Consider the following 67846-nt stretch of genomic DNA (forward strand, 5'->3'; position numbering starts at 1 on the left):
GATAATTCTGTTGGAATAATCTAGAAGACCGGCTCTGCAGAAAGAAGGAAATCTTCCTTTGAGTATGCTCTGTCCCATGATGAAGACTTCTAATAGAAGTTCTCTGTCAAAGCGGGCAAATAGTCGGATATCTAGACTATTCTAGCAGATGTCTTCCTTCTGGTCAATCAGTTGGAATACTCTAGAAGACCGGCTCTGCAGAAAGAGGGAACTCTTCCTTCGAGTATGCTCTGTCCCTTGATGAAGACTTCTAATAGAAGTTCTCTGTCAAAGCGGGCAAATAGTCGGATATCTAGACCTATTCTAGCAGATGTCTTCCTTCTGGTCAATCAGTTGGAATAATCTAGAAGACCGGCTCTGCAGAAAGAAGGAACTCTTCCTTCGAGTATGCTCTGTCCCTTGATGAAGACTTCTAATAGAGGATCTCTGTCAAAGCGGGCAAATAGTCGGATATCTAGACCTATTCTAGCAGATGTCTTCCTTCTGTCAATCAGTTGGAATAATCTAGAAGACCGGCTCTGCAGAAAGAAGGAACTCTTCCTTCGAGTATGCTCTGTCCCTTGATGAAGACTTCTAATAGAGGATCTCTGTCAAAGCGGGCAAATAGTCGGATATCTAGACCTATTCTAGCAGATGTCTTCCTTCTGGTCAATCAGTTGGAATAATCTAGAAGACCGGCTCTGCAGAAAGAAGGAACTCTTCCTTCGAGTATGCTCTGTCCTTGATGAAGACTTCTAATAGAAGTTCTCTGTCAAGCGGGGCAAATAGTCGGATATCTAGACCTATTCTAGCAGATGTCTTCCTTCTGGTCAATCAGTTGGAATAATCTAGAAGACCGGCTCTGCAGAAAGAAGGAACTCTTCCTTCGAGTATGCTCTGTCCCTTGATGAAGACTTCTAATAGAAGTTCTCTGTCAAAGCAGGACAATAGTCGGATATCTAGACCTATTCTAGCAGATGTCTTCCTTCTGGTCAATCAGTTGGAATAATCTAGAAGACCGGCTCTGCAGAAAGAAGGAAATCTTCCTTCGAGTATGCTCTGTCCCTTGATGAAGACTTCTAATAGAAGTTCTCTGTCAAAGTGGGCAAATAGTCGGATATCTAGACCTATTCTAGCAGATGTCTTCTTCTGGTCAATCAGTTGGAATAATCTAGAAGACCGACTCTGCAGAAAGAAGGAACTCTTCCTTCGAGTATGCTCTGTCCCTTGATGAAGACTTCTAATAGAGGATCTCTGTCAAAGCGGGCAAATAGTCGGATATCTAGACCTATTCTAGCAGATGTCTTCCTTCTGGTCAATCAGTTGGAATAATCTAGAAGACCGGCTCTGCAGAAAGAAGGAAATCTTCCTTCGAGTATGCTCTGTCCCTTGATGAAGACTTCTAATAGAAGTTCTCTGTCAAAGCGGGCAAATAGTCGGATATCTAGACCTATTCTAGCAGATGTCTTCCTTCTGGTCAATCAGTGGAATAATCTAGAAGACCGGCTCTGCAGAAAGAAGGAACTCTTCCTTCGAGTATGCTCTGTCCCTTGATGAAGACTTCTAATAGAAGTTCTCTGTCAAAGCGGGCAAATAGTCGGATATCTAGACCTATTCTAGCAGATTCTTTCCTTCTGGTCAATCAGTTGGAATAATCTAGAAGACCGGCTCTGCAGAAAGAAGGAACTCTTCCTTCGAGTATGCTCTGTCCCTTGATGAAGACTTCTAATAGAAGTTCTCTGTCAAAGTGGGCAAATAGTCGGATATCTAGACCTATTCTAGCAGATATCTTCCTTCTGGTCAATCAGTTGGAATAATCTAGAAGGCTGGCTCTGCAGAAAAAAAGGAAATCTTCCTTATAGTATGCTCTGTCCCTTGATGAAGGCTTTTAATAGAAAGATCTCTGTCAAGCGGGCAAATAGTCGGATATTTATCGACATATTCTAGAGTGCCTTCCTTCTGGTCAATCAGTGGAATAATCTAGAAGACCGGCTCTGCAGAAAGAAGGAAATCTTCCTTCGAGTATGCTCTGTCCCTTGATGAAGACTTCTAATAGAAGTTCTCTGTCAAAGCGGGCAAATAGTCGGATATCTAGACCTATTCTAGCAGATGTCTTCCTTCTGGTCAATCAATCAGTTGGAAATAATCTAGAAGACCGGCTCGCAGAAGAAGGAACTCTTCCTTCGAGTATGCTCTGTCCCTTGATGAAGACTTCTAATAGAAGTTCTCTGTCAAAGCGGGCAAATAGTCGGATATCTAGACCTATTCTAGCAGATGTCTTCCTTCTGGAATACTCTAGAAGACCGGCTCTGCAGAAAGAGGGAACTCTTCCTTCGAGTATGCTCTGTCCCTTGATGAAGACTTCTAATAGAAGTTCTCTGTCAAAGCGGGCAAATAGTCGGATATCTAGACCATTCTAGCAGATGTTTTCCTTCTGGTCAATCATCAGTGGAATAATCTAGAAGACCGGCTCTGCGAAGAAGGAATCTTCCTTCGAGTATGCTCTGTCCCTTGATGAAGATTCTAATAGAGGATCTCTGTCAAAGCGGGCAAATAGTCGGATATCTAGACCTATTCTAGCAGATGTCTTCCTTTCTGGGAATACTCTAGAAGACGGCTCGCAGAAAAAGGGAACTCTTCCTCGAGTATGCTCTGTTCCTTTGATGAAGACTTCTAATAGAAGGTTCTCTGTGAAATCGGGCAAATAGTCGGATATCTAGACCTATCTAGCAGATGTCTTCCTACTGGTCAATCAGTTGGTAATCTAGAGACCGGTCTGCAGAAAAGAAGGAAATCTTCCTTCGAGTATGCTCTGTCCTTGATGAAAGAACTTCTAATAGAGGATCTCTGTCAAAGTGGGCCGATATCAGATATCTAGACATATTCTAGCAGATGTCTTCCTTCTGGTCAATCAGTTGGAATAATCAAGAAGACCGCCTCTGCAGAAAGAAGGAAATCATCCTTCGAGTATGCTCTGTCCCTTGATGAAGACTTCTAATAGAAGTTCTCTGTCAAAGCGGGCAAATAGTCGGATATCTAGACCTATTCTAGCAGATGTCTTCCTACTGGTCAATCAGTTGGAATAATCTAGAAGACCGGCTCTGCAGAAAGAAGGAACTCTTCCTTCGAGTATGCTCTGTCCCTTGATGAAGACTTCTAATAGAGGACACTAGCGCCTCAGTGGCGTGGTTGGTTTGGTGTTTGCTTCTCACCTCGGTGGTCGCGTGTTCGATTCCCGGCCATTCCATTGAGGAGTGAGAAATGTGTATTTCTGGTGATAGAAGTCACTCTCGACGTGGTTTGGAAGTCACGTAAAGCCGTTGATCCCGTTGCTGAATAACCACTGGTTCCATGCAACGCAAAAAAAAAAAACACTATACAAAAATAGAGGATCTCTGTGAAAGCGGGCAAACAGTCGGATATCTAGACCTATTCTAGCAGATGTCTTCCTTCTGGTCAGTTAGTTGGAATAATCTAGAAAACCGGCTCTGCAGAAAGGGGGAAATCTTCCTTCGAGTATGCTCTGTCCCTTGATGAAGACTTCTAATAGAAGTTCTCTGTCAAAGCGGATAGTCGGATATCTAGACCTATTCTAGCAGATGTCTTCCTTCTGGTCAATCAGTTGGAATAATCTAGAAGGCCGGCTCTGCAGAAAGAAGGAAATCTTCCTTCGAGTTTGCTCTGTCCCTTGATGAAGACTGCTAATAGAAGTTCTCTGTTAAAGCGGGCAAATTGTCGGATATCTAGACCTATTCTAGCAGATGTCTTCCCTCTGGTCAATCAGTTGGAATCATCGAGAAGAACCGGCCTCTACAGAAAAAGAAGGAAATCTTCCTTCGAGTATGCTCTGTCCCTTGATGAAGACTTTTAATAGAAGTTCTCTGTCAAAGCAGGCAAATAGTCGGATATCTAGACCTATTCTAGCAGATGTCTTCCTTCTGGTCAATCAGTTGAATAATCTAGAAGACCGCTCTGCAGAAGAAGGAACTCTTCCTTCGAGTATGCTCTGTCCCTGATGAAGACTTCTAATAGAAGTTCTCTGTCAAAGCGGGCAAATAAGTCGGATATCTAGACCTATTCTAGCAGATGTCTTCCCTTCTGGTCAATCAGTTGGAATAATCTAGAAGACGGCTGCTGCAGAAAGAAGGAATTCTTCCTTCGAGTATGCTCTATCCCTTGATGAAGACTTCTAATAGAGGATCTCTGTCAAAGCGGCCAGATAGTCGGATATCTAGACCTATTCTAGTAGATGTCTTCCATCTGGTCAATCAGTTGGAATAATCTAGAAGACCGGCTCTGCAGAAAGAAGGAACTCTTCCTTCGAGTATGCTCTGTCCCTTGATGAAGACTTCTAATAGAAGTTCTCTGTGAAAGCGGGCAAATAGTCGGATATCTAGACTTATTCTAGCAGATGTCTTCTTTCTGGTCAATTAGTTGGAATAATCTAGAAGACCGGCTCTGCAGAAAGAAGGAAATCTTCCTTCGAGTATGCTCTGTCCCTTGATGCAGACTTCTAATAGAAGTTCTCTGTCAAAGCAGGCAAATAGTCAGATATCTAGACCTATTCTAGCAGGTGTCTTCCTTCTGGTCAATCAGTTGGAATAATCTAGTAGACCAGCTCGGCAGAAAGCGAAGGAAAATCTTCCCGAGTAGCTCTGTGATGAAAACTTCTAAAAGAGTCTCATGTCAAAGTGGGCAAAATAGCCAAGGATATCTAGACCTATTCCTAGCAGATGTCTTCTTCTGGGTTCAATCAGTTGAAATAATCTAGAAGACCGGCTCTGGCAGGAAAGGAGGGAAACCACCTTCTTTTGAGTATTGCTCTGTCCCTTGATGAAATTATTAATAGAATTTTCCTGGTTCAAAGCAGGCAAATAGTCGGATATTTGTAGAACCTCTTCTAGCAAATGTTTCCTTCCTGCCTGGTCAAAATGCAGTTGGAATAATATAGAAGACCGGCTCTGCAGAAAGAAAGGAAAATCTTACCTTTTGAGTATGCTCTGTCCCTTGATGAAGACTTCTAATTAGAAATTCTCTGTCTAAAGTGGGTGGCAAATAGTCGGATATCTAGGAAACCTTATTCTAGCATATGTCTTCCTTCTGGTCAATCAGTTGATATAATCTAGAAGACCGGCTCTGCAGAAAGGCGGAACTCTTCCTTCGAGTATGCTCTGTCCCTTGATGAAGACTTCTAATAGAAGTTCTCTGTCAAAGCAGGCAAATAGTCGTATATCTAGACTTATTCTAGCAGATGTCTTCCTTCTGGTCAATCAGTTGGAATAATCTAGAAGACCGGCTCTGCAGAAAGAAGGAACTCTTCCTTTGAGTATGCTCTGTCCCTTGATGAAGACTTCTAATAGAAATTCTCTGTCAAGAAAAGCGGGCAAATAGCGGATATCTAGACCTATTCTAGCAGATGTCTTCCTTCTGGTCAATCCGTTGGAATAATCTAGAAGACCGGCTCTGCAGAAGAAGAATTTTTATTTCTTCCTTTGAGTATGCTCTGTCCCTTGATGAACACTTCTAATAGAAGTTCTCTGTCAAAGCGGGCAAAATATTCCGGATATCTAGACCTATTTCTAGCAGATGTCTTCCTTTCTGGTCAATCAGTTGGAATAATCTAGAAGGACCGGCTCTGCAGAAAGAAGGAACTCTTCCTTTGAGTATGCTCTGTCCCTTGATGAAGACTTCTAATAGAAGTCTGTCAAAGCGGATATTTAGACCTAGTTCTAGCAGATGTCTTCCTTCTGGTCAATCAGTTGGAATAATCTCTAGAGGACCGGCTCTGCAGAAAGAAGGATCTCTTCTTTGAGTATGCTCTGTCCTTGATGAAGACTTCTAATAGAAGTTCTCTGTCAAAGTGGGCAAAGAGCCGGATATCTAGAACCTATTCTAGCAGATGTCTTTTTCTGGTCAATAAGTTGGAATAATCTAGAAGACCGCTCTGCAGGAAGAAGGAACTCTTCCTTCGAGTATGCTCTGTCCCTTGATGAAGACTTCTAATAGAAGTTCTCTGTCAAAGCGGCCAGATAGTCGGATATCTAGACCTATTGTTGCAGACGTTATCCTTCTGGTCAGTCAGTTGGAATAATCTAGAAGACCGGCTCTGCAGAAAGAAGGAACTCTTCCTTCGAGTATGCTCTGTCCCTTGATGAAGACTTCTAATAGAAGTTCTCTGTCAAAGCGGGCAAATAGTCGGATATCTAGACCTATTCTAGCAGATGTCTTCCTTGTAGTCAATCAGTTGGAATATTCTATAAGACCGGCTCTGCAGAAAGAAGGAAATCTTCCTTCGAGTATGCTCTGTCCCTTGATGAAGACTTCTAATAGAAGTTCTCTGTCAAAGCGGGCAAATAGTCGGATATCTAGACCTATTCTAGCAGATGTCTTCCTTCTGGTCAATCAGTTGGAATAATCTAGAAGACCGGCTCTGCAGAAAGAAGAACTCTTCCTTCGAGTATGCTCTGTCCCTTGAGAAGACTTCTAATAGAAGTTCTCTGCCAAAGCGGGCAAATAGTCGGATATCTAGACCTATTCTAGCAGATGCCTTCCTTCTTGTCAATTAGTTGGAATAATCTAGAAGACCGGCTCTGCAGAAAAAACGAAATCTTCCTTCGAGTATGCACTGTCCCTTGATAAAGACTCCTAATAGAAGATCTCTGTGAAAGTGGGCAAATAGTCGGATATCTAGAACTATTCTAGCAGATGTCTTCCTTCTGGTCAATCAGTTGGAATAATCTAGAAGACCGCACTGCAGAAAGAAGGAAATCTTCCTTCGAGTATGCTCTGTCCCTTGATGAAGATTTCTAGAAAAAGTTCTCTGTGAAAGTGGGCAAATAGTCGAATATCTAGACCTATTCTAGCAAATGTCTTCCTTCTGGTCAATCAGTTGGAATAATCTAGAAGACCGGCTCTGCAGAAAGGGGTAACTCTTCCTTCTAGTATGCTCTGTCCCTTGATGAAGACTTCTAATAGAAGTTGTCTGTCAATGCAGGCAAATAGTCGGATATCTAGACCTATTCTAGCAAATGTCTTCCTCCTGGTCAATCAGTTGAATAATCTAGAGACCGGCTCTGCAGAAAGGGGTAACTCTTCCTTCTAGTATGCTCTGTCCCTTGATGAAGACTTCTAATAGAAGTTCTCAGCTCAAAGGTGGGCAAATAATCGGATATCTAGACCTATTCTAGCAAATGTCTTCCTTCTGGTCAATCAGTGGAAATACTCTAGAAGCACCGGCTCTGCAGAAAGGGGGAACTCTTCCTTCTAGTATGCTCTGTCCCTTGATGAGACTTCTAATAGAAGTTCTCTGTCAATGCAGGGCAAATAGTTCGGATATCTAGACCTATTCTAGCAGAGTCTTCCTTCTGGTCAATAGTGGAATAATCTAGAAGACCGGGCTCTGCAGAAAGAGGAAATCTTCCTTCGAGTATGCTCTGTCCCTTGATGAAGACTTTCTAGAAAAGTTCTCTGTGAAAGTGGGCAAATAGTCGAATATCTAGACCTATCTAGCAAATGTCTTCCTTGGTCAATCAGTTGGAATAATCTAGAAGACCGGCTCTGCCAGAAAGGGGTAACTCTTCCTTATAGTATGCTCTGTCCCTTGATGAAGACTTCTAATAGAAGTTCTCTGTCAATGCGGCAATAGTCGGATATCTAGACCTATTCTAGCAAATGTCTTCCTCCTGGTCAATCAGTTGGAATCTTAGAAGACGGCTCTGCAGAAAGGGGTAAACTCTTCCTTCTAGTATGCTCTGTCCCTTGATGAAGACTTCTAATAGAAGTTCTCTGTCAATGCAGGCAAATAGTCGGATATCTAGACCTATTCTAGCAAATGTCTTCCTCCTGTCATCAGTTGGAATAATCTAGAAGACCGGCTCTGCAGAAAGGGTAACTCTTCCTTCTAGTATGCTCTGTCCCTTGATGAAGACTTCTATAGAAGTTCTCAGTCAAAGTGGGCAAATAATCGGATATCTAGACCTATTCTAGCAAATGTCTTCCTTTGGTCAATCAGTTGGAATAATCTAGAAGAACGGCTCTGCAGAAAAGGGGTAACTCTTCCTTCTAGTATGCTCTGTCCCTTGATGAAGAATTCTAATAGAAGTTCTGTCAAAGCAGGCAAATAGTCGGATATGTAGACCTATTCTAGCAAATGGTCTTCCTCCGGTCAATCAGTGGAATAATCTAGAAGACCGGCTTGCAGAAAGGGGTAACTCTTCCTTCTAGTATGCTCTGTCCCGTGATGAAGACTTCTAATAGAAGATTCTCTGTCAGAGCAGGCAAATAGTCGGATATCTAGACCTATTCCAGCAGATGTCTTTCCCTTACTGGTCAATCAGTGGGAATAATCTAGAAGACCGGCTGCAGAAAGGGGTAACTAAATTCTTCTAGTATGCTCTGTCCCTTGATGAAGACTTTAATAGAATTCTCTGTCAAAGCGGCAAATAGTCGGATATGTAGACCTATTCTAGCAAATGTCTTCCTCCTGGTCAATCAGTTGGAATAATCTAGAAGACGGCTCTGCAGAAAGGGAGGTAACTCTTCCTTCTAGTATGCTCTGTCCTTGATGAAGACTTCTAATAGAAGATCTCTGTCAGAGCAGGCAAATAATCGGATCTAGCCTATTCTAGCAAATGTCTTCCTTCTGGTCAATCAGTTGGAATAATCTAGAAGACCGGCTCTGCAGAAAGGGGGTAACTCTTCCTTCGAGTATGCTCTGTCCCCTTGATGAAGACTTCTAATAGAAGATCTCTGTCAAAGTGGGCAAATAGTCGGATATCTAGACCTATTCCAGCAGATGTCTTCTTCTGGTCAGAGCATGCAGTGTTTTTAATTTGTCTCCTGAGTTAGTAATGTCTCATATCAGTTTATTGAAATAAAAAAATAAAGTAAAATAATTAACCATTAATCACAGCGGGAACTAATAACAGAAAATTACCGTTATTTTTATTATTATCATCAAAACAAACGTCAGTCATTGATGGATGTCTTTCATAAAGAATATATATATATATATATATATACATTATGTATATAATATATATTAATAGATAATATAAATATTATTATATCTTATATTTATATATATATTATATATTATATTGTTATGTTTACAAATCGTAGTTACATTTTGCTGATGATGATGTCTGAACTGTAACCTAACCAGAGGACCATCTTGCGGTTCATCTCGGTAAAATGAAGTTTTCTTTAAAATCCAAGCTGACACACATATAACACCAAAAGGCGGCCTTATATGGAATTACTTTTATTTTTGTGATAAAAAAAAAGATTTCTAGTCATCTTTCAATAAGCGAGTGCATGCGTTCACGTGTGTAATCCTTTAAGGTGCTTTTGTGTATAAAAATATGGTATCATGATAAACTTTACGTGGTTACCTAGTACCATAGCTGAATCGGTGTTCTTAAAGATAAGTTCAAGCTATGAAATGGAATATATACATTTATATATATATATATATATATATATATATATATATATATATATATATATATATATATACACACACACACATATATATATATATATATATATATATATTAAATATATATTATATGTATATAACATTTCCTGAAGTTGCTGATACCAGAAATTTACAAATGTCTTTCAAAGTAGAACGAAGGTAAATCGCCCCCATAAAATCTATGTATGTACGGACTAAACTATACAAAGCGTAGTATGCTATTAAACCAAACCATGGATTGCTAACATGAATTTTATGAGCTTCTATTAATACTTAGTTTTACGCTGCTTCATAAATCAATTTCATAAGACTCGAGTATCTCCACTTAGAAAACAAGACAATAGTTTTAGTTTTATGTAGAAGAACATTATTGTGCCTGCTTTTGTTTGTCCGTTCGCACTTTTCCTGTTCGCCCTCAGATCTTAAAAACTACTTAGGCCAGAGGGCTGCAAATTGGTATGTTGATCATCCACCCTCCAACCATTAAACATACCAAATTACAGCAATGTAGCCTCAGTACTTTTTTTTTTAAGTTTAAGTTAGCCATGATTGTGCTTCTGAAAAATAACAATATAGGATAGGCTGTGGTTAAAGTTTCATGGGTCGCGGCTCATGCAGCATTATACCGAGACCACCGAAAGATGTATCTAATTTCGGTGGCTTTTGATTATACGCTGTAGTGGCTGTATAGAAAACTCGATTGAGTGATGTAGATCCGAAGAGAGTTAACTTGCTAATTTCCTCTTAACTAATAGTAAAGTGATGCTTGTCCCTCAACAGCAACCGTATACTATATTGTTGCTATTTTTATTCAACAGCAATTATAATTCAAACTGTTTTTTTCTCCTATGTAAAGTCTTCTTTTGCTTCGTAATGAGCAATAGTTTGTGAACATGCATCACTTCCATTAAGGCAAATGTTGGTTTAGTGACCAGTATATAACTAGTGAGTTTTCATATATTTTGTCCACCACATGATACAGAAATGTGTGCATATAATTCTTTGATTCCCAAGGGGCTAGTACTAAACACGACGTCCCAAGGAGCTTCCGCCATGTTTATAGTACTAGTACCTAGGAGTAGGTGACGCGTAGATAACAAGCCAAAGTAGGCACCAAACAGCTTTAGACCGATGATAATTACTGCACGCCCTCTCCCTTTACTCGAGAACCATAGGTTTTACCTGGCTGAGAATGCGAGCGTAACTGAAATAGCTAATAAGGGATACAAGAGTCAAGAGAGGAAAAAATGTCCAACAGATGCGATTCAGTCTAACAGCGGCCGCGTTCCATTCGCCAGGTCGTTTGGGCATTGGAAGGCTGATGACGCCCTTGACGAAATGACAACAACCCCTCGATGTCATTGCTCGTGGTTCCAGGCTCACCTCCTCCAGACTCTTATCTTCTTTCTTTGCCATTTCCTGCGGAGATAAGCCAAAGTACTACTCGTTAACTTGTGACTTTGAATATTTTTTGGGGTTTTTTTTTCACCTGAACCACTAATAAGCTCTAACCTTCGAGCACACTGAGATTTCATTATCATTTTTTTTAAATAGTTCAAAGGAACATATGTGAAAATGTATACAGAAATTCTTGACATGTTTCTCCCACCTCCCATTCAAATATCTCTTCATTCCCTTTCTTCTTTATGAGTCTACAAGTTCAGGAGATCTAAGCATATATCCCAGAACTGCAGGATGTAAGCGCTTAAGCATAGCCGACCCTGGGATTCTGGGTATTCAAATTGAGTTTTCAAACATTGAGACAGACAAGAGTAGAACAGCATTTTCAACATTATAATTAGATTTTGTAACCAACCAATGAATACAGATGTAATGTAATCTTTTGGGTTACTCTAGGTAGCGTCCTTGTACCAATCCTGTTTACTTTTGTATAATGCATGTAAGGCTAGGTCTAGATGAAAAGCTGGTGTCTTATGCAAATGATGATACTCTTCTCATTTGATGTCCATTAGACACGCAGATACCGATGCATAGAGAGAAAGACCTCGAGTGCCTTACAGTATTTCACCACATTCTTGCAAAGCCAGCAACATAGCATAAAGGTGCAAGTTATACAGCGCATGTTTATCACAGAATTTATTATTTGGGATACAACTCATCACTAAAGTGTGAGTTACGATCACTCCTTCAAATTAGCACGTCAGGTCCAGCTTGGCTTATGAGCCAGAACGCATTTTTCCAGGTTATGTCTAATCACTGAGCGAGGGAGGGACTTAGGCCTAGTGCTTGATCGTGCATAATTTTTCTCCCATTTCTTACCAGGCATTTATTGATGAGAAGTAGAGCAGTCATCAGGAGGAAGAAATACACGATGCAGAACATGAACCAGATGTCAATCATTTTGATGTAAGCTGTCTGCGGGATAGAAGAACTTGTCTGGAAGGAGAGAGTAGAATCAGAATGTTAAAAACACTGCTGAATATTCATGTGCTGCCTATGGGTCATTTCACTAATAGAAATTCATAGTTTTTTTTTTTCTTAACATGACACTTCTGATATAGGTTATTAGTTCGTTTTTTATATACTTTTAAGAACCTGAGCCCAACCAAATCAAAAGTATTAACCACTAGAGTAAAAACTTATTTCCCCCGTTATTCAGGCGTCTAGACCAAGATATATTCACCTACTAATACATTGGGATCTGGGATAACATATCACCATCTAGACGGAAATCTAACGTTAACTTCTTTCATGCACGAATATCCTGAAGTTATAATCAACACCTGTTGCTTTCCTAATTGCTAGTACTCCAAACTTGAAGACATAGTAGTTATACTGTCTACAGGTGCGTCCACACGGTCGAACAATGTCCGACGGACAAACATTGTTACCAATCAACAATTGTCTGCCGGTCTTTGCCTTGTGAGCAGAGTAAAAACAGTGGTATACAACCTCATCAGGTGCCACTGTTTGTTGCCAGATCTACTTCCATCGTTTCAACACTTATGACGTCACCCTGCTTCGGCTATGATATGGTAACAATGTTTGTCCATCGGACATTGTTCGACCGTGTGGACGCAATTTAGAAGGCATCTCTTTCCCTCTCTCTCTCTCCCTCTGTACCTGCATGAAGAAGGCCGCCTCGACGAGAAGGCCCGTGAGGCTGACGATGAACCGATCGCTGAAGTCGTTCACGGGGAAGAAGAAGGTCATGTAGCCAATCACCGCCACGACGAAGGTGGGAAGGTAGGTGGACGACAGGAAGTAATTGGACAGGTTGGAGGAGGTCAGGCGGAGGGTGATGCAGCTGGTGCTCTCAGCCTCATCCCTCTTTTCCTGGGAATGAAAGGGAAGTTTTTTTTTTTTTTTTTTTTTTTTTTTTTTTTTTGTGGGGGTTGGGGGGGGTTGGGGGGGGTTGGGGGGAGGTTTGGACAAGCAATGATAAGCCTACTTCACGACACGGAGGAGGTTACCTTACTCGGCGTCATTGGAACAAAGAAAATTGTAAATCATTTACGAGAATGTAGCGGCCGATGATCAACCTATTTGCGTCGTGATTTTCTTCTCTTCTAAAGGTTTGTTGTTGGAAGGGAAGAATACAGAATTTCGGCCTAAAACCAAGCGATGGGGACCTGCGAGGTCATTCAGCACTGAAACGGAAACTGACAGTAAGAAGGTTTGAAAGGTGTACACAGGAGGAGGCTTCTCAGTTGCACTATGAAACACTTGTTAAAGAGGGTGGGAAGTCATATGGAAAATAGACAATATGTACGGAGGTACAGTAAAAAGTGCCTTAAGTAATGCTTACAGAAGGCCTGTTATTCTGTTTCTTCTTTTTTGGCGGACCTGTGTTAGATATGGGTATCAAGTTATTCGGGCTCTCTTTCAAAATCACAAAATTTTATTTGGCTACGGAATAAACGTGAGAAATGCCTTACTGTACTGTGGATGGAAGTTATTCGTCTAAAGCAGGACGGTATAAGTTAGACAAGAAAAAATAAAAATGGAGATATGTAGAGAAGCGATATTAAAGATACAGGAATTTTACGAAAGGATATTTATCATTTATTTATTAGAATGAAAATGTACAAAATAATGTGCATGTTAAACAGTAAGCTGGAGGTCGGATTACGCCTTGTTTGAGAAAGAGGTAGAGGTAATTACAATGAATTTAAAAGTAGATGGTCAGTGACGTCTGATGCTTATATTGGGCAATTTAGAGAATTTTGATATCAATCATCTAGTAATTAGGATGGTGTGTATGGAATCTTTTCACATTTTATAGTTGAGCAATCATCCATGGTGAAAATTATGCCCAAAATATTTTGTTAAAATATACAATTATGTCATTCTACGTTATAATCTCTGGTAACTAAAACATTACATATTTCAGGCTGAAATTGCATTTCCAAATCATTTCCACATTCCTACTCTATTCATAGAAGGGAGCACTGTATCAATGATAATTCAATAGTGACAAGCACCTATAATCTTCCCTTTTCTTTGTGAGTTTTCTTATTTCCCCTCCCTTCAGTGCATTCCTGCATTTGTTTTTGGATAGAATCAGAATAGAATATAAAATTTAGGCTGAAGGCTAAGTGCTGGGACATATGAGGTCATTCAGCGTTAAAACAGAAATTTGACACGAAAAAGGTTTGAAAGGTGTAACAAGAGGACAACCTTACATTTGCACTTGGAAACAATTGCTTGGAGAGAGTGGAATGTGAGATGGAAGAAAGAGAATATTAACAGAGGTACAGTAAAAGGAATGAAAGGAGTTGCTGCTAGGGGTCGAAAGGATGCTGCGGTGCACTGATGGCAGGTACGTACCGTCCCATGGTGTCATAGACAGGTTTAAAAAGTGGTGCCCACCAGAGCAGAGTAACACTCCTGGAGGCTATTCTCAAGGCAAAGCAATGGTGATCTAGGCATCTCCTGGCAATTTAATAAGATGCATTGGATGGTCTTAAATGGTAATAAAGGTTTGAACATTGTTAATTCCTTTTGTACAAACTAGCTCAAGTTTTTGCATCACATATGCAACAAGGGTACCTACAATGTTCCACTGAACTCGTAACTTTTTACGTTGCATGGAACCACTGGTTATTCAGCAATGGGACCAACGGCTTTACAAGACTTCCGAACCACGTCGAGAGTGAATTTCTATCACCAGAAATACACATCTCTAACCCCTCATGAAATGCCCGAGAATCGAATTCGCAGCCACCGAGGTGGCACGCTAACACCATACCGATCACGCCAATGAGGTGCTGAACTCGTAACATGACAGAGGAAACGCTACATCTCAAAACAACACATACAAAAAGTATAGTCAGTGCCCTTTGGGGTTCATCTGTTAGAGGCAGTTACTGACCATTTCAAGGCCTGCGGTGCACAGGTTTTCTTAAATATCTTTTTAAATATCAACTGTATCTTCTTGAAATTTTGGCCCAACATGTTTCAGACCTTCCGTCAATGTATGGCAATATAACTAAGTACCTAAAATTATTAATAATGGCACTTTACTCTTGAACATTTCCAATTTTTTTTTTGCATTTGACTGAGACTTTCGGACAACGTTCTTTCTCTCCCTGTTAACAAAATATGAATGAAAGTGTACCGTACTACGATTATGACGTATAGTGTTTTACATTTTTAAATTATTTCATGGATTATTGTTTTATGTATCCAAATTAGTTTATGCAATAAAGTTTATTTGTGTTTCATTATTTTGGGAGATTATTATGACCTCTTGGTTTATTTAGAGTATATATATACTAGAAAATATACCCGCTGAAAATTAGAGGGGCAGTAGTTACAAGCTGTTCAGGTGTGTTTATATTGTCGTCCGGCTTGAGCAGGCATTTGAAGTCACCCATAGCTGCAAGTATACGTCCATACAACTATTTCTGCTATGGCAATCATGTTGCAGCATTGTCCTCCCTCGTGGATGTCGCAGTGCATTTGCATTAAGGCTTTTCACTGCCTATAATGCAGAGAAGGTAGACAACTGGCTAAGGATTTCTCTGAACACGTAAGTAACAATCTCTTTAAGGGTTTCCTTTACAGTGTGAATTTATGAAACTCTCTTATCGAGCGGTACAGTAACTGTTTTGGAAGTCTGCCTTCAGGAGACAGATCTATCACTCTTAAATGGTTTGTTCCCTCAGTCGTTCCCTTTTCACAACCATGGACAAATGAAAACCTGGAGTATATCCCAATGGTTTTCAATATTTATTGAAGAAATCAATATGATTTTATAGAAATTGCTCTATTATTTTATGGATTTATGATATAGTGAATTACAGTTTTATAAATGACTACATTTTAAAAGTGATTTTGAAGTAAAATTTTAATCTTGCTGAAGATAATTTTATTTCTTAGAGAAGTATACTTTTATTTGTATTGTTTATATTTTAGCTTGCTAAGAGTTTTAATATTCTTGTACTGTTAGGAAAATTCATTTTTTCAATATGTACAATTTCCAGAGCTTTAATTAGTTCTATATTATAGCTATACATAACCTCGTCTAAAATAATCTGTCTATATAAATAACTAATTTGTACTACGATGTTGTAACATTTTTAATGCAATGTAAATTTGTAATAGCCAATGTAAATATTGGAATTATTATTATTATCATTATTATTATTATTATTATTATTATTATTATTCTCTCTCTCTATATATAATCATTATTATATATTATTATCTCTCTCTCTCTCTCTCTCTCTCTCTCTCTCTCTCTATATATATATATATATATATATATATATATATATATATATATATATATATGCATTGGAAGGTGACTGAATAATTGTAATTTTTTCATAAAATTAACATTTGTTACAGACCGAGAAGGGAATTTTATTGTTAAAACCGGTATTCAGACACTTTTAGCTCCATAGGTTTATATTTCACTGATGAATATATGCCTGCCTTTCTTTTTCTTTATTTTATTTATGTTACTCCATTTTATATTGAATTAATTAATTCCATCTGTACTGCTTTATATTTCTATAAGCTTGCTGAGTATTTTGAAAACTAGAACAAAACATTCGTGAATTCGTCACGAAGGCTGTTGATGACCAATGTCACCCAGAGAGAGAAATTGAAAGTAAACCCAAAATTTTCGAGGTTTTTTTGGACATCGATGACGACATCTCAGTTTTCCGTAATGTCAATTCGAATCCAACTATGCGATTTCCCTCACTTGAATTTTGGCTTATTGATAATGGGAGCGTAAATATTGCCTGATCTGCTACTGCTTCTTTTAACGACCGGTTCCCTTCTTTTATATAAACAACTTCACGCGGAAACTGAAATCGAGCAGATTCCTGAAAGCTCTGTATAGATCTATTGTTCAATATATTTACCCGTATGTAACTCTGGATTTGTTTCACCATCCATAATCATCATTTTTAACAAGCTTGGAAATTAGAGCCCAATAAATCGAACTAGCTGGATCCTCCTTGCCCCATTTCCCGAGATCGCCAAAGGTTTTCAGAGGGGGGTCTGTCTGTGTTGTTTTAATTAAAAAGAGTCCAGTTATCCACATCAGGTGTCACGTGGTACCACCCTCAGCACCTCACTACACTTACGATGAACGTTCTGCTATAGACCCCCACCACAAATACGTTGTTCAAGAACCTCAGAATTTTGGAAAGTCAATTTTTAAAAACGTATACAAGTCAAATTTGAAGAATGACACTGTGGGCTTCCAGCTCCAAAGGACTTTCCAGTCTCAAACTATTTTTGAAAACTGCAAAATTTCAGATTCTGTGACGACAACACTCCTTCCTTCGAAGGACATTTTCACGCTAGACAATGGTTCACGAAGCATACAAAGCCTCACAGCACCAATAATATCCCCTAAGAATGTTGGAAAAACTAACCTGAAATGCCTTCTCCATTACTAAAGTACTTTCCTTTATCTCGTGAGCATTTGTGTGCAGAAACGTCCACTGACCACTCCTGTTCATGTTTAGAACTACACTGAGCCTTCCATAGGGAGGACAGGAGGAATTCCTTTGACCAATCAGAAGCCTACACCATAACCAATGTTTCTAACTCCTCCTTTCATTGGCTGAAATCTTTGGGTTTTGGCAAAGTCTCTTCATAAACGACTCCACATTCGCTGGTGAGACAAACTCATTTTCAGGAATTTCTATAAAGATTATTTTCACCTCCTGTATTAAGTAAAATAAATGTTATGAACAGTTAAATGACTAGATATAGACAAGATATAAATAAAATGAATGGGAATGCTCTTCAAAATTCCATATAATAATGATTAAGATATGTAAATATTCAGCTGTTTAATCATAAAATTAAAATGGGTCAGAAAATCTTGATTTATTTCAGAAGATCCACCAAAAGGTGCGTTCACGCGGTCGAACAATGTCCGACGGACAAATAATGTTACCATATTATAGGCGAGGCAGGATGACGTCGTAGGCGTTGAACCAATGGACGTAGATCTGGTAAAAAACAGTGGTACCAGATGAGGGTTGTAAACCACTATTTTTACTCTGCTCACAAGGCAAAGACCGGCAGACAATTGTTAAATGGTAACAATGGTTGTCTTTGTTCGACCGTGTGGACGCACCTAAAGAGACTGTGTCTGCTGGGGGTCTGATAGGGGTTGGGGTATGCCTGGGGCTTTATAAATTGTATATCCTATCATATATATCAAATTAACACAAATACGCATTGATGCATAACTGTAGGGTGAAAAGTTAGAATAAGCCGAGCCTGAACAGCTAATGTGACGAACTTCTGTCGTTTTCTAGCACCAGATTTAATACATTTTAATCTATTGGTTAATTTATGTCAATTTACCCATCTTACTAGTAACTGAATTTCGCTTTCTGTATTTGCCTTTTTATTACCTTTTGTTACTTCCTTCGAACGAACTCCTCAATATTCTTTGAGAGCTTGAACTTTAAATCTGTGGATCCTGTTGACGTCGAAAACAATTTGAAATCAAAGCCATTACTACGTTTCATGTTAATCACAACTTCAGGACAAATTCGTGCCTATGGAACATACGAGAGAGAGAGAGAGAGAGAGAGAGAGAGAGAGAGAGAGAGAGAGAGAGAGAGAGAGAGAGAGAGAGAGAGAGAGAGAGAGAGAGAGAGAGAGAGCTATTTTTTCTTAGTTCCCAAATATCCCAAAATACCATTTTCTATGAAGGCAATTTTTCTACTTTAATAGAAAATGTAGAAAATATTGATGGCTAACTGTAGTAATCCCGTCTGCCTGGCGCCGAAAGATAAAGATATTTATATATGACTAAAAGCGTCACTAGTAATATAATGAAGATGTCTGCTTGTTATTAATACTAAATAAAGGACACTACGTGCTAGTAATACCGAATACAAGATACCGTTTTATCGAGTAATGCTTTCTCAAGATAATGTACGTTCGTAAAGACATCTATTGAGTGCTGTGAGAATCCCTGGATGACGTTTGGTTGTTTGAAGACTAAACTATCTTATCTTGTTTTAGCAAGACCACGTATAAATCCTGCATCGATATATTTGATTACTAATAAGGAATTTCTGTGTATTTAAAACTTGACAAGGGCACTTTTGAAGAACGTGGAAAGTTTTCAACAAGGGGACAAAGTTCCTCGTTCTGGTAGCAAACAATGTCTGCTCCTCCTTTTCCAGAGAGGAGGCAGGATTTCAAATATTCATGGAGGCTTTAACATGCAATTAAGGGCAAAGAACGAACTACCTTTAAAAGAGAATGAATGCATTAAAGATTTTAATCGATTCCCATAAGGATTACGTTGTCATTTTCGATCCAAAAATTAGCAAGGCTTCTCTAAGTCTCAAAAGTTGGGATTCGCAGTAAACTTTGCGAATCCTTTAAATTCTAATCGAAATTGTCGTTTTGGAGATACTACATTCAAGAGGAATAATTGTTTCTGGTTTAAAGTTTCCTCAATGAGGAATTCCGTGGGAGAGGTTTTCCTCGAGAAAATTTCCCTCAAAAATGGAACAGATATTTATGAACAGTCCCAGGCAATCCAAGTCTCTTCTAGTCTTCATTTAAAAAGGATAATTTGCATCAACCTCAATAATAGCACTGGCACACAGTTTCAGGAAGTATATACTGTAATATGGCTTTCCACAAATTCAAGCAGTGTTCACGATGACCAACTAGACCAGTGACAAACTAGTGATAAAATGAATGTTAGACCAAACTTAGTGCTGAAAATTTAGCCTACTATGAAATTCAGGGCCTCTGTAACACGGTTTTTTGGATTTGCTCCTTATCAAAGCATCGGATGTAGCTGAAAGTTGACATATGTATATTTTACAACTACACACAAATTTTGTCAGCATTATCAATAACCTAAACCCAATAGTTTTAATTATAGAGTAAAAATGATATAGCCGACGCCATGGCCAATGATTGCGAGCCAAGAGTCGAAAAACATTCATTACGTAAGCAAGGTAAACATCGTTTTACGAAATGTTGCCCCGCCCATCCACCAGACAGAAACCCATTCACCTTATTACATCGGCTCTGAAACCCATAGTAGTCAAGAATGGCTAATAGGATTTGGAATTGTCCCCGTGATTGCAAAACTGCATTTGTCGTAAAATTACGACTTGCAACTTTATACAGTCAAGAGAAAGCCCGTGGCCATACTTACTATAGCCTGAATAGGTAATTATTCAGTTTCTAGTTTAAATCCAATGTTTATGGTCTGATTTGTATTTAGCGTAACGTGATTATAATACTTGTAATGTCATTCAGGATTTTGAACATTTCCATTAACTATTTACTATGCCACCAAGAGAGAGAAAGAGAGATTGTCTGTAAACAGTCTTTATATAACTATTTTTGTTAAATAAGATTTTTATCCAAAGTAAATACAAGCTTATATGTGCTAAAATCTCCAGCAGACCAACGGATCATCCGATATAATTTTTTTTCTTCTTCTTTAGTCTGTACGACCATGTTGGATATAAAGACTTTATGAATGGCGGAACGATACATAGATGTGGGTTGGGTATCTGTGCTAGCGTAGTAATACTACTGTAGCAGTAGTGCCGCAAAATTAGTGATAGCAGCAATATACATGAATTAAACGTTTAGGCCAACTGCTGGGATCCCTGAGGATCATTTAGAACTTCTTACAACTACGCGAGAAATGAGTTTTTATAGCCAGAAGTTAGGTTTTCTAATAAAACAAAGTTCATGATAGCCTTCATTGTTATCCTGAATTATAACGAGGCCAAAGTGGGTGGAGCCTCATGAAGTAATCATTCTGACGATAATTATTGGTGAAGGTTTAAAGCCAAAATACGGTACCGTCTATTTTTTTTTTTTTTTTTTTTTTTTTTTAGTATAGGTAGATAGTCGATAAATAAAAATTGCTTGACATTGGATACAGCAGTTATCAAATCAAGCTTGTCTACTATGTCTTTGAAAATTACCAACTATTCCCTACATCTTGTCAATCTGATTGTGACCTATAAAGTAGATTATAATTTCTTAGGACACTTATTTTGGAAGTTAGACTTAATCGAAGTGTTTTTGTATTTATTAACATATTTTGTTGGTTTGTTCATTATGACAATTATCAGTGGAGAGGATTCAGAGTTCATAAAGGTGTACTGCTTTGCTTGTATTTAAATTTTTGTCATTGTTGCCAGAGGATAGCACCTTCGTTACGTATAGCCAATCATCCATCGAGAAAGAGGGAAGAAATGCTGTCATAAGTTACGTAACGAGTGCGTTCGAAACCTTATCTCTGAGTAAGTTGGCCCTTCTAAAAAAAAAAGTCACTTTACAATTATAAGTACCAAAAATTTAGTTCAAACCTACGTAATGCAGAATACAGTCAAAATTTGTGTGTAGATATAATGTGTATTCTGAATAAGCGTTATATCTATGAAATGCAGAGATAAAGAGTTATTGCCAAAAAACCGTGTTACAGAAGCCCTGAATCTCATAGTAGTATATTAGCATATCTATTTTCCCTAGCTCTTATTTACCATCATCTTTTATACATTACTGTAGTTCTCACCTAAAAGTGAAATGGGTTGCTTTTGTCACCCGTAAGTTAGGGTACTATTAACTAGCTCTCATCCGAGCATCAAATGTTAACAGTTAATGCCTAGCATCAAATGTTAGTATCAAATGTTAACAGATAATAACCTTAACAGTAGTTTTGAAATACTTATACACACTTCAGGTATTATCTATATCAATCAGTTTCGTATAGGTTTAGATATTTTGACTTACAGCGTTTTGACAGACCTTTGTTTTTCCTTTATACAGTCCCTTTGGAACTATCTGGAACTATCTAGAATATTGATATTTAAACTAGGTAGTCTTAATTTTCTCCTCAACTCACGTTTAATATTAGTTTTAGATATTTTTCACACCCAATTAATAAAACTTTTTATTAGATGATCAGGCAATGAAATAAGCGATATTAAAATAAAACTACTAATGGAGTGGTTAGAAAGCATTTAGTTATTAATTTATAAAAATCTTCACAGAAAGTAAATACAATAGTGATATAAACTAGTAGATTTGTAACAATCTTCCGTCAAAAACAGAAAATAGTACATATCTGCATACTCATTAAATTAAAATTTTACTATGGGGAATTTTAAGTTTAAAGCAGCATTTTGCACGCCAGATTTCTTTGACAAATTCTAGTTTTCAAAGTACATAAATTTAAAAACCTTAGTAAATACAATACACTTACAGGGTGAATTGGGACTTTTCCATTTATTATCAAATGAAATTGTATGAAAATTATTGATAAAATCTTAATTAAGTTTTGTCTTTAACTCTCCATATACTACTACTCAAAGGCAGCCACGTGGTCACCAGACGGTCCTTCTTCACAAAACAAATTAGAGGAATTTTGCCTATAAGCAAGTCGTCAACGCCATCTATTGGCCACCTAAGAAAATCAGAGAAAATATACCGACTGCATTTCTAAGATGGCGTAAAAACGAGCTAGATTATCCTTATTACAGTCTTTCCTCACAAGTTAACATGTTAATTGTGTTTAGATAACTAAATACAACATGCATTAGGAAAAAACTAATTCAAAATAAGGCAAAATTACACGAGAATTATCACTCATAGCGAAAATACGTGGCATATCATAGACGATATGAAGATCCAGGCAAACCTACACCGTATTTGTACAGAAATACTGCAGTTTTGAGTATAATATAAAAGAGTAAAATGTTATTCACTTACAATTCATATTTCTGAACTAACTACAGACTACTTGAAGTAGCAAACTACTTTAAATTCATCGGCTTTAAAAGCATAATATAGATTGGCAGTTCCGACCATCCAGGTATACCAACAAAATTAAATTTAACACTATTTTGAACAGGAATGCTGCACTTCTGAGCGTAAAACAACGTTTTTAAGGTTTATTAAAACATATTCAGGTTTCTAACCTAACTGGAGTTTACTTGAAATAAAAAAACGATCATTAATACGTCAACTTCAAATGCTGTATAGGCTGGCAATTCCCAAAACCCATCTGTCACTGCTCTTACACATAAAGGTCTCGCCGTGTTTGATTCTGAATACATGCAGAAAAAACACATAGTTTATATTACTCTTTTAGAGGGTTGCTGGTGGGGGGAGGGGGGATGGTGGGAATCCTACAAAAAATAAACATATCAGTAGGAGGACTAACGTATAAATACGTACACAAAATCCTGCAAGATTAACAAACCATATTATTGATGTTGAGGATATAAATCCTAAAATTCATCATAAACAGATGAAACAAATTCTTCCACAACACATCTGTTGAAATTGATGAATAATTATTCATGATTTTTTTATACAAATGTATCGGACAATGGATAAAGTGGGAACGATTTTTGTGGTCATGAAAAGATGAATTGCCACAGGGCGATTGAAGGTAGTCTGTGATGACCGAAACACATGTTAGAATGACATTACTTACTTTAGCCAAATTACGCAAACATAAGGAATCACATTCAACTTGAAAATAGTTATAACTGAACTCTGATTTCATTCTGAAAAAATTCGAGGATAATATATGCGGCAAACTTTCTTCTTTACTCTCCATGATTCCTGAGAATTTCCGCTCATGAATTTCACACTATTTATAGGACTAAGTGCATTAATATGAGAGTATAATGGAGTGAATCATCAATATTCTGCTGCAGCTGCAATGTAAATCTGTCATTGGTGGATCAATAAGATGCATTTGGTCCAATCCGAAAACAAGATCAATTGGCTTATGAAAAGATCCTTAGGCTTTGCTTTCTGACGAATCTTGGCCTGATTGCAGCATTGCCATAATGCAAGGAAACTGCGATATACTGCAATTTCGTTGGTATTTGGATCATGAGAGACCCAATAGACTGGGTTCTGCCCAGTCTGATGGAAAAAGTCGTTTTGGTTGTTGGCAAATAAAAACAAATAAATAAATAAATACCCTCCTGAAACCATATCTTTGCCATGCTGGAGAATTTTGTCAGGCTTGCAACAATGTCGTACTGCAAGGACGTTGCAGTATATTGCATTTCTAATGTATTTTCGTGATCAGATTGTCAGCATATTGCATCTGATTCAGTTTGAAGAAAAAGTGCGCCAAGAGAAAAAAACAAAACAAAGGCTATAGCCTTTTGCTTTGTTGGCGAAATTTGGCTCGTTCGAAGCACACTTGTTGCAAGGAAGGAAGCCTGGAATATATTGCAGCTTCCTTTGCACTGTAATGGACGTTAGTAGGACTCAACTTTGAAGGAGATTCTTGGGCCCTTAAAACATCCGGAGGTTATAACTTTTGTCTTTTGTTAAAACATTGCAATAATGCAAGAAAGTTGCAATATACTGCAATTTCGTCATAACAGACTGATTGATCGCTTTCCTTTTCTTTAGTTTGAAGCAAAGGCTAGTTCGTTCCACAAAAACACCCCTGTTTTGAATGGTACGAGTTTGCTTGTAACCTTCCTGTAATACAAGCAAATTGCAATATAGATAGAACTGCCTTTGATCAGTTCGAAGTTTCAAAAGTTTGGTTTTGTACTCCCAAAATCCAATAGACGAGATTTCATTCCATTTCGAGAGAAATATTTTTATTACATAAAAATTAATAAGGCTTTAAAGCAGTTATTTTCAGGAATTTATATTTTCTTGCAATATTGTAGTATTGCAAACCTATTTTTATAGAAGCGAATATTGCATGCATGCAAGCATTTTAAGCCCAAATAGACTGCATTTTATCCAATTTCAAAGCAATGGTTTTCCTCCTAATATATATATATATATATATATATATATATATATATATATATATATATATATATATATGTGTGTGTGTGTATATATATATATATATATATATATATATATTGTTACGTATGGGCCTGGCCTTGATTGAGACTCCAATACGTAAACAGGAATAGTTGAAGGAAAAAACAATAAATTACTTGAACTTACCGTAAAAGGATTTATAGTGATAATTTACTCTAGAGGGGAAAGGTCGCCAGAAACTCGGCTAATTACTTTACAGCTATTTATTTACAAGAGGTGCTTAACAGCCAAGGTAAGTAAATGCAACTGGTCCCCACATGGACTAATAATATCTCTCAAGTGAATGATTGCTGGCGCAAAATGAAATTCACGTAAAAGCTGGTTTCGAAATCTTGCGGTAATGCAACACTTGCGGGCGGACAGACTTGACACGTGACTCAGGGAATCTGGATGCCATGTTCAGTGGATCTTTGTAGAAATGCGGCCTGGCTTTGTCTCAGGTCTGGGGCTCGGGCGCGCCACTAACGCCATGGATAGGCCTAAATGGAAGGCGGGTGGTTGGACATCCGTCCGAGGTCACGACTGGAACTGACTGGGTAGATCGCAGGTGTCTTGCCTGGGTGTTGGGGTTCAGCTTAACCCCCCATGAGCAGGGCAATCCTGGAAACAGAGAACATACAGCCAGCAGAGGTTCACAGGGAAAAGAGCTTAAGATATAGGCCTAAGAAGCACCAGTCTGCCTACATCCTTCCCTTTGGGATACGTCCCTAAAGCTGACAAGAGACTATATTCTCCCCCATTCCAACAGAAAATGCTCAACTCTGGCCGCTAGCTTTGGTTTCCCGCCTAAATCAGCTGATATTTGGAGGAATATGGCTGGCCGTTTTACAAATCAAACAAAATAATGACTTAAATGCTGGGTAGACGAATAGATCAATAAACGTAGCAGCTCCCCCTGTTAAGAAGGCATTCACTCCCTTTCGGGCGTGAAGGCCTTGGCTTAAATAAGTTGATCGTCTCGACTACCCAGTTCTCCTACTCTAACTTGAAGTTTTTAGAGCAGCGATACAGCTAACTACAGTGACCTACCTAACTTATAGGTGAGGATGCTAAGTGTACTAACTTATTGGAGTAATGTAGTCTAGCCTAAGTGATAACTACGGGTTGTCTGTGACGAAAATCTACTCTACCCCTAGATAAGGTTAATTGAAACTTCTTTCTGCTACTACCCTAATGCCCTGGTACTAAATCATTAGCCTAACCTACTCAATATAGTTAATTAGAGACGCAATCATTCCAGAGTGTGGTACGCACAGCAGTGATGTGTCGCAGGAATTGTTAGAATACATGAGATGAGGTAATGATGCGTGAGGATGATGAGTGGTTAGTAGAATACCAGGATGGAAATGTAATGAGGTAGTTATATTTAAGAATTATAGGGTTAGTATTACAATTGCTAGGTAGAGGGTAGTTTTTACTGGCAGAGATCAGGTCTGGCTACCTTCTCTGGGTAGGTGGCCCAGGATCACTCTGCAAATGAATAATGTGACACTGTACCTCGGGCACAGGTGTCAAGGAGAGCATGTGGCTCTTTGGTTAGTGTGTTAATGATTTGTTACGTCCCTTCTTCTTCTTATTCCTCCAGGACCTGGCTATACCAGTTCCTAGGAGTAGACGGAGCACCGGCTCTGGGGTAAGCCAGAAATGCCGTCAGGAGCAGAGGCAGTGGTAGCCTGAGGGATTGCAGGGAGAGGAAACACCTACTTCGCGGTATCTGCAGCAACCGTCGTAGAGGTGGAACCTACAGCAGGGGAGGCCCTCACTCCGGCTGCTGCGACAAACCGTCGTGAGGGGAAAACTCCAGGCTGACTCCTGGTCGGGCAGTTCCTGGTTTTCCAGAGGAGGTATGAAGGTAAGGTCTGCCGGAGGTTCATCCTCGGGCGACAGAGGTAAGGGTGAAGAAGAATCATGGACTTGGGATTGGCCATGGGCATGCGGTAAGCTCCATGCCTGTTGAAGGATCTCCGGTAGGAGGATCTTTGATTAGGTTAGGCGCCATCGCTAGCTCGGGGCCAGGCGCAGAGTTCAAGTTCGGTGGTGGCTCTACGTCCAGACTGGACGGAGCTTGGCACTGCTCAGTGCTGCCAAGTGGCACTGGCAGAGAGTTGAGGTCGACTGGACCTGGGATGGGTACCGGAGGTGCAATACCTCTCAACGTGCCCTTGGAAATGGGAGACAGAGGCTCCTGTCTCTTGTGGGAAGGCTAAGCCTGGTGGAAATGGACAGTGTCCGCTGCTGGTAGTCCTGCTAGGGCACCTAGGCCAATTTTGTGGAGTGCCCTAGTACGTTACAGGTTTTGCAACGGAAACTGTGAAGGATCAATCTCCCTCCTTGGTAATGGGGGAGACTGTTGGTGGACATACTTCCTGGAGGACGTAGAATCCGATGACTCCTTGCTTTGGAGTTATTTGTCGTGGGGTTAGGACCCCTAGGCTTTTTGAAACGAGAGGGAGACTTCATGTCTTGCCTAGGAGGAGGTCGTAACCTCCTGGAATGTAGCTTGCAACTGCAAGGGTACAAACCTTGGAGAAGTGAGGTCTGGTGACTCTCAATTGTACGGTCGGAAGGATCAGCTTGATATGGGTTGATACCTTCGATGGTGATTAATTGACGTCTGTCAATATTAGCACCGGGGGATCGTGGTCTTCCCGTATCAGGGAGATTTGAGCACCAGAGTCATCGTAGGCTCTGACGTGGCTTGGCGGATAATTGGCTTTGGAGGGGTGCGACGGTTTTTATAGGCCCCTTAGCTGGGGGTCCTAGTGAGGAAGGATTGGTAACCGCCATTGCGATGGCGGGAATATTGTGATTAGCGCACCCTCCGTAATTTGCAGACATGTGACCCTTGCAGCCACAGTCTCGGCAGAACTTGTTCCAGAACCTCTTCCATGGCACTGGATGATAAGGCCGAGATGCCCCCACAGGTTGCGAATCTGTGGAGTCACCAAGGCTGGCAGTGTGCTCTGGCACAGGTGAAGAGTCCTCTCTGGCAGTGATTTGACGTGGGGAGGTTAAGGAAACCTCCGTTGAATCATCCTCGGAAGCAAGTCCGGGGTTTAACTGGTGGGCTTTACCTCTTCCAAAAGGGAGGATGGTAGGCAGTGAGATGGTAAAGAAAAAGGCGGACCAGAGACAGCGAGACTGTGAGAGACAGTGGGGTAGTGCAGGGCTGGAAGCTGGCAGAGTGGCTGGAGCTAAGATACTCTCCTTACGGGCCTTCTCCCGCTTGATTTCGAGTTCCTTGAGAGCTAGCTCATGCTTTCTCTCTTCTTGCACTTGCCTCCTTTCTGATTCTCTGGCTTTTCCTCTGGTTTTCCTTTTTCTTCTTCCCTTTCTAGCAGGCGCGTGGCATCCTGCTGCGCCTTCATCCACTGGTCCAGTGCTGGTCCAGTGTAACCGGCCTCCTTGCCAGAGTTATGAGGATTCGGAGCTTCTCTAGCTCTATGGCAAGATGTCGGGGAAGCAGAGGGGAGACATTTCCCTTAGGCTGCAGTAGAGGCTCGGATGAAAATGAAAATAATGGTGGCCAGGAAGGGTACTGAATGGAATGGGAGTGCCTACTGTGTAACGTGGCACTCACTTGGAAATGTGTTCTGCGACGTGGTTATAGAAAAAAAAAAAGTCTGAAAAGACTGGGTGCTCTGTGGCACTTGGGAAGTGTCCCCGTAAGTTGGTGGCACTTCTGGGATGGCACCTTCTGAGGAGGTGAGAAAAATCGAATAGTGTGTGGCGTATACGTCACACTTAAGGGCGTTCCTCACTTGGGAGACGCTGGAATGGGCAACCTGTAGGTCCAATACAGGTGTCAGCAACGGCGCATTCGCTTCAGGAGGCGTTCCTTTTGGACAGCACTAGTAGTGCTGGTATTGCGACACTTTGGGGAGGCGTTCCCTTGGAGTGTTTCCGAAGGATCACTGATCCTTTTTACATGGACACTAATGAATTGGGCGTTCCGTAAGGACGGACACGCAGTTTGACAGCACTTAGGGCTGGTATTGCGGCAGTTTCGGGAGGCGTTCCCTGGTTGAGTGCTCTGAAGGATCACTGACCCTTGTACACGGACACACTAATTAATTGGGCATTCCGTAAGGACGGACACGCAGGTATAGGGCTACCTGTACGGCCTGTACCAGGTGCACGGCACTTATGAGGAGGCGTTCCTTGTTTGGAGCGCATGGTAGCGTGCTGGTGTGTCCCGTCGGACGACACTACAAGCAGTATACTCAAGTATACTGAAGAGAAATGGCACTGCTCGTGGCAGAGTGTAATGGTGGAGGAGAGAAAGTAAAAGGTGGGAGTACTCAGCAGCCAGTCGATGGACAGTGTCAAGAATTAGTGGGACTGTAAAATGGTAAGACCTGACGTGCACTGGTAGTGGCCAGTCCTAGCTGGTAACGACTTCCTTGTATAAGTAATGAAGGTTGCGGTGGCACACTGTGCGGTTTGTGCTTGCGGTATACGCAAGTCTTTTGTGATAAAAAATGGAAAAAAGACCACTCGGGCAATGACAGGTAATGGTAATATGAAAATGCTCAGTCCTTTGCTGAAGTACTCGATAAATGAAATAGATGCTTGCAAAACTGCAAGGGACACAGGCGCGTACGTATCACGCTCAGTGTAAATAAAAGACACAAGAGACTAAAATAATGTTAATTCTGCATGCTATAAGTAATGGGCGTAGTACTCTTGCTTCGTGAATAATGGGTTTTCTGGTTCTCTCTCTCTCTCTCTCTCGGAGAGGGTGAAAATGATATATGAATGAACTCCTTGTATTTAAAACTAATACTTTAGTTTTAATATGACTCAGTTGCGTTAAATGATTTTACTTACGTTAACGTGTAATGAAAGAATTGCTTTGGAATACGTTTTATGAAACGATAATGCACTCGTGGTGAACGATGTTTACGTTAATGGTAGCGGCTTGCGCATATATGAAATGATTTGCGTTTCATATGAATTTCACAAAGACACGTTTTACGTTAACAATTCTTGTAATTTACTCTACTTTTAAGATTTACGTTAACTTTACGTAAGGATACTAGGTCCTTGTGACAAGTGAAAATGACGGTAACGGATTTTAAATGATGTTAGCAACATTTGCAAAAGAGGTTACGTTAAGTCCGAGTGAAATGAAACTTTCGCTCAGCGAGCAAGTAAGCGATGCTAGGTGAGACGCGGTTGAGGCGAGCAGAGCGGGTTGGACAGCGTGTCGCTCAAACCAAGGTCTAAAGATTCTTTAGACCTTGGTTCAAACAGCTGATTTTCTGTAAACGCGAAGGCGATGTACCACGTGAAATTCTAAGTTTCTTGTTCAAGGCGAATTACGTTAATTTCTCTGGCAGAATAATAGATACTAGTACTGAGATTAATATTATTTACGTTAAACTTTCAAGACTTACGTTACTTTGCTTAAATCGTTGAGATAATGCTTAAAGGATAAAAATGGTCTGCCGCTTTGAGTGAACCAAAAGTTGGCTGGGAAAGCGCATGCGCGAAGCTTACTTGGAGAGTGTTTATGCTCAGCTTAATTAAGCTGAGAGCTAAGCGGTTACCAACACTTGGAATGAAAACTAAGTGTTCCAAAATTCTGTGTCTAAGCCAGCGGGAACTGGATCCCACGTATCGCAGACCACACTGCGAACAGGTAAACAAGTAAACGACACTCCTGTGGACCTTAATTCGAGTGTCGTTTACTTGTTTTACCTGTTCGCAGTGTGGTCTGCGATACGTGGGATCCAGTTCCCGCTGGCTTAGACACAGAATTTTGGAACACAGAGTCTCTCCGTTAGAACTAGGTTTCCTCTTTCTAAACCACCATTTTCTGCCATAAGGGATCACAGTTTAGCACAGGGACCATCCTTTCCACCACCTAGATTTTAGAGTACTGTCGTTTTGCTCAAATAGACTGGACCTTTTAATTTCAGAGTCGCTGTTCATTAAGAAATGAAATCCGGAATTGAACAACAACTCGTCCGGTATTCAACTAGCTATCATATAGTTTTTCATAGTAGGTACGCAAAGTGGGTCGTTAGCCATTTTATTTTTGTGTAGTTTGTTTACCTTTCATATTATTTTTATTTTTATTTCTGTTTTTGTATGATTTGCGCTTTGTTTTGGTTTTTTCGTAATTTTTAATTTTTAGTTTGTATGTGATGTTCGTTTTATTTTATGTTTTTACTGAAGCTTTTAATCAGACAATTCATTTTAATGTAATTTTAGTGATTTCTCATCCTTGTCATTTTTTTTTTTCAGCCTGAAGATGAGGTTTTTTAAACCTCGAAAGCTCGTAATATTAAAGAATGTTCTTCCTAGTCTTTATTCATCATCAAGCTAAGATTTCCAAGTAGCCGCCCAATTACTGAGACTATATATATATAATATATATATATATATATATATATATATATATATATATATATATATATATTCTTCATCACTGGTGGGCTAATTCTCTATGAAATAGGTTACGGGATACGGAAAGGACATGGCACATTACATGATTCTTTATTGCTAGCGACGTTTCGAGAGCAAAGTCCCATCTTCAGGCTAAAGGCAAGAAACAATATTACATCAATACAAAACAATTAGGAATGTTAACGTAAAATTATTGTAAATTAAAATACGTATTTCTATGCAAATTACATTTCATATGATTTTACATTTCCTTTTCTTGAATATGTTATGTATTGATGTAATACTCATTCTTTGAGATTTTTTAATTCGTAATTTTACTTAGAAATACTGTAATTTATAATAAATTTTACGTAACATTCCTAATTGTTTTTTGTATTGATGTAATATTTATTTCTTGCCTTTAGCCTGAAGATGGGACTTTGTCGAAATGTCGCTAGCAATAAAGAATCATGTAATGTGCCATGTCCTTCCGTATCCCCGTACCTATTTCATCGAGGATTGCCCACCAGTGATGAAGAATATATATATATATATATATATATATATATATATATATATATATATATATATATATGTATATATATATATATAATGTATATATATATATATATATATATATATATATATATACATAAAGAAGTTATTGAAAACTGGCAAAACAAAATCTATTAATAATAGGTATAATTTGGTTATATCGTCGCATAGTCACTAGAGCATTCGTGTCAATGCATCGTACTGTTCATTTTGGCCACAAACATAAACAGAATCGAAGCATAAATAGCAAAGTGGCTTATATTTTATAATTTTGCAACTCAATTTTAGGATTCAGATACAGAGAGAATGGTAATAATCGCATGCGATTTCCCTTATTTTGGAGGAAAATCTGAAATTCTGCAACACACAAAAAATATGTAGATTTCATTCAGATTAATCTGTAGATATGGCACCACTGTAAACGGTTCAACAGGCAACTGGGGAAGTTGATTATCTCTCTCTCTCTCTCTCTCTCTCTCTCTCTCTCTCTCTCTCTCTCTCAGAGAATTTTCGTCTTCAGTTCCCCAAACTGTTTTTGCAACGCCAGATCTGTTAGATCAATCAATCAATCAGAGGATTTGGCCAACACTATTTTTTATGTAGATGAAAAAAAATGTAAACTATATTCTTTCAATGTCAAAAGAAATACGAATCTGAGTTACAAGAGAGCAGCCATTCTTGATGTTTATCACTATGTTGACAAGGGGGCGGGAGTAGTATACCGTCAGTGTACCTTATGTGGTGAACTGTAGGCATTACTCAAGTTCTTTGTAGCGTCCTTTCGGGCCCCTAGCTGCAACATCTTTCATTGCTTTTACTGTACCTCCGTTCATATACTCTTTCTTCCATCTTACTTTCCTTAACCCTCTTCTAACAATTGCTTCACAGTACAACTGTCTTGAGGTTTTCCTCCTGTCACACCTTTCAGGACCGCCTTTCGCTTTGTCAATTATCCTTTCCATCGCTGAATGACCTCATGGTTCTAGTTGGCTTGGCCTTTTGCCCTAAACCTTATATTCCATTCCACAAACGATTCTTGATTTGAAGAGTTTCCATCACTTTTGACTAAATTTAGGTCGAAATTGTGTTGAGCTCTCTCTCTCTCTCTCTCTCTTCTCTCTCTCTCTCTCTCTCTCTGTGTGTGTGTGTGTGTGTGTGTGTCGATGTTTGACGTTAACCTAGTGGTTTTTCTTTATCGTGAATCTCATTTCAAAGTCATCAGTTGTGCACTGTCATCTTCCTGTGTCCATAATTGGTACCTCGTTTTGCTGTCTTCAAACGATCGATGTTTCGAAGAAGCAGAGAAGACTGACTGATTCCATGATCGGGAATTAGACAAACGTAGTAGTGGATGACATCGAATTTACTCGACCTCGGAAATTAATCCAAAGTCTAGTGAATTCGTTATGAGCGGCTGGCTTTTGCTTAACACTTGTCACCATACATGGGAATGGAGTGGCATATCAAATTAAGGCCAAAGCCAATCGCTGTGGCCTATGAGGTCATTCAGTACTGAAAGGGAGACTGGGAGTAAAATGTTTGAAAAGTGTAAAAATGGAGGAAAAACCTACCATTTGCACTGTGAAACAATTGTTAGGAGAGAGTGCAAAAGCAGATAATATGAAAGGAGGTACAGGAAAAAGAATGAAAAGGGTTGCAGGTAGGGCCCAGAGGGACGCTGCTATGAGCCTTAAGTAATGCCTACAGTTCACTGCGTGAAGTCCACTGATGGCACTAATGCCCCTACGAATAAGATGACTTTTGACTTTTGAAAAGAACGCAAAGTGAATGCGCATCAAATCTGTTACTGTCACTTCGAGAAAAATTGCCCGAATCGAATTTGAGGTTCAATTCTCGTGCGTGAAATCATTTTTCTGGCTCCTCCTCCTCCTCCTCTTCCTCCTCCTTCTGCCCATCACTTCTGTCGATATTTTCCTTACAAGCAACTTTGAAATGACAGATTATTCGTCAAAATTTCGATCACGAGAGAGGGATTACTTGCTCGCTCGGATATGTATACATTCATGCGATCCCCTGACCTTCAGCCTACGTGCACAAATCTCTCTCTCTCTCTCTCTCTCTGTTTGTTTTACCGACCACAATGGAATTTTCGAGAAATAATATTTACACATCAATATATGTATGTATTTATGTATCTATATATGTAGTATTTACGTATGTGTGTATATTTTCATTTCCTAATATGTTGCCATTATTATTATTCCCCTTTCCATAGCAAGGGAAGGAAGGCTCCCGAGGAAAACAAGACAGGTCTCCTCACCGATACATCCATATATAGCTACTACTTGATGGTGAAAGAACTCCCTATGAGACAACTTCCACACCGTCGGCCTCTTCATTCGGCTCCACAGAAGTTCATGATCTTTGAAATTCCTCCTAAATCTTAATTTTGTCCCCGTGATGGAAGTCAGCAAGATATATAGGAAATGAGTAAGAGAGAGAGAGAGAGAGAGAGAGAGAGAGAGAGAGAGAGACTTATGATGACCTTGAACTCGTTTCATTATGGGTTCTGCATCGTAAAATATGAGCTTCATTTTCACGCCAGTACGGAATCGTTGTCATTTTTACAGAACTATTCTAACCCACAAAACACATCATTTACAACTATATGTTCTCCTTCAGAAAATTCCGAATCCGTAGGAAGAGATTTGCATATCTCTCCCTTTGGGTAGAGATTTGTCGCCAGAAGAGCTGACAAGGTCTCACAGAAGACATTCTTGGGGCAAATGAGCGGACGATTAATTTTATTTGACTCTAATATCTTTTAACAGAAACTCTGATAAGGTCATTTAAATGTGGTTCTATTCAATTTTTATGGTGTCATTTGGTTTTCCTTCCAATATTTCCTTTGCTAATTCATTGAGCTGCTGTGGCAGATTTCCTGAGAACTTTTGAGCGGACTTTAAACTCTGGAGTTACTGAAGGGTCGTCAGTGTTAGGTGGAAGATCCCTCTTCGTCAGGATCAGACTTATTACACATCAAGTCTTTTGTTCTCTCCCTGAAGCAGCTGTGCTGACCACTTCCATTTTGACGCCCCTTTCTCCAATAATAATAATAATAATAATAATAATAATAATAATAATAATAATAATAATAATATAATAATAAAATAATAATAATAATAATAATAATTAGTATAAAATACTTGCATTATGCTATATATCCCTGTGAACCTTAATATTATTTAATCAGAGAATGGAATTGAACAAGCTCATCGATTAAAAAGCAAAGGAAAAGAGTCCTTATTGCGCCATTTAACTTCCACACTTGTTGTCACCCCCCTGGAATGTTAAGTTACCCCAAGGGGGTGATTTACCCCAAATCTGCCACGGGTTCTGCAAACAAAGAGCTAAACCCGAACATTATCACAGGTGTTGCGGACAATTAATCTTGAGCCGTAATTGGACGACGTCAGGAGGCTAAAACGCAGAACAACGCTCATCAGCCCACTTCTTCCTTTGATCTAATTCCCCCCTTTCGAAGTCTATTTCTATTTCGAGCAGAGTTAAATCAAATGCCCTCCCTCACACCTCCTCGTCAATATCTATTTATTATTTCACTTTTTCCAATAAGTGAGATCTCTTCTTTCGGTATTTCCCTTTACCTCCTCTTGCTACTTCTCCATGAACACCTTCATATTCTTTGGAAGCTTGAATCACAAGTCAATTGTTCCTGGAGCTTGTTCCATTCGAATAGGTTTCATCCTCCGAGTTATAATAATAATAATATTTTGGTAAAAGACAATCTTTCGTGGAAATTTTAATTTTGACAGAGAATGGCAGAATTAAGCGAGTTGATTTTACATATTGTAAGAAAAATAGAAAAGAGAATATTTAAACTCAACTCAACTCTCTTAATTTTGCCATTCCTTTTAACAGAATAATAATAATAATAATAATAATAATAATAATAATAATAATAATAATAATAATTGGTACAAAATATTGTATTGGTTCATTCAACCACATAATATATATATCCTTGTGAACCTTTATTATTTATAATATCAGGGAGTTAAAATGAACGAATTCATCGATTGAAAAGCAAAGGAAAAGAGTCTTTATCGCGCCTTTAACTTCTACACTTGTTGTTACCCCCCCCCCCCCCCCTCCCCCCCCCCCCCCCCTGGAATGCTAAACTACCCCAAGGGAGTAATTTACCCCCAATCTGCAACGTGTTCTTCAGACAAAAAGCAAAACATTAACTGATATCACAGGTGTTTCGGACAATTAACTTTGAGCCGACATTGGGTGACGTCAGGAGGCTAAAACACAGTGCAGGGTTCCTCTGGGCTTTTTACAATCGAAGAGGTTTTCATCTTCTTAATAATAATGATAATAATAGTTCTTTAATTTTTCTCAGCTGTCTAAGATGTCCTTGTTCATGGTAATCGCAATTCCAGACGTGAACTTCTATCAGCTCTGAGCACCTTTTGTTTTCTCTTCAGGTGTCATTTCGGTTTTCAAGACCTTTGAACAGTCTGCAGATTTCACTGATTCCCTGAAGCTCTTCTGTAAATGATATTTAAAAAGTTCGTAAAAACCAACATCGAAAATGAGGAAATTCCTCGCTGTTTTCCTAATATTCCAAAGAATGTGTTAATTTTCTCATTGACTGCACTCTAAAATACAAAGAATTTTTATTCGTACAAAATATTTCCGGTTTCATTTGTTGGAATCGATTCATAAAAAGCAGCAGCTGTCACTTGGCTGAATATCAGACTGCTCCTCTGCATGATATGATAACCTCAGTACCGTTCCTGCCACTTCTGGTTTGTTTCCTTCATTGTTTGTCATTGCCATAAATGCTCTTCCTGAACCTTTAAAGAAGAACCTTGAGATACTCTAATACAAAATAGTTGTAATAATGTTCATAGGATCTAGGCTATTTTCATAGGTGCGTTTTATCAAGCTGAAACGCATTGCGCTTCTTGTCATTTTGTTATTGTAATCTTGGGCCCTGGTTTAGTTCAGCCAGTCTGATGGGAACGGTGCTCCTGACAGAAGTCAAAGTCAGGTTGCAGTAGAAAGGACGGATAATTTCGAATTAAATGATGCATGCAGGCACAAGCACACACATTTGGGTGTGCAAGGGATTGGGGAAAGCAAGTTGTTCTGCAGAGAGAACAGACTAAACAGAAACAAAGCTAGTTTCACTTATTATAACATATTTCTCATCCATCTTCACCTAGAAGGGTTGTTAAGGGATGAAGTCGAATCAGTAAGGTAGAATAAGGGAGTCTCCAGCAAAGTCCCCTTGAAAAAGTATTCTATGCCCTCATTGTAGTAGGTGTCTCCCTTTCTCCGTGTCGTTTTCTTGTTTTATAGAAAGTGGTTCTATTTTTCCGATATTTCCCTGCATTTTCTTAAAAAGTTCTAAATTGGAATGGCTATTTTACATCCTTTCTAGAACCATAGTAGTTTCAGATAAACGGAATAACTTCAGGGTTAATAATTGTCATTGAAAGCTTTCGTCCAATTTCAGGAGAACATTAATAAACAAGGGAGAGAGAGAGAGAGAGAGAGAGAGAGAGAGAGAGAGAGAGAGAGAGAGAGAGAGAGAGAGAAAGTACTATTTCCTCAATCCATTATCTTTCATTCTTGTCTTATGTAGTCTACAGCAAAGGGAATTCAGCTTTAATGTTTCTCCTCGTTAAAGAAAGACAGGCGAAGGAATTACTGGAAATAAATTGTTGCAAAAAATGGGAAGCATCATCGGTCTTTGTCTGATAAGAAATGTTCAACTTTTATTAACTGAGACGTTCAACTCAACTGTTTTTGAAAGGTATGAAAAGAAGGAAATTAATAATTTTAGAAAAGGCTCGAGAAATAGATATGGCAGTCAACTGGGGTTCCTCAACATCTCTTACTTTCCCCACCCTATGTTTTGTTTGAGTGAGATTCTTCTTCTGAGGATCCAAGATATTTTCTGTCTCTTCTCAGTCTCAAGTTTATAATGCCTTAGTGAGGCTCAGAACTGAATGATTCTCGATGATTCACGGCAAAGAAAAAATGTCAAAGCTTGAACCTCTGTGAGTTGTATTCTACACATAATACGGACTCAACTTCCTGATAATGATTACAATTAAAGGCTGTTGATGATTGGATCTTCATACCATTAGCATATATTTAGATGCCAAATTAAACAGCCAAAATGATATCAAGTTCACAAAAGGTAACTGAATAACTGTCTAAACTAAGAGAGCTGTTATTATTGAACAGGGGGAAATCAATTAAAACCTGACCCTAAACACAATCAAACAGTAATGTGGGTATGGTCTCTCTCTCTCTCTCTCTCTCTCTCTCTCTCTCTCTCGTCTCTCTCTCCTCTCTCTCTCTCTCTCCCCGTAGATATTCAAAATTCTTATAAACGAGACCCTTTTTATTTTTTAGTTTCACGAGCAAAAGATGATAAGAAAATAATGATGTATTTATTGTATTACATTTCCACCTTTGTTCTTTCCATCAACTCAGCTCGAGACAGAAACTGCCTGAACTTCAGCCAGGTGCGTCTAATTTGTCGTTATTTCATATTCTTCACTGTACGTTCAGTCAATTTAGTAGTCTCTAAGAACATTAGTCGAGGACAATAACATTTGCAAATTCATAGAGTTTATAGAAATCCTGAATTGAATTTTTTTTTTAAAAGAACTTCTGAAATACCTTAAAAACCGCACAGCACAAAATGTGCTGCTGCTTCGAAGAGAGGCAGCGTCAGGTTACGAGACACGAATACCTTCACGAAAAGATTCGTTCATGCTTCTTATTCCAATCGTTAAGTGCAACGTGACTTCGATATATATATGATCTTCTATATAATATATAGTATATATATTATATGATATATATATATATATATATATCTATATATATATATATATATACATATATATATATATATATATATATATATATATATATATGTATATATATATATAGATATATATATATATATATATATATATATATATATATATATCTATATATATATAAATATAGATATATATAGATATATATAATATATATATCTATAATATATCTATATATATATATATATATATATATATATGCATATATATATATATATATATATATATATTATATAGATACTATAGATATATTATCTATATATATATATTATATTTATATATCTATATTTATATATCTATATATTAGATATATATATATATATATATCTATATATATATATATATATATATATATATATATATATCGATATATATATCTATATATATATACTTTATATATATATATATATATTATATATATATATATATATAAATATATATATATATATTATATCATATATATATATATCTATATATATATCTATATATTATATTATATGTATATACATATATATATACATATATAATATATATATATATATATATTATTATATATATATATATATATATATATATATAAAAATATATGACTGGTAAAAATGTCCTGTAACAACAGAATTCCATCTAATAAAGGGAGCCCATAAAAACACCAAAATATAGAGAGAAAAGTACTATATTTCAGAGACTGCTGTCTCCTCTTCAGGTAGATGAATGAGAAAAGTTTACAGAAAAGGTGGTATTTATACCAAGAGGTCCATCCACAGGCAAGCCAATTTAGGTCACCCCCGCTGATAATCTTCCTTTAATCTTCTTAAGTGTTGGTTGAATGAAAATCTTGTCGATCGTATCTGAAATCCATGCTCCTTTTGAGATGTTGCATTACCTGCCCTCTCTTTTATTAGGCCGATTCCATCATTTGACTCTTGTACCGGCAGTTGCTGCTATAAATTACATGTGACAAATTCCAGTTTATTCTATGGTTATGGTTCATTTATATGGTTGAAAAATAGCCGAGTTCTGTTGTCCATACCTAAATGACCGTTTGTGTTGTATTAATCTCTGGGGAAGTGATTGACCTGTGAATCCGATGTAAGATTTGTCATAGTCCTGGCATGGGATCTCGTAAACCCCAGTGTCCTAGAAAAAGAATTTGAACTAATTCGCGAGCAACTTTCGTCTTTAAAGTACCCTGACCATATAATCGAGAAAGCATTCACAAAGCAAACGTAATTTTTCTACCGACCCCCCCCCTAAAGACAAGACCAAAGATACACCCAACAATAAAATAACAATTCCTCACCCTGGACACGATTAAGAGAGTAACCCACACCCTCGGAAAATCTAACCCTTTTGCATTTACTTACCCAAACACCTTAGCCAAATCCCTGATTAACGTTCAACAAAAGGCATCTCCCAAGGACACTGGGTTTACGAGATCCCATGCCAGGACTGTGACCAATCTTACATCGGATTTACAGGTAAATCACTTCCGCAGAGATTAATGCAACACAAACGGACAGTTAGGTATGGACATCAGAACTCGGCTATTTTCAACCATATAAATGAACATAACCATAGAATAAACTGGAATTTGTCACGTGTAATTTATAGCAGCAACTGCCGGTACAAGAGTCAAATGATGGAGATCGGCCACTTAATTAAAAAGGAGAGGCAGGTAATGAACATCTCAAAAGGAGCATGGATTTCAGATACAATCGACAAGGTTTTCATTCTACCAACACTTCAGAAGATTAAAGGAAGATTATCAGCGGGGGTGACTTAAATTGGCTTGCCTGTGGATGGACATCTTGGTATAAATACCACCTTTTCTGTAAACTTTTCTCATTCATCTACCTGAAGAGGGAGACAGCAGTCTCTGAAATATAGTACTTTTCTCTCTATATTTGGTGTTTTTATGGCTCCTTTTATCAGATATATATATATATATATATATATATATATATATATATATATATATATATATATATATATATATATATATAAAATAGAAACATAAATATAATTCTAAAGCAATAATATTCTATAAATGAAAAATAATAATAATAATAATAATAATAATTTATTTATTATATTGGAGAAGACCCTCTTTTAAAAACAAATTCCGTTTGAATAAAATGGCAGAATTCAGGCGAATTTAATCTTACATATTATCTTTTCTATTTTTCTTATTACTCACTTTTCTGGCTCAGCGATACTTTGCAATAATTGTCCAATATTCATATTAGGGATAATGCTGAAAGTGATATTATATTCAGAACAGGCTTTAATTACTCAAAGACTGGTAATTATCAGTATACTAGTATTATCAGAATTCTGGTATATGGGAAGGCGTTCCTCTGGTTCAGATCAAGCAGGGTCGTCGCCGGTGGTTGGTATTATTCCGTAAGAGAGGTCAATGTCAGGCCGGGGTCGTCTCTGGTATTCAGGTGTATAATAATAATAATAATAGTAATAATAATAAAAAAATGATAATACATAATAATAATAATGGGCGATTTTTGACTGGGCGTTGATGCCGGAAGGGGATAGTGAATAATCATGATAATAACCATACTAATGATAAGCGATATTTGATTGGCTGTCGAAGGTGGCAAGGTTCAAGGGGTGGGGGGTGGGGTAAGGGGTAGTAAGCACGGTTATGCTCTCCCGATAAGCTGGGAGCGTAATGACTCATCCTGTAATTGTCTGGCTAACCTGCGAAGGCGTTGAACACTTGGCTTCTAGGAAATTCTAACTATATTTTTGTATGAATGGTAATGATTCACCTTTGTGAGACTGGTTACATTTTTCGATAAATTGGGGAGAGAGAGAGAGAGAGAGAGAGAGAGAGAGAGAATTTTTTGCTTCGTGCCGTGCCTGGCAAACAAATGATGATAGGAGAATGAAAATTTTATATATATATAGATATATATATATATATATATATATATATATATATATATACACACACACACATATATATAATATATATATATATATATATATATGTGTATATATATATATATATATATATAATATATATTATACATACATACATATATATATATATATATATATATATATATATATATATATATATATATCTATATATATATATATATATATATATATATATATTCTCTCTCTCTCTTCTCTCTCTCGTCTCTCTCTCCGTAGATATTCTAAATTCTTTAAAAAAAGCTAGCCAATCAGCCTTCACATAGATTTGTCGAATACAGACACCCCCCCCCCCCACCCCCCATTTTAAGTTACACAAGCAAAAATTAATGAGAAACATAATTATGTTATTTACTGCATACATTTTTATCCTTGTTCTTTCTACTCACTCAGCTTGAAGATAGTCAGTCAATGTAGTTGTCTCCATGAACGTTTGTCGAGGATAGTGACCATTGCAAATTCAAGGAGTTTATATACATCCAGAATTGAGGACTTTTCTTTTTTAAGAACTCCTGAAATACTTTAAAAATCTCGGAGCATAAATAAGCGACCCTTCCAATGAGAAGTAGTGTCAGGTTGTACGAGAAACAAGTACCTTCATGAATAGATTTCTTCGTTATGCTTATTCTAATCGTCAAGCGCAGCATGACTTCGAAAATATATATATATATATATATATATATATAGTATATAGAATTTGCGCCAACTTGGTGTGCGCATGCAGTGAAAAAGCACTTTGCTCGGTCTCATCTGGACTATTTTCCAGAGAGAATTGAGGGACTTCAGTGAAGAAAAGGTCGAGCGCTGCCACCAAGATATCAGTGTTATGGAGGAACGCTATCAAGGCTGATGGAATATCACTTTCTGGCCGACTACTGCTGGTACCTGATGAGGGATGTGGAGTCTGCTCCACATAAATGAAGGTCCCTGAAGAGACTATTCATCCATGCGTAGCTTCCTTAGTTCATTATACTCTTCTTGCTATCTATTCAAAATATTTTGAAAGCCTTCTGTGAATAAATCAGTCTAAATAATTTTCAATATGTGTTTTATTCACCTACAAATAGATCGGAATTTAGGATGTTTTCAGTGTGCTCATATTTCATTAACTTAGTCTGATTGAGTAAAAATGAGCAATGATTTTTGGTTTGGATTCAGTTTTATAAATAAGAAAGCCTGGCCTACTAAAATCAGGGTCATTATATGTTAAGACCTTTGAAAAACAGCGCAGGACCAGTGTTATGAAGCCCTACGCCGTTTAGCTTATACATTATTGTAATGTTTTCACAGCTGCTGCTACGTCATTTGTGCCTGGTTTATAATTATGCTTTGACTCCGACGGCCAGCCAGCCCTTGCCGCAGAGAGGCCACAAACGCCAGCAGTCGCAGGCAAACCATCATCAGGAAGAGTGGATTCATCGCAGCAGCTCCGAAGAACAAGTCAGATCTACACCGTCTTCTTCTTCCCTCTGACAATGAAGACTTGGGGCGTTTTTCTGGTCATAGCATCCCTGCTAGTTTCCGGCTGCGTCTGTGTGGTAAATATTTCTCTGACTGTCTGTTTGTCTGTCTGTCTGTCAGTTGTTGTGAAGGGCCCTCTCTCATAGGCGGTTCGCTTATGTTGCCAGACATAGAATGAGAGGTGATTTCAACATTGTCAGTTTAAAAAGCTGTTGACATCTCTTCCATAATGGGTCAAAGAATGAAACTTTTGTGAGAAAATCTTCAGCTTAAAAGCAATGGTTTCAAGATTTCGACAGAGAGAGAGAGAGAGAGAGAGAGAGAGAGAGAGAGAGAGATTGAGGAGCTATTTTACTCTATTCACTATATTTGGTTCTCGTCTTTGAAATTTAAAGCAAGGGAGTTTTACCTTTCATGTATCTCCCCGTCAAAGTTAAAATGAGTCGATGGTAAAAAGGGAAAGAGAAAATAACTTGTTGAAGAATCATTTGTTTATCAATTTAGTTCCCTTCATCGACATATTCTAACTTAAACTGGGAGAAACTGAAAAGTAATTTCCTCTGCTTTAGATTTCAAAGACAATAATAAATTATAGTGGATAGATTTATATATATATATATATATATATATATATATATATATATATAATATACATATATATATATATATATATATATATATATATATCTCTCTCTCTCTCTTCCCCCCCCTTTTGACAAAACTACACAAATTAATAATTCTTACCTGTGGCACCAGGCGCCCTCTATCGTGCAAGCATGTCACTAAGCTATTAAGCTCACATAAATACAAAAATATACCATTTATTACCCGAAGCAGATGAACATAAAATGGAACAGAATGATTAATAAGTCATAGTGATGAAACCCAAGTCAGCCCCACAAAGAAAAACTATATTCATCCACTCTCCGGCTAAGTATTCACTCTAGACTCAAAATGTCATTGTTTTACATTGTACTAGTCAAGTTAGAGAATCCCGTCTCTAATATCAATGGTATAGAGCCTATCTGTAATAAAGATATTTCAAATTCAAATTCAAATGCTTTATTTCGACATAAAAGGCCATAGACAAATACATACATATACACACACAAATTATATAAAAAGTCTCCACACTCCAAGAGGACCAAATTTAAAATAAGTATGAGAAATGATTATGAAAGAGAGGTGAAAAATTATGATATGAATGAGATGCGGATAATGAAACTAAGTGATTCTTCCTACTAAAAGGGCACATACATATGTGGCATCAGAACAAAACAAAGAAATACTATATTCTTGCATAAAGAGCGCACCAAATGCACTAAGCATAAATGAGGCTTTTCCAGTGTTTGAAAATAATTGAATTATGCAAGTAAACTGGGTGGGCAACCCTCTTCATAATACAGTTTTCGGAATTCTTCAGCCTTTGCAAGTAGCATGTTATGGTTTTTGCGTCTCAGTTCTTGAAAAGATGGCTGACCAAAAGCCACAAAAAGAGCAGATGCGCTTCCATGGCCTCCTCCGAATGCCTTGCAAGAGTCTTTCTTCGTAGGCTATCGTTGTAACATACTCTCAGCTTATTCATAGTTCGTTGTTTCGCTCTGACAACCAAAGATATGCCATAAAAACTTGTACAAAAGCTCTGAAAAAGCATTTTCTTGACATCTTCGCTACATTTTAAAAAGTTCCTTGAAATCATATTGCCCCTTGCACATAGACCTCTATTCAAATATTCTACATGGGCGTCGTCCGAATTTTGAGCAGTAAGATAATATCCTAGGTACTTTATTTCCTGTACAAAATCTATATGTGCATAGTTAACAACAATAGGTGATATATTACTTGGGCAGATCTTACTCTTAGAAAAAATGATACATTTGGTCTTCCTTACGTTTAACAATAGAAGTCTGTCAGACATAAAATCACAACAAATGTTTATAAGCTGCTGCAACCCACTTACTGAAGGAGCAAATAAAACAATCAATCATCAGCGTACAACAAATGATTTAAAATCATGTTGTTTAAATAACATCCCCTTTAATTTGACTCAGCCTATGTGAGAGGTCATCCATATATACATTGAACAGGTAAGGTGAAAGTAACTTCCCTGTCTCACTCCACATGAAGTGGAAAATTCACTCGAAAATACATGGCCCCATTTAACAATCATTTGCTGATTTTTATACCACTCACCGAGCAGTTTAATAATATAGCAAGGAACATTTCTTTCTGACAGTACTTCAACAACATCTTATGAGACACTTTATCAAAGGCTTTAGACATATCCATGAAACAAGCAAATACACTTGTTTTACGAGCATTATACTCCTCGGTTACGTGTTTAAGAATATGAACGGGCATTTCCGTTCCATGATTGGATTTGTAAGCGAACTGGTTGTCACTTGTCAATAAGTGCTTCTTGCATCTCTCCAATATAATCGCTTCCAAAACCTTTGAGATAACAGTGGCTAGAGCAATCGGCCTATCAAAAAAAAAAAATTGGAAATGTCACTGTGGTCCGCATTTTATCTTTAATCAAAGGAGAGAGTATAACCAGAATAAGAGCTCTCGGTAAGTAGGAATGACAGAAACAGGAAGTGACGAATAAACTAGTAAACTCTAAGTACCGGATGAGCCTCAGTTAAGTGCTGAAGGGTCAGCCCGTCATGTCCAGGGCTACTTGAAGTGTTTCAAAGAATTTAAAGCATTCGATATTTCATTTGAAATTGTCCCTGTAACATCTCGCTGACCTTGATTTTTCATTGGGTGCTGGAACAGGATGAGTAGGGTCGTTAAACAGCTCAGAATAATGTTCTTTCCCATAACTCGGCAATGTTTTCATAACCACTCACATTATTTATTATGTCAGGTAAGAAGGTTCGGGATTTTCTTTTCTTCCGTATTTTCATCTCCAAAATTTCCTTCATACTCCCATTCAGACTTGTAGCAATTTTATTTGATCTAATTTCTTCCTCATTTTTCCCTACAAAATCTGAACATCATCCCTTTGAACTGAGCTTTAGAAAATTTCATTTTATCATAGAAATATCCCTCCCTTTGAATTACCAGATTCCTTCCATGCTAAATAGTCATCCCGTGCTTCATGATGGAATTCCTTTACAAAGTCATTCCAACCAGGAATATGGTTTGAAACCTCTGTGATTCGTCTCCTTAGACTCAGACGACCGCTGAAGTGCACTAATTATGTCCAAAAGAAATTTCTCAATAGCTCTAAAATGATCTTCGTTTTGACATGATCTTGTGTTGCATTGTAGAGTTTCCAAAGGCAACTCAATGTTTTTTTTAATCAAAGCTTCCTTCAGATTTACCTCTGTATGCCAGTAGATATTAAGTAAAGAGGTACAACTTCACACTTCTCTCTTTTCAAAAGGCAATATCAAGTAAAGAGATACATTTCACACTTCTCTCTTTTCAAAGGCAATATTAAGTAAAGAGATACATTTCACACTTCTCTCTTTTCAAAGGCAACTGTTTCTAAGTCATCTCAAATATATGCCATACCTTTAAGATGGAGTTTTTTTCTCCCGACCTGGCATTCGATCAACCATCTTTCTTCCTATCACAAAGGAATGTGTCTTTCCCTCAAGTGCCTCGATCGGTCAGACCTGTGACATCCTGTACAAAACGAATGTACATTCCCCCAACCACACCTCAAAACTGCCCCTGGCAACAGTACAGACAGCCACCAACTTCAAAACGCATACGCATCAGATTCCTTCATTCAAGGAGGCTGCCTCTAACAGCTCACTCTTTCTCCAAGCAAGGGCAGCTGACAACGATATTCACTAAAACATCAAGTCATACCTGTAAGATGGCTCGGCCACCTATGTCCTTTGTGCACTCCTGTCGTACACCACATCAGCAACTAATGCACAATGTATCAATTTGCCACATAATTTAGGGCTACCTCCGTTGCTGGAGCCCTTGTGCCTCGCCGGATGCACAGAAGTTTAAGAACTCCTAGCGCACAAATTGTGATCAGTATAACACCTAGCATGATCACTATTTTTGGAATTGTGTAACGTTCATTGAAGAAAAACTCATCTTCGTCACTATCCTCCAGCGGCGGGACTGTAACAGTCTCCACTGTAGGTGGAATTCGAACCGCTTCATGGTTTCCATTGTAAGTGTTTTCGTAAACACTTTCATAGACGAGTTGTAGACACGCCGACTAAGCACCATGAAGAAATCCGAGAGAACAAAGCAGGAACCATCAAATAACTGGGATCCTGTAGGATGAGCAAGTTGTTGTCCCCCATTGCATATAGTAGAAATCTTGCATCGGTGCAGAAGACCGCTGTCATAGTCTCCGTCGATATAACTTGATATGGATCAGGGAATTCTCTAAAGTCACAGTGAGTTGGTAAATTCTCGTGAGCTAATTCTAGTTCGCAACCTGACAGGTCAATACGTCAAAGAGTGAAAATCTTACTTTCACACACATATCTATCATAAACTAACGCACATCCTAGTTCATAGTCAACTGCCGAGGACTGGAATTCTTCACCTAATATCTACCCCTGTCCAAACCACTACCGACCCCTGGAAAGAACTAGGAAATGGCCTAAATATATAGCTGTGAAACAGTTTTTTATCACTGACTGGTATGTCAACAAGTAACTCCTTATCTGATAATTGTACCTTTAAAATCCCATAGTATCTGTAAAGTAAATCTCCCGCAAAAATAATATTTGACTCCAAAGTTCCCAATGGCAACATTTCCCTTGAAATTTTCCCCCATGAAGCTGCTACTACTAACTTTATGGCCTCCACTTGGCTTTTAATCTCATTCAACAAAGATTCTGTTTCTCTTTCAACGGTTCAACAGTGTAGTGTGTATAGTGTAAAAATGTAATGGTGACATCTAGGTCTTCCTGGACTCCATTTTATTGTCGTGTGTAATATGTTACTCGATTTCCTCAACTCATTAAATCCGGTTCTAATTTCTCATCCTACCTCCTCCCTCATAGAGAATTCAGAGCTTTACCATGTTCGGCGAGCTCCGCCTCTAATATCCCAACCTTCACCAAACTCGTTATTGCTACTCCAGCTATGCTGCAATAGCTACACCCCTCCCGGCCCCCAACAGATGTACTGCCCTTCTGTCTTCTAGACGTGTCCCTCCCCCCCGACTGGCTTTGTCTCTGGGACCCAAGTGAGTGTTTCTCCACGATCTTGCCTTGTACCCTGTTTGCAGTTATTTTTATTTCTACTAAAAGACGTCCCGGTGATGAGGCGGAGAGGTTTCTTGTAGTCTCAAGTTCGTTTAACGTGTTTACCAGTCCTTCAATTTTGCTACGCGATTCCTCAAGTTCCAAACTGGCTGAACCCAGCTCTTGAACTCGATACTTATTGCCACTTTATCAGATGACAACCATACTAGGTGGTCTTCCTCAATAAGCACTCCAGGACCCAGATGTACTTTCGTCTTTGCAAACGTCATCAGCCCCAGGGCGATGATTAAGCAATATTTCAGCATCTGACAGAACAAGAAAAAAAACTGTCAGTTATCTAATTCTTTAGGACGACATTTGCATCAAGTAATAATAAAAAAAAGAAAATAATCGATCTTCATCATTACAAACTCACCAAAAGAGGAAAAACATATATAATCCAATATTATCCGAAAAAAAATGTAATACGTACCGTTAAGCAGGGAATTTGCTACCGCAACAATCTCATCGACCAGAAACGACCGGAAAAGAACCCCCTTACAAAGAACACCTCTGTGGAATGCCATAGTCAACAGAGAACAGTCAAATCTCCGAGTAATGAACTTCAAAGGGAAAAATCAGCATCCGGATTAATAACACAGCATTATCAAGCAAAAATCCACCTGTGAACACTATAGATTTTTTCTAGGCAGACTTGCAACGCCAGAAACCATTATGCCCCATATATCTTACACACAGGAATTATCACATATTTATCATCACGTTTCTCAGCTTAAAACAAAAAATTTGGCGTATTTCCAACAACTTCCACGTAAAATATGGAACCCCCCCCCCCGAAATCTTACGCCAGAATGCTGCAGATTTGCGCATAATAAGAAAAAAAACAGTAGAAAGAAATGAAAGAGAGAAAAAAACAGAAAGCATTTTGCCACCAAATTGCAAAAAAAAACAGACAGCAAGAAAACAAAATGGGAAAAAATTGGGTTAAAAAATGTAATTGCGCGACAATATATTAATCAACACAAACAATTCTTTTCAATTTTCGAGATATGTGTTAACCTTGACCAACCTGTTTTTCCTCTAAGGACTACAAATCTGTTTCCAATTTGAAAGGACCTTCAAACTTCGGGTTCCTCCTAATTTGTAGTTCAGTTCATTTCTCACGTTAAATTTTAAAAATACCTTGTCTCCAACATTGATCTTGGGATCAGATGTTTTACCAACACTTTTCTGTACCACTCTCTGGTTGTGGATACCAACGCCTCGATCATAATCCTCCCCATGATGAAGTATAGTTAGCAAATCAAATGTGCCTCGTGCTGGGCAACCAAACAAAGCTTCAAATGGAGAACCTTTTAATGGAATCACTAACCATAGTGTTAATACTAATTGTCTACAACATCAACATATCTGTCCCAATTCTTATCATTACCACCAACAGTTTTCCTGAGAGCCTCAAGCACTTTCCTGTTTGCTCGTTCACAACACCCAATTAGCCTCAGGTCTGTATGGAATAATTGTTACTTTTCTGTATCCCCATGACTTCCACTAAACATTCCAAAGTTTTGTTCACAAATTCTCTACCATTGCCGGTCAATAGAACTTCGGGTGAGCCGTATCTGCAAATGATACATTGAAAAACGCTACGGCTACTTCTTCGAGCCGTTTTAATGCTTAAGTGGGAAAATTTCTTACTATCCTTGTAAGTTCATCTATTATCACTAACAAGTACTTGTTCGCATGCCTAGACTCACAAAAATTCCCCAGGGTATCCATATGTATTCTCTGAAAAGGTCTACTCAGTATAGAACACGATCCTAATTTTGCATGAAGTTATTCTTGCAGGCTTACATGCATTGCACACTGTACAATTTCTCACAAAATTTTCCACATCTTTCCCCATGTTTTTCCAAATGTATTTAGCATCAAACCTCATCATACGTTTTTCTATTCCTAAGTGTAGACTACCGAACCTGCAATGAACTATATCCAAAACCACTGGAATTAGGACTTTCAGAATTATGATCTGTGTCGTCTCTACTTTCACTGGTTCTCAATCTTTATATTTAATTTTCCTATCCAATAAATTACCTTCTAACTCCAAACCCGAAAAAGGCAACTTATAACGTTTCCTAACTAATTCCCTCTAAGAAACGCTTTCGTGTCTCTAGAATCTTGTCTTCATCTTACCTTTGCTCTATGAGAGATATATCCCATTGTATAGCCTCGTTAGTGACTTGCGCAACTTGGAATTCTTCCGTGTCGTGAAAACTCTCACTAAGAGCATCTGCAACTACGTTTAATTTGCCCTCTATATATCTGAGCTTTGCATCAAATATCTCTGATAGTCAAAAACCACCATCGAGCTCTTTTAGGCGACAAATTGGGTTTATTAAAAAGATCTAATAATGGCTTATGGTCTGTAAGAACTTCTGCTTTGTTTTCCCCATCAGTAACACTTTATAAATGAACCAAGCTCGACACTATTACAAAGGCTTGTTTATCTATGGTAGCCATTGATCTCTCGTTGCTGCCCCCCTTTGTCCTGAACTTCCTGCTATAAAAGGCTATGGGATGGAATTTCCCATCAAACTTTTGCATAAAGCAAAGCACTATACCTTCCTGGCTGGCATCAGTCACTAATGTAAAAGGTTTGCTAAAATCTGGAAAACTTCAAAACAGGGGATTCATTAGCGCATCCTTGAGCTTTTGAAAAAACAAAACTCTCCACCTGGGGTTCCTTCCACTGAAATTGAACGTCTTCCCAGCAATACATCTGTTAGGGGAGCTGCTATATTAGAGAACCCTTTCACAAACCTCCTGAAGAAACTCGCAATACCCAGGAATGACTTAATCTCTTCTTTGATCGGGGGGGTGCGAAAATTCGCTATTGCTTTGACTTTATCATCATTTACTCTAAACCCCTTCCTTAGATATGACATGGCATAGATATATAATTTGCTTTTTCAAGAACGAACACTTGGCTAGCTTAATTTTCAACCCCGCTAGTCTAAGCCTCCTAAGTACTTTCTGTAGCACTTCCAGGTGTTGCGCGATCGTGTCTGTTGCGACCAATATGTCATCCATATACACAAAAACATTTTTGCCCAATAACCCATGCAAAACTGTGTTTCAACCAACCTGCTAAAGGTCATCAGACTGCCCGATAAACCGAAAGACATTCGCGTAATCATAGTGTCCCTTGGGCTCTGAAAAAGCCGTATCTTCCTTGCTACTTTCACTAAGAGGGACCGGCAAAAAAACCCTGCACCAAATCAATTGAGCTACAAAATATATGTCTGGCGATTTCAAAAAAAAGATCTGGTATGCACGCGACTGGATCGTCTTCTCATTTAAACGTCTAAAATCGATGCATACGCGAACAGAACCGTCCTCTTAGGCACCGCTAGCAAGGGAAAGTTGTAAGGAGGCACTCTAGGTCTAATGATTCCTTCTTGCTCCCATCTATTGACTTCTTTCTCTACCTGTTCTCTGATTTGAAAGGTATGCGATATGCAGGAATATAATATTTTGGTTTTGGTGGCTCTCCAAATTTACCTTATGCTCTAACACATTAGTCAACCCCAATTTATCACCTTGTAAGGCTACCGTATCCCAAATTCTGCCAAGAGCTCGCTTATCGCTTCAAACATAATCACTATAATCCAGCATTAGCTAAATGTTCTCTCAATATCCGTTTCCTTGATTGCATTTCTGCCTCTGAAAACTCAGGTTTCCCCTCTATGATAGCCACTGAACCAGTATCACGACTCCCATCTTGGAAATCCAATATATATGTATTCCTCTGGTATCTCCTAACTGTATCATTACAGTTTAGAAACCCAACAACCACCCGTGGTTCCCTATCCATGGATACCCTGTTCACGATGCTGTGCTAATAACCCCTCTAAGCCTCTCGCTATTTTTAAGAACACACACATCCGTAGGTTTTCTCACTTCCTTCAATTTGACTTTTACCATTGTCTTGAAACCAGGTAGTAACACAATATCCTCGGATAAAACACCTCTATATTTGTTGGTTAGTATCTCCCCTTTTCCACCACCCCTACACTACAGCCACCACCCTCAGTATCATCCCCAGCATTGTTAGTATCAGAAATAACATCAATATTAGTATTAACATCACCATCCAAGTATCATCACCACCATTGTTATCACCGTGAACTCTGATAGAACCACCATAGTCATTTCCATATCAGCAATGTGGGTTAATATTATTCTTCCGTAACATCGTATCACCGCCCATTAATATCAACTGAGCACACTCTCCTCAATAACCTCCATGTCCTCCGTTCTAATCACGTCCTCATAAGGCAGAAAAACACAAGGTATTCCGACTGTTATCTCATTAACACCCACATGGATCAAAAACTTGTGTCTTCTACAAGCAGGATGACCCAGCAAAAGTCTGTTGCCTAACGCAATTCCTTTCATTACCAAAAATGGTTCTGTTAGTACTCTGTCACCGAGAGTAAACTGTATTTGAACACAACTCAGGGTATTTAATCTATGGGCTTGCATCACACACCATCTCCGTTGTGGGTTCAAAGGTAATTGGAAAACATGGATTGATTCAAATTATTGTCCATTAAATTTATAGACACGAGTCTATAAATATCGGGATATCCACATCCCCTACTGTTCCATAAACTATAGGCCTGGGCTCTGGGGCATCCCCAACAGACAACAATGGCACGTACTAATCACCTGTACCCTTTATGTTGATCGGCCTTACCAAAAATTTCGTCCGATCCATTTGCTCTCTGGTTTGTTTACCCGCCTGGGAAGTCCTCACATTATAATACTAGAACCTTGAGGTGAAGGCCTCGCATCTCTCCGTATCTGAGATGGACAAGATTGCCAATAATGATTGGTACTCTTACACAGTCCCCAATATTTAACTCTACACAATTTCTTTTGGATGCCCTGGTTTATTGCAATTGAAACAGCGCAACTGCTGTTGCCTTTGATTGATCAATCTTTGTTATATTCAACTTTTGCACACAGACAGGGAGGAGAGGAGAAAATTCTGTCTCTTTGCACCCTATTCTCAGCTGTCCCATTAAAAATTGTACTATCTACAGTGGGGAGAATTTAGACATATGTTTCTCAATTTAGGCATAAAGTAATTCTTCGTCTGAAGTAAGTTTCAATTTTTTCATCAAAGCTATTCACTATTGCATCCGGTACATCGTGCAAGAGCATCGAAAAATGGATCAGTTTATGTAAGTTATTAAGTGAGACACTACTTCCTGTAACCCATTTAGATGTTTTCAATTTTCCTACCCAATCTGCCACTGAGTCATAAAGTTTTGAACTATGTTCTATGAGGCTATTAGTGCCCTTCCATATTTTATAAAGACCCCTAAGGTCTAAGGTCCCTCACCATCTCCGTGTTCCTTTGAGCCATAAGCTGTTTCAAAAATGCATTTTGTAAATTGGAAAACTTCTGCAACGATAGGAAAGATCACCTTCATTGAAATCTAGCAAAGCTTTCGCCTCTCTAAATGCCTTTATATCATCCGTTATATTCTTTGCGCTTAAATAGTTATTCACACCTTCAATAAATATTTGCACTGGCTGAGATAACATGCCGTTTACAATTCCCCTGAACAGGCCACATTCACGTTTTGTTACGTGATGTAGCAGCTTTGTGGTAGCCCTAGCATCCGCCATTTTTCTTCTCTTTACGGAAGCTCTTATGTTTCTATAAGATTACCCGATCTCAATAACATCAATGTATTTATATACACACAAAACACAATTCAGAAAAATTAATACAAATTTTCCCCAATCATGGCGGATAACAAAAAACAAAACGTGCCCCGTGCCCTGTATATCATCCCACAAAAACAACAACAAAATAGGGAGGGGATAGAAAAAGGAAAAAAGGTGCAAAACGCTTACTAAGCGATCCAACCCAGTGACACTCATATTCTCGCCTCTCTCTCTCTCTCTCTCCTCTCTCTCAGGGCGTGAGTCACAACAAACCAAAAAAACCCTCGCTCAACATCATTACAATGTCCGTCGAATTTGAGAGACATCAAAACAAAAACACCCTTCGAGTAAATTCACCACAAACAAAAAAGAATGAAATAAAAAAAATTAAAAAAAGAGAAAAGAAGAAAGAAAACTTGAAAATACACTCACATCTTCATATGACTGGAAACCGAATTCGTATACGAATCACAAATATGCGTAGCCTGTTCACCACACTTGCGAAACACTTTAATATGTCAAAAATTAAACTTTTTCCCCTCACGTTTTAAAGCACTGGTTTACGTGAATCACCAATCGGCTAACGCTGAGATGCAAAGAGATACCCGAGTAACCCATCGCTTTCAACACCACACCAAACCACTGAATTAGCAAAAAGAACCCCGAGTTGCCTGTGACATGATTATAACCCCTTTTCCTACCCAAAAATATATGTCTAACTAGTCACCAGTCTCTTCCATAGCGTACCTACAGCCTATAAAAGGTATAAAAAGCTTGTTAAACCGCTGCCACCACTCTTAAACCCCCCCCCCCTTGACAAAACTACACAAATTAACAATTCTTACCTGTGGCACCAGGTGCCCTCTATCTGCAAGCATGTCACTAGGCTATTAAGCTCACATAAATACAAAAATATACTATTTATTACCCAAAGCAGATGTACATAAAATGGAACAGAATGAGTAATAAGTCATAGTGATAAATCCCAAGTCTGCCCCACAAAGAAAACTAAGTTATTATTCCACTCTCCAGGCTAGGTATTCACTTCCAGTTGCAAAATGGTCAATTGTTACATTGTATTAGTCAAGTAGAGAATCCCATCTCTAATATCATGGTATAAAGCCCATCTGTAATAAAGATATATAACACAAGAAATACACTTCACACTTCTCTCTTTTCAAAGGTAATATTAAGTATAGAGATAAATTTCACACTTCTCTCTTTTCAAAGGCAATATTAAGCAAAGAGATATATTTCACACTCTCTCTTTTCAAAGGCAACTGTTTCTAAGTCATTTAAAATATGTACCATACCTTTAAGATGGGGGTTTTGGGGGTTTTCTCCCGACCTTAGCATTCGCTCAATCGTCTTTCTTCCTGTCACAAAGGAAGTGTGTCTTCCCTCAAGTGCCTCGATCGGTCAGACCTGTGACATCCGTACAAACGAATGTACATACCCACACACCTCTAAAACTGCCCCTGGCAACAGTTCGGACAGCAACCAGCTTAAAAACGCATACGCATCAGATTCCTTCATTCAAGGAGGCCGCCTCTACAGCTCACTCTGTCTCCAAGCAAGGGCAGCTGACACGATATGTAATTCACTAACACATCAATTCATACCTGTAAGATATATATATTATATATATATATATATATATATATATATATATATATATATATATATATACATACATACATATAGATATATATTATTTCTCTCTATCTCTCTCTCTCTCTCTCTCTCTCTCTCTCTGTCAAAAATCTCGAAAGCGTTTCTTTTAAGTTGTACAGTTTGAAAATATCGTGGGATATAATTCGGGTTTTTTTTTCTGATACTACACTCTTGGCACATTTCTTAGCTGAGATTCTGAACACGATTGTTGCTCACATATGAGAAAAAAAAGGAGAAGAAATAGAAGCTTTGGAAATGGAATTTGGTACTGAAAGGGGTTTTCTTCGACACCACATTCTCATGTTAGTGTCTTGATGTATAAATGAGTGAGGGTTATTCTTTCACGGGACAAGAGTCAAAGCTTTCAGCACTTTCTTCTTCTTCTTCTTCTTCTAAGCTTAGATCCGTTTCTATACGGATGAACCTCTTCCTTCTTCTACCTCTGTGGTGTGCTTCTGCTTCATAAAGTCCCTTCTCTCTCTCTCTCCCTCCTCCTCTCTCTCTCTCCATCCAATATGGTCTTCCACCCGTCTCTGTTAATTAAAGGTGGCTGCACCATCTCAGTCTTCCCTCCCTCCCTCCCTCCCTCCCTCCATCCCTCCCTCCCTCCCTCCCGCAACTTTCTTCGACATTTCAACCACCTTTGTTGAGCCTCTGATGATCTCCTCGTTCCTAATCTATTATCATCTTCTATCGTTCCTTACGCCAGACAATTATTCGAAAACAATTGTTCAGAAACTTTTTTTTCGAAAAAAAGTTTTTTGAAAATTAATTGTTCGATTCTACAGTTGTTCGAATTAACAATTGTCCGAAAAACATTTTTTATAAAGACTAATTTTTTTAATGAGTATAAAAATAATTTATTTCTTTTTTTATTTATTTGCTCCTTACACATTTCATTAGTTTATTTCCTCCTTCATGCATTTCATTTTAATTATTTCTTATTTTTCTATCTATAAGTCTATCTATTCGATAAGCTACTGTTCGAAAATATTTACTTATAAACACTCCTTTTGTTTTGTTATGAGAATAAAAAATAATATTAAAGGATATATAAGAATAAAATTTGATATGATTTTATTTCTGAGTAATACAAGATAAAAAATAAGTTTTTAGTGAAAAAAAAAAAATCTGTAAGTTTACAAACTAAAACGATATGAAATGGCACGTCAATAATCGATCACATTCTGATACTCGAAGAATTTATCAGTAAGCGACTTGAAGCGTTCTGCAGACTTCCGACATTTCTTTTTCCTTGTGTTACACTCGATAATATCCACAAAGCTCTTCCTGCTTCACTCGACGAATCGTTCGTTTTATGCTGCAGGTTTGCGGTAGAACGGCTGCAACACGACGACTTCATTCTGAGGATGTGTCAGACGTGATATAATGAGGGAGAATCTCAGGTTCTTTTGCGTCAGTCTTCACTTTATCTAAAAACTTCCGTACTTCAACATTTGTCGAATTTCCTAAGCGATTATGTTTCACCGTTAGTAGAAGTGATCGTACCATCAATTGTTATAGTGCGACTTTTGGACTTTTCCAGTAGATCTCGGACTTTGCTTGCTTGTCCTTCACATATATGAATCCGTCTATCAGTAGCATGTCTCTTCCTTTCTCGCTCTGAATAAATTCAGCCATGTCTTTTTTTCAAAGGCTGTATCTTCTAAACTAAAAAAAATCTATTGAGTTTTCCTAGAATACAAGCTTTGAGAATCAACAAAGTATTCACTAATATTTAGAATATTATTGAACAACTGTTTTTCGAAGAATTACTCGTAAATGTTGGGCGTTCGAACAATACTAAATCGAACAATTGGTTTCGAACAACTGTTTTCTTAATTATAGTCCGGATACGATCCATCTTCTTCTTCTTCACATCATCCTCTCTGCTACGTTCAGTTTCTTCTCCTCTGTTTTGTCAGTTTCATTCGATGCTTTATTACCCCTCATACTATTTTCCATTCTCTTTTCATAGCGACATCTCTTGTTTCTGCATTTAACTTGAGACAATAACTGTCTGAATACCAGATGACGCCCATTTTTATCATTTAATTTTGTCATTTTTTATTTCAGAAGCACAAGTAAGTAAATTCCGTGTCTAATGGAGGACATCACAACAACTCTAAGAAGATAAAAGTGTAAGTGAAAGAAATCCTGCAAACATTTCAGTCTTTTTCCGGTCTCCTCTGAAAACAGGGAATGTATATATATATATATATATATATATATATATATATATATATAGATATATATATATATATATATATATAGATATATATATATATATATATATATATATATATATATATATATATATATATATATATCATATATATATATATATATATATATATATATATATGTATGTATATATGTGTGTGTGTGTGTGTGTGTGTGTGTATATAGAAAGTGAATTTTGAATCCTGGCCCAAAGGGAAGCAAGCGAAGGGGGACTATGGTGAGGTCGTTTTAGCGCTGCAATGGAAACTGACGGTGAAAATGTCAGGAAGCTTTTGCAGTTGAAGGAGAAGAAGAAGAAGAAGAAGAAGAAGAAGAAGAATAAGAAGAAAAAGAAGAAGCCCTATGAGTCAGTTGCCAGGAGAGGGGTTAGGAAAGTAAGACAGAAGAAAAGGAATGGGAACGGAGCACAGTAAAAAGAATTGAAAGGGGTTAAAGCAGCTAGGGGCCACCATGGCAAGGACGTGCAAATAACCTTAGGTCATGCCTACAGTACCCGCGTGAGGTGCACAGACGGCACTAACCCCCTATGGAGCCTATACCCCTTAAGAACAGATAAATCTTCTTCATTGGTCAACTCGGATGGCCATCTTTTTGCGCTTTCTTAGAAAGGCTGAGATTTCATTTACCGATTTCAAATGAAGATATGGAGAGCCCTGAAGGCCTCTGGAAATGAAACAATTCACCCAAATTATAATATATAAACCATTCTCAACTTTAGCGCCTTTGAAAATAAAACTAGAACGCTTTCAAAAATTCTTGGAGATCTGCTCCTTCAAATGCGATGCGATAATCAACTCCAAAATGAAACTTTTTACCAGAATATTTGCTTAAACAGTCTCATTTAATCGTGTATATATGTATAAATATATTCATATGTATAATAAGTATATGCATATGTGTGTGTATTTGTATGTATGTATATCTATGTTTGATTTTAAGTCATGAAGACATAAAAAATCGTGATCATTATACCGAACAAACTTACAGCCAAGAAGGAAAATTAGAACATAGGATATACTAAGTGCTTTCGTCTGATTACCAAGCCATGGTCACAGCAACTAAAGATATACAGAAGCAAGGTCCATATATAACTAGTGAGTACAAGTCATAAGGAAATACAAAAAGTTGGGAGGTCACAGAACGGTCAACAGATTAGATTCAAAATTTACTTTAGTAAATACTCTTTATTCTGTTCATTTCCTTCTGAACATATTGTTTCATGATGGGTCAAAAGAAAATAATCCTGACTTACATTAAAATTATTCACCCAGGTTAACTAAACCAAAACTGATTCTAACGTTCCTTGAAATAATTTCGTCATAATCGTGGCAATTATCTGGCTTTGGCGTCCAATGTATTCTTTGCTGGTTCTGACCTAACTAAAATAAAATAACAATCCATACCTTGGAATTTTGTATACAATATTGCTATCTTTTCGCGGCCTACTTTTAAAAAGTATGTTTTTTTACATTATTATACATTAGTATCAAACAATTTCAAAAAAAGTTTACAGCCTCAAATCCAATAAAAAGGGTGTTTGAGGGCACTTCTTTTTCCGATTTTTTTCATAGATCTTAATAGCTTTATTGTAAAACAAGTATCCATGATATGGGATGGATAGCCACAAATCTGATTAATTCTTGTGATGTTTCTGAATTCTTGATCTACAAACTCAGGGCTGACTATTCATCGCAAGGCTCGAAGGAAACATAAAATGAAAAATCTGACATTTTATGATTTCCTGAATAATAGTGTAATATGACAATATATATATATATATAATATATATATATATATATATATATATATATATATATATATATATGCTTATAATATGCGTACATATATTGACCTATGTACACTATTATTATCCTAACAATTGTTTCATATTGCAACAGGCAGGATTTCCTCTTGTTACACCTTCCTACAGTATTACCATCCATTACATTCCAGTGCTGAATGACCTCATAGGTCCCTGCACTTGGCTTTTGGCCTCACACGGCCCCACCGCAGCAGGACCCACTCACTACTGGCTATGATATGATAGTCGAGCCAATAAGGTATTGACCTTCCTTCTTCGTCTTCACATTAATTGTTTCAGGCATAATTTCCTTTAATGGAAGTCTACCAGTAACCTCATTCTTTATCAGTGTCAGTTATTTAAAAATATTCAGCCTCATATGTCACAAATTGTACCTTAATTCTTCTATCGATGGCGATGGTATATAAAGCATATATATATATATATATATATATATATATATATATATATATATATATATATATATATATATATATAATATATGTGTGAGTGTGTGTGTGTGTGAGCTTTATATACCATCTTTCTATCGCCATCGATAGAAGAATTAACGTACAAATTGTGACATAGGAGACTGAATATTTTCAATAACTGACACTGATAAAGAATGAGGTTACTGGTAGACTTCCATTGAAAGGAAATTAATGCCTGAAACAATTATTGTGAAGACGAAGAAGGAAGGTCAATACCTTATTGGTTCGACTCTCATATCATAGCCAGTAGTGAGTGGGTCCTGCTGCGGTGGGGCCGTGTGAGGCCAAAATCCAAAAGCCAGTGCAGGGACCTATGAGGTCATTCAGCACTGGAATGTAAATGGATGGTAAAACTGTAGGGGAAGGTGTAACAAGAGGAAATCCTGCCTGTTGCAATATGAAACAATTGTTAGGAAAGGGTTAGGGAAAGTAAGATGCGAGAAAGAGAATTTGAACGGAGGTACAGTAAAAGAAATGAATGAGGTTGTAGCTAGGGGCCGAAGGAAGGGACACTGCAAAGACCTTTCAGTTATGCCTACAGTGCACCACATGAGGTACACCGACTTAGTCGGTCCTGGTGTTCACTAGACCCACCTCTTTCTTCCGTTTCAAGCCACTCAATGAAAATGTGGGAGCTAAGATCGGCGTAGCTCTGCGTCGTTTAAGGCTCTCTCCGATCTCAGCATGACAGACACCCATAGTTAACGGGATCTCTGCTTCTTCTATTCAAACACAGCTTGCACTGACTTGGGCTGTGCAGCTAAGGGATTCCCTTGTGTTGATACGGAAACTGCCAGCGGGTGCGATGCTACAGACGACACCTTGTGTGGAACAAGCTGCACATGCTGCATAAGTAAGTAGATTTTATTATTATCATTATTATTCAGAGGCCCATCACAGTGTTTTTATTATTATTATTATTATTATTATTATTATTATTATTATTATTATTGGGGGAGGTCTATCACATTCATCTATACTATGTATGGTTTTTAGTGTGGGGAGGTGGGGGGGGGGGCCCTTCCGGGTTGCATACTGCTTCCTTACAGTCCACAACTTTTCTCATTATACGCGCTGTTTCTAGTATACACTCTTTTGCATGAATCCTAGAGCTACTCCAGCATCTAGTTTTTCCAGGTCCTTTTCAGGGATCTCGGGATCATGCGTAGTGTCCCTATGATTATGGATACAATTTCCACCGGCATATATATCCCGTATCCTTCTTATTTCTATTTTCAGGTTTCGATTCTTAACGATTTTTTCTCTTTCCTTCTTATCTACTCTGGTGTCCCATGGTATTGTGACATCAATGAGTGATCCTTTCTTCTTGATTTTGTCAACCAACGTCACGTCTGGTATATTGGCACGTATCACCCTATCTGTTCTGATACCATAGTCCCAGAGGATCTTTGTCCGATCATTTTATATCACTCATTTAGGTTGGGGCTCGTACCACTTATTACTGCAAGGTAGCTGGTGTTTCTTGCACAGTCTCCAGTGGAGGGCTTTTGCTACTGAATCATGCCTCTTTTTGTACTGGTTCTGTGCAAGCACCAGGCATTCACTCGCTATGAAAATTTAAATCTCTGTCGAATGGCCATACTTTGTGACACGTGAGACGTGCCGCCATGGCCAGCCACCCTGACACAAGCTCAAGCGATTGGTGGAAGTGGAGAGATTTCGTCAATAGTGGATGATAATATTATAGTGAATATCATTTTCATCATTTCAAGTTAGCTTCCAAGGTGAAATGAGTTTGTGAATGCCAGGTCTAATATTAGTAAAAGGTGTGTCAGCTAAACTAGGCTGAGTTCACTCACCATGTAGACCAACATAAGCAACGGCCCTTTTTCATAATTATGCCTCTGATAGCAGTGATGAATGCGCCTGACTGTAATTCTAATGACTTTTTAAGTGATAAGAAACTGTCTACCATAGTACTACAGTTTTATGAGGATATAAACATAGATGAAATTCCTTCTAAATGCCCAAATATTTGTAGCAAAGTCACTTTCTAACTAAGAATGAAAACCTAAGAATTGTTTGAAATGTATGATGAAATTAAGCCATTAGAATGTGCCTCCTCTGAAATTCTTAAAATTGTTCAAATTCTCATCACCCATCCAATAACTACTGCCAGCAATGAACGACTGTTTTCAGCGCTTAGTCTAATGGAAACGTATCTACGAACTACCATGAAAAACGAGTGCTTGAATGACTTGCTTCTCGGGGCCTCAGTAAAGGAGCTTGTTAAAAAATCTTAACTAAGATATACTGGTAATGATTTTGTAAAATTGCGATGAAGGAGGGTGTCCACTCATGCAGTAGATAAAATCTGAAATGCATGAAAGCATATGTTTAATTTGAAGTTTCTTAGATGAACCTTGTTAAAATCATGCACCATTTTATCTCTACACATTTTCCCAAGATTAATATCTTCCTGTTCACATCAACTTTTCTTGTTTTCCTGAATGGCCCTTGTGTAGGTAGTGAGCTATATACTCGGGGGGGGGGGGGGGGGGGCCTTACAGCCGCCCCCCAGACCTCTCAGCTGGTTAGGCTCACTTGGCTCGCACACAAATAAACCTTTGTCCGCCCAAAGAAAAATGAAATGACGCCCCTGATGTGCTTCCTAGTTTAACTGGTCTATGCTGTTGAGTTCAGCCGTCTTCCATTCCACTAACCTGCTCTGTATGATTACTGGTACAACCCATGTATTTATGGATTTCATCATGTTTCAGTGTAAAGTTTTGACTGAGTATCACCCTAAGTCTCTGCACACATTCTTTCCCGATTGTAACTTTCATCTCTTAGTATTTTATACCCTCTTATTCTACTATCCCAGGTATTTGTATTCTGTCTCGTCTATGTGTTTGATGCTATTCCATCTGGTAGCTTTATCCCTTCAGTCCTTGTCATTGCCTTTTATATCGTTGGCCAAGGAAAATATTTCTATTCCAGACTTCATCCTGATGTCCCCAGATACAATTCTTATAGTCTGCTTAGGGTATCTAGTTCCTTGATGCTCTTACCATACAGCTTGATGTCGTCCATGAACATCTGATGGTTAATGCTGTACCCAGCATCCATCTTGCTGAAGTACTTTTGTTAGGAGAAATCATGGCTACTACGAAGAGTAGTGGGGACAGTGAGTCGCCCTGGAAGATCACTCTCCTGATGTAACCTCTGCTAGTCTTATCCTTGAGCTTGTAAGCAATATATTCTAGTTGGAGACTGTATTTTTTAGGTAGTGGGGATGGTGTCCTCTGCCCCATATGTTTTCAGGCATTCTATTAGCATGTGTGAGTATCCTGTCGAAGGCCTTTTTGCAGTCAATCTATGCCATGTTAGCTGAACTCTCCTCTATTACTCTTCATTACCCTTTTGTCGATCAGGAGCTGGTCTTTTGTGCCCCTACACTTCCTTCTGCATCCTTTCTGTTGTTGGGGGATGGCGTTTTGTATCATCTAGGTAATAATATAGCCTTTCACTGATGATACCTGTTAGTAACTTCCACATTACTGGTAGGCACGTGATGGGCCTGTAGTTACTTAGTGCATTTCCTTGCTCTTGTCTTTTTGTACTAAGGATGTTCTCCCTGTGGTCATCCATTTGGGCACATGGTGGTTGTGATGCAATGCCAGTGTTTCTGCTATTCGTAGGTGTATTGCCTTGAAGTGTTTTGAGTCCGTATCTATCAATTCTATCTGTAATAAACTCTACGGGATATACCCGAAAATTTGACTACCCAAACTGAAACTTTTACCAATAAAATCCAATCGTTTGACCTAATTGAGATATGTCAACCTTCGGTGCGTTGCTCACCAGTTTAAGCAACATTGAGAAAGCGATAATTAGAAAAATAGAGAAAAACCCGTATAAAATTAATGCAGCTGAGGCAGCAATCACTTTTAATAAAACATGTTTAAAAGAGGGTTTATTTCCAGCATATTATTATTATTATTATTATTATTATTATTATTATTATTATTATTATTATTATTATTATTATTATTATTATTATATTCAGAAGATGAAGAAGAACCCATTCATTTGGAACAAGCTCGCCACAGTGCCCAATGCCTTGAGATTCAAACTTTCTAAGAATATTAGTGTCCATTTGAAATAAGTAACATACATAAGTAAGTAGGAAATGCAGAGAGAATATGTATTCTTGCTTATCAAAAAAGAAATCAGTTAATCAATAAATAGAAAAAAAAATGAATTCAAATGCAAAAAGGAGAAGAGCATTAGGGAACCAATGCCCTGCATATTCGCTTGAACTTTTGAAGCGACATTTGCCACGACACCTTCAGGAGGGAGACAGACTGTTCCTTCTCAGTCCCCCAACGGTGTGAGGAGGAGGAATGAAGGACCTCTCTGGAAGGGAGGGAGGACACCTCTAGGGCGCTGCCTCTCATTGGTCTATTGTACAATGGTGAGCTTCTTCATTCCGACTCGCTATCCATTGACTGGACTGATTATTAACTTCGTGCTCTAGGTTGAATACAGTTTAGTTCAACAAGGTTGAAGGGCCCAGAAATTTCTTTTATTTCTATTGATTGATTGCATGGGAGGTGTGTTCAGCCTGTCACACAATGTCAGCTTTTGTTCGGAAACACAATTAAATTTAGAATTGAAATCGTCCCTCATGGATCCAGATTCCAGCAGGAAGATTATTTTCTAAATAAATAAATCTTTTGTTGCTGATGAAAGTTTGTTCAGATTTCTACAACAAAAAGCCCAAGATTTTTGTTTAAGATAAGGAATGGAATAAAGAATCTCAGCCAAAGGCCAAACACTGGGACCTACGAGGTCATCCATTGGTGAAGGAATCGAGTGTAGAAAGGCTTGAAACGGTGAGATAGGAGGAGGAGGAGGAGGAGGAGGAGAAAAGCCTTTTGCAGCTGAAGAAGAAAAGGAAGCTGTACTATGAACTAGTTGTTAGGAAAAGAGAGTCAAGGAAAGTCAGCAGAAAGAAAGAGACTATGAACGGAGGTACAGTAGAAAGCAGGAAAGGGATTACAGCACCCAGGAGCCTAAGAAAAGGATGCTGCAAAGAACTTTTGAGTGCTGCCTACAGTGCACCACATGAGGTGCATTGACGGCACTACTACCTACTGGGTTCAACACTTACAGGAGAACGTATTATTCTTATCATTCTCAGTGTGCAACCAAACTACCGAATGCAAAGGATATGGTGGCAGTTGCAGTAAGATCTCAGCTGGATGTTCAGGCACTTCCTATGACGCAGGATGCGCAGCTTCAACTTGCACTTGCTGCATTGCTGGTAAGTGACTGTCCTTACTTAACCAATACTTCCAACAATAATCATGTGTTGGAAATTTGGTTTTTCTAATTAACTAATTTTCTCCCTTATTTTCTTAAAAAGACCGAGATCACTGATTAATTACCTCACTGATCCAGAAATATGTTTCTTCTTCTCTCTTCTTCTTCCCACCGCCATCCCTACACTAAAGCTAAGGCCCCACCGAATCCGTCGCGGCACGTCGCGTGCGTTCAACATGGCTACGCGTTTGTGCGTTTCGATCAACTGTCATAGTTCAAACACGAGTGGCCCCAAACGGCGCATGAGAGTGCGGGGCGTCAGGTGCGTTACCGGACTAGACGCACAAGGAACAAAACATTTTGTTTTTAGCCGCACGTGGACGTGCGTCTCCGAGCTGGGGTCCGCATGAAGGAAGAAATTGTGGTAGACGTACAACAACCTGCATTTGAACCACCTGCCCAACTTTGAGTTATAATGTGATGATTTGTGGTTATGATAAAGGATTAAAGTATTTTTTTTATTATATTTCTAATGGATACTTATGTAAATATCTTTGTTTCAGAAGTTCCTATATCAAAGTGTTCAGTTCACACACAATTCTACGTATCTAATTTTTGTATTGAATAAAATAAAGTGCAACTTTACAAATTTCGAAATCAGTAATCCTTCCCTCAGAGTTACTACAAGTTTGTTACGTTGATAACAGATCTTCTGTAATTGGTATCAAATTTTGATATTCGAGATATAATGCCCTAGTGAATTAAGTCAAAGGTATTCGGCGGGCATCCGACAATATTAAAAAAAAACTTGTCTGGACGCTATCGTAACTATAAAAGCGTTTTGCATATTCTCCACTCTTTCCTCTTCTAAATTTATGTCATAAGTCCAGATTTTTCCTACTGTTCAACCCCTCTAATTTGGTTGACAGCGCCGAGTCAGAGGAAAACCCGCGAGCTCCCTCATAAACGGCAAGTACTGCTGAAGTTTGAATTGTCCGTATTATAACCGTCACTCGCGTGTCTATGTTGGGCCACACGCGCAGAAGACGGACACGCTTGTAGACGGATAGCCGTGTTGGACACACGCGACGCGCCGCAACGGATTCGGTGGGGAGCCTTAGCCTAAGGAGTTGGTTGCTTGATGCGCCTTCTCCTCACCTCCACTGCCCTACCATCAAAGGTATCATCATCCTCCACCAAAACTCTTCTCTCCATATCTTCCTTCACTTTACTCGCCATCTCATTCTCTGCTTCCCTCTTGAAACTTCTTCCTCCAACAGGTTTCTCCCAAGCGCCCTCTTCACTCCCTCCTCGTCATCCATCCTCAAAACATCCCCATACCACCTCAATCGTGACTCTCTTATCACCTGACGATCTTTTCTATGTCTGCTCTCCTTCTTATTTCATCATTTTCCAATCTCTCAAGCAGCGGCATTCCCACAATCCACCTAGCATTCTCATCTCTGTTTCTCAAGCTTTAATGCTCTTTTTATCTTAGAGCCTATTTTTTCTGAGCCATTCATTAAAACTGGTTTTTATCCCTGTGCTATAGATCTTGACTTTTAGCTTGATTGCATTTTATTATCACATGCTATTCGAGCTACCTCTCTCCACTTCCTACGCCACTTTTATCCTACTGTCAACTTCAGCCAAAAATCACATCCCTCCCTCTTGGCTTAAAGTACATCCTAAGTATTTAAACTTTTCTACCTATTTTGAATTGAGCCTCTTCTTTCTTGTATTATTATTCTGTCTCTATCTTCTCTACTGCTCACCAAAACCTCCGTTTTATTCACCTTCACCTTCAAGCCGCCCCTCTCTAAAGACTCAGGCCAATTGCCAACCCTTCTCTGTAGGTCCTCCTTATTTTCAGCAGTCATCACCTAAATTGAACAAGCTGCCTCAAGACAACAGAGATTTCATTTTAAGCGGAGTGTTGAAGTTTAGCTCTTTCCTATTTATAAGCAATTTTGTTACAATTGTAAAGGGGGAATTCAGTGGCTGAATTAGTGGGGGGCGGGGTAGGCATATGGCTGGCTCCGCCCTTTCACCTATGAATGCCGCCCCTCAGCAAAAAATCAGAATTTATAATAATAATAATGGGGGGGGGGGGGTAGGCATATAGCTGGCTCCACCCCTTTCACCTATGAATGCCGCCCTTCAGCAAAAATCAAAATCCATATATATAATAATAAGGTAGTAGTAGTAGTAGTAGAGAGTAGTAGTAGTAGCAGCTGTTCCTATTACTGTTGTAGCAATAGTAGTATAAGGGACAGATTTTCTGAAACCAGGATAAAAGAAAGAAATATGAAAAAAAAAAGAAAAATCAACGATGAAACAACGGATGACTGAGAGTGTCCAGAGGGACTAAGAATACGAGAAAC

At 38.3% G+C, this 67846-nt stretch overlaps 1 protein-coding gene across 1 annotated transcript; it reads right to left on the minus strand.

Annotated features, from left to right (window-relative positions):
* Positions 1-11127: 11127 nt before the first annotated feature.
* LOC135202003 (ligand-gated ion channel 50-like) lies at positions 11128-17441 on the minus strand. Its single transcript, XM_064231276.1, has 3 exons — positions 17317-17441; positions 12542-12754; positions 11128-11854 (listed from the first exon to the last, which is right to left on the minus strand). Exons 1-3 carry the CDS (start codon positions 17401-17403, stop codon positions 11672-11674), a joined length of 483 nt encoding a protein of 160 aa, XP_064087346.1. The 5' UTR covers positions 17404-17441; the 3' UTR covers positions 11128-11671.
* Between the last annotated feature and the right edge of the window lie 50405 nt (positions 17442-67846).

Source organism: Macrobrachium nipponense, chromosome 30, assembly GCF_015104395.2.
Source record: "Macrobrachium nipponense isolate FS-2020 chromosome 30, ASM1510439v2, whole genome shotgun sequence".
Taxonomy (NCBI): domain Eukaryota; kingdom Metazoa; phylum Arthropoda; class Malacostraca; order Decapoda; family Palaemonidae; genus Macrobrachium; species Macrobrachium nipponense.

What these genes read in the sequence shown, in the direction of transcription:
- LOC135202003 (XM_064231276.1), bottom strand. Translation starts at nt 17,403, where the DNA reads ATGAACAGGAGTGGTCAGTGGACGTTTCTGCACACAAATGCTCACGAG. An exon ending in TAATGGAGAAGGCATTTCAG is followed by an intron (nt 12,755 to 17,316) that starts GTTAGTTTTTCC and finishes TTTCATTCCCAG; the next exon opens with GAAAAGAGGGATGAGGCTGA. An exon ending in AGGCGGCCTTCTTCATGCAG is followed by an intron (nt 11,855 to 12,541) that starts GTACAGAGGGAG and finishes CTCTCCTTCCAG; the next exon opens with ACAAGTTCTTCTATCCCGCA.